General features: G+C 37.0%; 4 protein-coding genes and 2 non-coding genes across 10 annotated transcripts; 1 reads left to right on the forward strand and 5 right to left on the reverse strand.

The window, feature by feature from the left end:
- Positions 1-528: 528 nt before the first annotated feature.
- On the reverse strand, positions 529-1,107 carry LOC107815668 (uncharacterized). Its single transcript, XM_016641289.1, has one exon. It carries the CDS (start codon positions 1,105-1,107, stop codon positions 529-531), a length of 579 nt encoding a protein of 192 aa, XP_016496775.1.
- A 1,151-nt stretch (positions 1,108-2,258) lies between these two features.
- Positions 2,259-2,365, forward strand: LOC142168521 (small nucleolar RNA R71). The gene has a single exon (XR_012698376.1). It is a non-coding gene; the product is annotated as a small nucleolar RNA R71 (small nucleolar RNA).
- Positions 2,366-14,065: 11,700 nt separating this feature from the next.
- Positions 14,066-19,940, reverse strand: LOC107815670 (DNA glycosylase/AP lyase ROS1-like). Its single transcript, XM_016641291.2, has 18 exons — positions 19,826-19,940; positions 19,357-19,713; positions 18,159-18,249; positions 17,539-18,016; positions 17,386-17,465; positions 16,991-17,075; positions 16,812-16,903; positions 16,659-16,727; positions 16,507-16,543; positions 16,343-16,425; positions 15,805-16,230; positions 15,592-15,628; positions 15,446-15,503; positions 15,127-15,302; positions 14,936-15,001; positions 14,684-14,798; positions 14,564-14,602; positions 14,066-14,350 (listed from the first exon to the last, which is right to left on the reverse strand). Exons 1-18 carry the CDS (start codon positions 19,830-19,832, stop codon positions 14,232-14,234), a joined length of 2,415 nt encoding a protein of 804 aa, XP_016496777.2. The 5' UTR covers positions 19,833-19,940; the 3' UTR covers positions 14,066-14,231.
- Positions 19,941-19,946: 6 nt separating this feature from the next.
- LOC107815669 (uncharacterized) lies at positions 19,947-22,286 on the reverse strand. Its single transcript, XM_016641290.2, has 4 exons — positions 22,170-22,286; positions 21,529-21,582; positions 21,408-21,461; positions 19,947-20,615 (listed from the first exon to the last, which is right to left on the reverse strand). Exons 1-4 carry the CDS (start codon positions 22,234-22,236, stop codon positions 20,176-20,178), a joined length of 615 nt encoding a protein of 204 aa, XP_016496776.1. The 5' UTR covers positions 22,237-22,286; the 3' UTR covers positions 19,947-20,175.
- Positions 22,287-23,393: 1,107 nt separating this feature from the next.
- On the reverse strand, positions 23,394-29,129 carry LOC107815671 (F-box/LRR-repeat protein 14-like). Of its 5 annotated transcripts, none has more exons than XR_001654783.2 (4): positions 28,825-29,129; positions 26,194-27,673; positions 24,397-24,466; positions 23,394-24,316 (listed from the first exon to the last, which is right to left on the reverse strand). XR_001654783.2 is itself a non-coding variant. In XM_016641293.2 (3 exons), the coding sequence occupies exon 2, from the start codon at positions 27,634-27,636 to the stop codon at positions 26,233-26,235; it is 1,404 nt and encodes a 467-aa protein (XP_016496779.2). In that variant the 5' UTR covers positions 27,637-27,673; positions 28,825-29,129; the 3' UTR covers positions 23,394-24,466; positions 26,194-26,232. The 5 variants fall into 5 exon arrangements, 3 of the variants coding, with proteins under 3 accessions (XP_016496779.2, XP_016496778.2, XP_075084239.1); XR_001654782.2 differs by having other exon boundaries at positions 24,397-24,458; positions 28,825-29,121; XM_016641293.2 differs by having other exon boundaries at positions 23,394-24,466.
- An 18,998-nt stretch (positions 29,130-48,127) lies between these two features.
- LOC142168483 (small nucleolar RNA R71) lies at positions 48,128-48,234 on the reverse strand. The gene has a single exon (XR_012698341.1). It is a non-coding gene; the product is annotated as a small nucleolar RNA R71 (small nucleolar RNA).
- Positions 48,235-60,239: the final 12,005 nt, after the last annotated feature.

Consider the following 60,239-nt stretch of genomic DNA (forward strand, 5'->3'; position numbering starts at 1 on the left):
TAAGTTCCTTCATGTTAGGGTTCAGCCTTCTTTATGTTCTCTGGAAGGTTTGTGCCCATCTTTCATTAGAATTTTATGCATGTAAAAGGCCGGGTTGATACCCTTAATGTCTGCAATGGTCCAACCAATTGCATTTTTCCACTCTTTTAATACCTGCAAATGTTGTTCTACATGCACATCTAATAAACCAGATGAGATAATAACAGGTAAAGACAAATTAGGTCCCAAGAAAGCATACGTGAGGTGAGATGGTAGCGGTTTGAGCTATAATTATGGTGATGCTTCGATCGATGGCTTGGATGGAGGCGTCTTTCTTTCTTCTAAGTGTAAAGGCTCAAACTCGAGCTCTCTTTTCGAGTACCCTTGCTCTTGAAGAGCCAACACCCATTCCGCCAAGTCCTCACGATTTACTTTTTCTAAGTTTATAAGGCAGGCTATTAGAGGGTCTTTTGCATTAATGGCCTCATCATCTTCCTCCATGATTACATCCACCATGTCTAACAAAGAGCAATTTGCAAAATCATTGGGTCACCGCATAGACTTTTGCACATTAAATGTTATTTCTTCATTATTCAGCCTCATTTTCAGCTCCCCCATTTCACAATCAATCAGAGCTCTCCCTGTGGCTAAGAACGGCCTTCTCGAAATTATGGGAATCTCCTTATCAACCTTGCAGTCCAAAATGACAAAATTTGCTGGAAACATGAATTTTCCAACTTGCACAAGTACATCGTCAAGTATACCTGATGGTATTTTCACCGTTCGGTCAGCTAGCTGCAGTAACATGGATGTGGTCCTTGCTCTTACAATGCCTAACTTTTTATAGATATACAATGGCATGAGATTTATACTTGCTCCCAAATCATACAATGCTTTGGCAAATGCAGAGCTACATATGGTGCATGGAATTGTGAAGCTTCCAGGGTCGGATAACTTCTCAGCTATAGGTCTTGACACAACAGCACTACAAGTTTGTGTCAACGTGACAGTTATCAAGTCTTGGAAGTCGAACTTACGAGACATCAAGTTCTTCATTATTTTTGCATAACCGGGCATCTCTCTCAGAGAATCAATTAGAGGAATGTTTACCTGAATTTGCTTTAACATTTCCATGAATTTTTTGTACTGTTAATCCTTCTGATATTTGGCCAACATGTGCGGGAAGGGTGCCGGAGGTCGCTTTTTTGCTGTAGCTTGAGTTAGATCATACTCAGGCACTTTTTCTAATGCCTTCTCCTGTACTTTCTCAGTCTCCTCCGCAACCTCTTTTTCCTTATTTATTTCCTCAGGGTCTGGTTTCACTCTTACTTTTGTTAGCTCAGTTGACTCATCTAACTCAATTGGCACTGTCACAAGTGTTTCAGATAACCGGCTCTCATGAGCAATTTCTTGCTCTAAATCAAGATCCCTACCATTTCTCAGGCTTACCGCCATAAGCTGATTCGGACCCTACTCCTTCGGATTGACATTTGTGTCTGCAGGTAAAGTCCCTTGGGGATGATTATTCAGATCCATAGATATTTGGCCTAATTGAATCTCAATACCTTTTATCGTTGACTCGTGTGCTTTCACCTTTTCTTGCATTTTTCCATCAGACCCAATCAGTTGCTGTAACATTCCTTTAATTTCAGACAACCAATCATCTTGTTTTACTAGTTGTTGTTACTGAGGTTGTTGATAAGCCAGCTACTGATAATGTTGATTGTACCCCTGTTGCCTTTGGTAAGGTACTATTTGACCATGTGGTCACATAGCTCCAGGATTGTTGGTGTTATTGTATTATTGATGTGCTGGTCTATATTGCTGATTTTGCTGCCCCCAATTCTGACCACCTTGCCTCTGGCCTCTATAGTTGCCCACATAGTTCATGTTCTCTTGATAGTTCTGGTTGTCACTTTCACCACTCCAAGAACACATGTATGGTTAGTTAATGCATGGTGTACATAATCCCTCATTAGTCATGTCAACTATGTGTACCTGATTCATCAATCTTCTTGGTGAGGATACTCATTTGTGTCATCAGAGTAGCCATATTCTTGGCTATGGAATTGTTTGGGTCCAATGCTACTGAGTGAACTATAGGGGTGATTATAGTGTCTCTTGTCATCCAGCCTGAGTTTTGAGCCATTTTATCTAGCAGGACTTTACATTCTCTAAATGACTTGCTCAAAAATGCCCCACCTACTGAAGCATCAACATTGGCCTTCAAATTATCCGCCAATCCCATGTAAAACCGTTGTCCCAACATCTGATCTGGAATGCCATGATGTGGACACTTAACCAGCATACCTTTGAACCTCTCCCACATTTCTTGTAATGTTTCAGCTAGTTTATGCCTGAAGCTCAATATTTCCTCAACTTGCTTGGCGGTCTTATTTTGTGGGTAAAACTTGTTTAGAAACTGCTTGACTAATTCCTCCCAAGTGGTAATGGAATTTATGGGGAGCTAATTAAGCCAAGTCTGGGCTTCTCCTGTCACTAAGAATGGAAACAACAACAGTCTTATTGCTTCAGGTGTCAGATTCGGTTGCCTTTGCGTGACACAAATTGACAGAAAATTTTTCAGATGTTGTTGTGGATCTTCAATGTAAGACCCGGAGAATAGTCCCTTGTTTGGCAGCAAATGTAGCATGTTGTTTGTGATTTGAAATGACTCCGCTTGTATCTGAGGGACTGCAATTGCAGTTGCCAAATTTTCAGCAGTGGGTTGTGCCCAATCATACAAAGTTGCTTCTGGCACAAGAGGTGCCACACCCTGATTGTTCGGGTCATTCACATTGTTTCGATTGTTTTGATTATCCAAAGCGTCACCCATGTTTGGTTCAATTTTTTCTCTTGGGTGATGATGTTGTTTGTCTTTCTTGTTTGCACAATTTAATGCCTTGAAAGTTTTCTCAGGATCCGGTAATGCTTTAAACAATTCACCAGTTCTTGAAGAGTTTCTAGGCATACACCTATAACACACAAGACCACAAACATTAGAATTTCAATGTAATGAATAAAAATGGATAAAATTGACTAAACTAAGAATCCTACAAATTCTTATAGCTGTAATTAGTAACAATATTGCCTCCCCGGCAATGGCGCCAAAATTTGATCACGCCCAACTATGCCTTATAAAAAGGATTAAGCGATCGTTGCAAATATAATCCGGTTTACAAGTCCGGAGCCAAAATTTAGTTTTGCACGAATTCAAGTAATTTGAGAGTTTACTAACTAAGACCAAAGTAATTAAAAATGCAATAATTTATAACTAACAAGGCAAATATTGTAGACAAGATTTGGAAAAGTCTAAGGTTATAATTTTCCTTTATTGTCGAAATCTTCCCCGCTACATATCCTATAAATTCGCTTAAATATTTTCTACCGATCGTGAGTACGTTGAGTGCCGTAGCTCTCTCTCGAGTAAATACTACAATTTACTAGACATATTCTCTCAAACTACGCTAGATGGCACTAATTTACCGTTCACGACGATCGCACCAAGGCTTCGTTATCTCTAATCCCGCCTTTAAACCCTGCGTATCGATCTCTCAACTACATTAGGAGTGATATTATTTAATAACTACTTAAATGTGCACTCTCTCTCGAGCAATATACACATTAAATAGGCACAATTAATTGAGAGCTCTTCAATTAACAACAATGAAAATATAGTTGAACAAGTAGAGAAAAATCAAAGACAAATCTATATTAAACGCAGAAAGAATAATCCTCTAATAGGTTATTCTCTCAAACTACGCTAGATGGCACTAATTTACCGTTCACGACGATCGCACCAAGGCTTCGTTATCTCTAATCCCGCCTTTAAACCCTGCGTATCGATCTCTCAACTACATTAGGAGTGATATTATTTAATAACTACTTAAATGTGCACTCTCTCTCGAGCAATATACACATTAAATAGGCACAATTAATTGAGAGCTCTTCAATTAACAACAATGAAAATATAGTTGAACAAGTAGAGAAAAATCAAAGACAAATCTATATTAAACGCAGAAAGAATAATCCTCTAATAGGTTCCATCAAACCTTAGATAAAAGAGTTTAGCTACTCATAAATACAACAACAATCAACATAATATTTAAAGACATGAAACTACAAAGTAAAGAGATAAAGGAAGGGAAAACTCGTTTGATTCTTGCTTCACAGTGCTTGGCAGCCTATTTCTTCTACAAAATCACGTCCAACCCTAGAATAACTCATTTGGGGAGTATTTATGTCAATCCCCCGGTCCAATTTTGGGTTTGGGTCTTTTAACCCGCAACTTTTAATTACCGTGCTATAGACCTTGCGAAGCCTGGTTTATAGCGCGGTCTAAACCTCACTGGGCAAGCTCTGTAGCACGGTCTAAACCTTGCTAAGCCTGGTCTATAGCACGGTTTGGATACTTGATGCTTTTGTGCTCTTTTCTTGTATTTTTGTACTCTTTTTGTGCAATTTTCATTTGATGATTCCTTCCGATGTTCCTACATATAAAACAACACAATTTATCAAATAGCATACAATAACCCATTAGACAAATAGCTAAAAGTATAGCATTTTGGCATCACATCACATAGCATTCATACATTGTCTGATCTATTACTGTTATTGTGATGATCCAAAATGTCATCTTTAAATTTAATAATTAATTATGTGTTCTAAGACCTCAAAAAGTACTATTTTATCATTTCTCGACTTGCGTGCGCAGTCCGTAAAATTTTTCAAAAAGTTTTTATGTGAAAATGGATTAAAACTCGGATCAGTATTTTGACAGTTCCGGTATGTCCGTATCGTGATTTAGGACTTGGGCATATTCCCGAAATTTAATTCCGAGGTCTCTAGCCAGAGATATGGAATTTTGATGAAAAATTAAAAGTCTAAGTTTAAATAGTGACCGGATATCGAATTATGTGCAAACGACCCCCGAATAGAATTTTGATGATTCCAACAGCTCTGTATGGTAATTTTGAACTTAGGAGCGTGATCGAAATTTTATTTGGAAGTCCGTAGTGAAATTAGGCTTGAAATGGCTAAAATAGAAATTTAAGTTTGGAAGTTTGACCGAGGAGCTGACTTTTTGATATCGGGGCCGGAATCCAGTTCTGAAATTTTTTACAACTCTGTTATATCATTTATAACTTGTGTACAAAATTTGAGGTCAATCGGACTTGATTTGATAGGTTTCGACATCGAATGTAAAAGTTGGAAATTCTTGAGTTTTATTAAGCTTGAATTGGGGTGTGATTTGTGATTTTAGCATTGTTTGACTTGATTTGAGGTTTCAAATAAGTTCGTATGATGTTTTAGGACTTGATGGTATATTGGGTTGAGGTCCCGAGGGCCTCAGGTGAGTTTCGGATGGTTAACGGATCAAAAGTGGGACTTAGCTGCTGCAAAAGCTGCTGCAATTTTTCTGCTAGAAATGCTGTCAAAATCAAGCTCCCTGACAAATCGGGCTCCATGACAAATCGAGCTCCCTGACAAATCGGGCTCCTTGACAAATCGGGCTCCCTAACAAATCGGGCTTCCTGACAAATCGAAATCGAGCTTCCGCACAAATCGGGCTACCTGACAAATCGAGCTCCCTCACAAATCGGGCTCCCTGACAATCGGGCTCCCTGACAAATCGGACTCCCTCACAAATCTGTAAGTTATAAAAAATAGGGGACTTCGTCCCATTTGCCATTTTTGACGAATTGGAGCTTGAGGAGAGGCGATTTTGATATATTTTCAAGGAAAAATATTGGGGTAAGTGATTCTAACTCGGATTTGGTTAATATACATGAATATATCATTGTTTTCATCATTTAATTAGAGTTTTGAGATCGAAATTTGGGAAAATTTTAGAAATCTCATAGAAACAAATTTTTGAGATTTTCGTGTCGATCCGGAGTCGGATTTGAGTGAAACTAGTATGGTTGGACTCGTAATTGAATGGGTTGTCAGATTTTGTGAGTTTTGTCGGTTTCCGAGATGTGGGCCCCACGGGCGATTTTTGAGCTAATTTCGGATTTTATTGAAAAATATAGTATTTTCTTATGAAATTGATTTCTATAATTTTTGTTGACTGTATCGAATTAATTATGACTAGATACGAGTCGATCGGAGTCGAAAAATCGAGAAAAATGCATAATACTTCGTTAAATTGGAGTAAGTCGAGGTAAGTGACTTGTCTAACCTTGTGTGGGGGAAATTTCCCCTAGGATTGATAATTGTAATGTATGAAAAATCGTGTACACGAGGTGACGAGTGTGTACACGGGCTAAATGTGAAAGATTATGTTTTAAATTGTGTAGATCAGTGTGGCACATTAATTAAATTATTTTATTTTGTTATACTCTTCATTATTGATTTAATGTTTATATTTTAAATTTGCTCGACCTTTTCCTGCTAATTATTTTATCTATTTAGTTGGAACTTGGTTTCTTTTATTCTGTGCATTATTTGAAGGTTGATTTTCTTTAAATTAAATATTATTAATATAAAATATTTGATATTTTTAAACTTGATATTGAAGCAACGTATTAAAGATTTTAAAATATTATTTTCCTGAATTATTTACTCCTGAATATTTTTGTAAGATTTACGTACTTATTGTGATAGAGCAGTGAGCTCTTTATTGTAGAAAAATATTATTGTTGAATTATTTTGACATGAGTTGTGAGCTCTTTATTGTGAAAAAATTTTATTTTTGAATTATTATGACATGAGCCGTGAGCTCTTTATTGTGAAAAAATATTGTTGTTGAATTATTTTGGCAAGTTAAATTATTTGAGCACCTGAGGTGCAAATTGTGATATATTATGATATTGATACGCATGCGGTGGTATAAGGTCTGATATTGAAACGCATGCGGTGAGATAAGGGTGGCTTGATACGCGTGGCTAGTAGGGGGAACTACTAGAAGTCATGTAGTGTGATAAGGATAGTTAAACGCGGGATGCTATTTCGAAAAAAAATATTTTCTTTAAAATAAATTGTGAAGGCTCCCGCGGTGAGATAAGAAAATGAGATATTGTGAATTTGTTTATGATTTGGGACTTCGAGACGGTACCTCGGGAGTTCCCTTGTTGATATTGATTTATGGCCGCAGTTGCCTTTGATTATTGTTGTGATTTTCTTAAAGTTGAAAAGAATTCTGTTTTGTTTCCACGAGGTATTTATTTGCCATTATTTGGTGTAATTAAATGTGACATACTACTTGATTCATTTTCATTGTCATTTTATCTTATAATATTGTTTAAACATTTTACCATGCCATTATTTATTCTCCAGTAGGGCCTGACCTGACCTCGTCACTACTCTACCGAGGTTAGGCTTGGCACTTACTGGGGACCGCTATGGTGTACTCATACTACGCTTCTGCACACCTTTTTGTGCAGATCCAGGTACATCTTATCAAACCAGGCATCAATAAATTAACTATACGAGGAAACTTCGAGGTATATCTGCCGGCGTCCGCAGACTCCGGAGTCCCCTTCTATCTTACTATGTTGTCTTCTTTATTTGCTTTAGACTCTGATGTATAGAGACATAGAGGATAAATTCTTAGAATCTTCTGACTTATTTCTACCGGGTTTTGGGAGTTGAAATTATTTGAATTGTAGTTTATTTATTTCAGATATTTATTATTATTCCGCATTGATAGGCTTACCTAGTCTTAGACACTAGGTAACATCACGACATCCTACGGAGGGAATTTGGGGTCGCGACAAGTTGGTATCAGAGCTGTAGGTTCATAGGTGTTATGAGTCACAAGCAGGTTTAGTAGAGTCTTGCGTATCAGTACGGAGACGTCTGTATTTATCTTCGAGAGGCTATGGAACTGTTAGGAAATATTCACTTCTTTGATTCCTTATCGTGCGGCATTGATTTAGCTTGAAACATATATCTTATATTCCTTTTTATCCACTCATATATGATATTGCGCACTCGGTATCAATTGTGCGTCGATGGTTCATGATGCCGCAGATGGACTAGGAGGGCGCCAGAGATGCTCAAACATTACCTCAACGTGTGGTTCCGACTGAAGATGCGGACGTATTGAGATATCACCCAGTAAATCATGTAGCAGGGTGCAATGGATGTTGGCATCTGGTTGATATATACGAGCTGTGAAGGTTATTATTATGGATCATTGGACTGTGGCCTATGACTTCGCGCCGAGTGGGAGGAGTCCACTATCAATGGATGGATTGTGGGGTCATGTGCTATGTCAGTTTTGCCTTGAAATGTATATATGTGGTACTGAAATGTTCCCTAAAAATTTACACATGTTTAAGGCCTGAGATTTTGTAGAGGATAGAGTTGGGACTTGCGGTATGTCTGCCTCTTTAATAATCATATACTTCAGTACCAAAGGAGTTATAGAAACAACTCTAAATTTGCAGAAGGTCTACCCAGCGTGGACGTCACGGCTGCGGATTTTGGGGTGCTTCGGAGGAAGTACACTTGTTGACGAGATTCTGGCCTATGTGGTTCGTGCCAAGATTTGTCTGTATGGAGCTCTAATTTTGTGATCGTTGTGTATAAACAGGGGTAAGGTTTACCCCAAAGAAGAATCGAAGAGTATGTTAAGAAATGGGTCAGCTCAACAGTGTTGAGTCAGCATAACAAAAGAAGAAATTTGCCTTGGGAGAGATAATTCTCCACCGATATTCGTGGCAAGACTATGAAGAGGGCAGACCAGCCAATGCAACACCGCCCACTTGGCTTAGTTCTCAGAAATGCTTTTGAAAGAGTTTGTTTCCTGGACTCTCCGTAATGCGTGGCGCATAGGGTTGAACGGTTGCGTCAGGTCATCATGACTGTGTCAGAATATGCCATCAAGTTCAATAAGTCAGCCCGTCATACTCCTACTTTGCTTCCTATAGCCAGAGAGCGAGTCCACAAAGGGGTTGTTATGAATACGGTAATACTAGGCACATCATGAGAAAATTGTCCCAAACTTGGGAGAGACTTATTTCATCAAAGCACTCAGGCTACGTGCCCCATTGCAGTTACTACACCACCCCACACGACCAGTTAGGGGTGGAGGACAGACGAGTAGAAGGCGTCCTAGAGGTGGAGAGCCAGCCATTGATATATATGTTTTATAGTATGGCAGAGGTCGCTACATCAGTTGGTGTCGTTACAGGTACGACCTTGATTTAATATAAAGGAATAATTTCCGTAACTTGATTCGGTTCTGAGTATCGAGATGAGTCCTCCTATTGTGCTCCATTTATGAGTGAGTTTCATAATTCTATAATCTACTTATGTGTTTACTCCTGTTGGGAGATTCCATGGAGATAACTACGCCTATCATTCCATGTTGGTCACTAATAAGACTTGTGAGGCTAAATGTGGTTTTCTGTTACTCATTTCGGTAAGTTTTGATGTAATTTACGGATAATTAATTACTAAGTGTGAATTATATGCCCTACTGGTGTGGGGTTCATTATGTGATGTGATTTTGTTTAACGAAAATTATTTAGAAAGAGCAAATGAAAATTTTCGATTGGCACGATGTGCATATTACTTGTGATTCAGAACCGAGGACGAGATCCTCGCATTTTAATATAAACTGATATGTTTAAACCGGGCTACGAGCTGCGGTGGAAGTTATATAAGGACGAGATCCTTGTGAGAAAAATTCTTGAGTTTAAGTTCTCCCTTGTGAATTTTAATTTGTACTATAGTACTAATAGGGAGTCATGTCTGTTAGGCTTATTTGAAAATTTTTATATGAAATTATTTGTGCATACTTGCCAAATTTGTGTTGTAATTATTGCGTTTTAACCTACGAGGTAGGTTCCCGCCCAGGTGATGTTAAATGTGACTCATTAATTCGGATAAATAATTATGAGGTCTTCATGTCCCGTGTCTCGTTATCAGTATTGTGAAGGTTTGAAATGAGATTTTTGTTAATATGAAGTTAATTGGCGATTCTGTAATTTATTATGAACAACTATTAAGATCAAATTGACCCAGAAGGGTGCTCCGTTCAGGTGGACCGAAGAATGTGAGGAGAGCTTCCAAAAGCTCAAGACAACCCTGACTACAGCCCCAGTATTGGTATTACCTACAGGTTCAGGGTCTTATACTGTGTATTGTGACGCGTCGCATATTGGTCTCGGCGCAGTATTGATGCAAGACGGTAGGGTGATTGCCTACGCGTCTCGACAGTTAAAGGAACATGAGAAGAATTATCCGGTCCATGACCTTGAGTTAGCAACTATTGTTCATGCCTTGGAGATTTGGCGACATTATTTGTACGGTGTCCATTGTGAGGTCTACACCGATCACCAAAGTCTACAGCATCTTTTTAAACAGCATAGGTGGTTGGAGTTGCTTAAAGATTATGATATCACCATTCTCTATCATCCTGGAAAGGCCAATGTAGTGGCCGATGCCTTGAGTCGTAAGGTAGAAAGTTTGGGCAGCTTAGCATATTTACCGGTAGCAGAGAGGCCTTTAGCCTTGGATGTTCAAGCCTTGGCCAACCAGTTTGTTAGACTAGATGTTTCCGAGCCGAGCCGAGTTTTGGCTTGTGTGATTTCTCAGTCTTCTTTTTATGACCGTGTCAGAGAACGTCAGTATGATGACCCCCATTTGCTTGTCCTTAAGGATACAGTTCAGCACGGTGATGCCAAGGAAGTCACTATTGGAGATGACTGTGTATTACGGATGCAGGGCAGGCTATGTGTGCGTAATGTAGATGGCTTACGTGAGTTGATTCTCTTGGAGGCTCACAGTTCGCAGTACTCCATTCATCCGGGTGCTGCAAGGATGTATCAGAACTTGAGACAGCACTATTGGTGGAGGCGGATGAAGAAATACATAGTGGAGTATGTAGCTCGGGGTCTAAATTGTCAACAAGTGAAATATGAGCATCAGCGACCGGGTGGATGGCTTCAGAAGTTAGAGATTCCAGAATAGAAATGGGAGCGGACCACTATGGATTTTGTTATTGGGCTCCCACGGACTCGGAGGAAGTTCGATGCAGTTTGGGTGATTGTGGATAGATTGACCAAGTTAGCTCATTTCATTCATGTGATTACTACCTACTCTTTTGAGCAACTGGCTCAGGTATATATTCGCGAGATTGTCAGACTTCACGGTATACCGGTATCTATCATCTCTGACCGGGGTACACAGTTTACCTCACTGTTTTGGAGGGCTATACATCGAGAGTTGGGTACTCATGTGGAGTTGAGTACAACATTTTACCCTCAGACGGACGGGCAGTCCGAACGCACTATTCAGATACTTGAGGATATACTTTGTGCATGTGTGATAGATAGATTTTGAGGGTGCTTGGGATCAGTTCTTACCACTTACGGAGTTTGCTTACAACAACAGCTGCCAGTCAAGCATTTAGATGGCTCCATATGAGGCCTTGTATGGTGTGTGGTGCCGGTCCCCAGTGGGTTGGTTCGAACCGGGTGAGGATAGACTATTGGGTACAGACTTGGTTCAGGATGCCTTGGAAAAGGTTAAGTTGATTCAGGATCGGCTTCGTACATCCCAATCTAGACAAAAGAGTTATGCGGATCGGAAGGTTCGTGATGTTGCATTCATGGTTGGTGAGAGGTTATTGCTCCGGGTTTCGCCTATGAAGGGTGTGATGAGGTTAGGGAAGAAGGGCAAGTTGAGCTCTAGGTATATTGGGCCTTTTGAGATTCTTGAAAGAGTTGGAGATGCGGCTTACAAACTTGCACTACCACCTAGTCTCTCTACGGTTCATCCGGTATTCCATGTTTCCATGCTTCGAAAACATCACGACGATCCGTCTCATGTGTTAGACTTCAGTTCGGTTCAGTTGGACAAGGATCTATCTTATGTTGAGGAACCAGTGGCTATTTTAGATAGGAAGGTTCGAAAGCTGAGGTCAAAGAATATTGCTTCCGTGAAGGTTCAGTGGAGGGGTCATCCAGTCGAGGAGGCGACTTGGGAGACTGAGCATGATATGCGCAGCTGTTATCCACACTTATTCATCAGCTTAGGTACTTTTTCTAACTCCGTTCGAGGACGAACGTTTGTTTTAGAGGTGGAGATTGTGATGACCTAAAATGTCATCTTTAAATTTAATAATTAATTCTGTGTTCTAAGACCTCAAAAAGTACTATTTATCATTCCTCGACTTACGTGCGCAGTCCGTAAAATTTTTCGAAAAGTTTTTATGTGAAAAATGGATTAAAATATGAATTAGAGCTTTAAAACACAACTGAGTTGACTTTGGTCAACATTTTGAGCAAACGGACTCGGATCAGTATTTTGACAGTTCCGATAGGTCCGTATCGTGATTTGGGACTTGGGCATATTTCCAAAATTTAATTCCGAGGTCCCTAGCCCGAGATATGAAATTTTGATAAAAAATTAAAAGTCTAAGTTCAAATAGTGACCGGATGTCGAATTATGTGCAAACGACTCCCGAATAGAATTTTGCTGATTCCAACAGCTCCGTATGGTGATTTTGGACTTAGGAGCGCGATCGAAATTTTATTTGAAAGTCCGTAGTGAAATTAGGCTTAAAATGGCTAAAATAGGAATTTAAATTTGTAAGTTTGACCGGGAAGTTGACTTTTTGATATCGGGGTCGGAATTCAGTTTTAAAAATTTTTACAGCTCTGTTATGTCATTTATGACTTGTGTGCAAAATTTGAGGTCAATCGGACTTGATTTGATAGGTTTCGACATCGAATGTAAAAGTTAAAAATTCTTGAGTTTCATTAAGCTTGAATTGGGGTGTAATTTGTGATTTTAGCATTGTTTGACTTGATTTAAGGTTTCAAATAAGTTCGTATGATGTTTTAGGACTTGTTGGTGTATTAGGTTGAGGTCCCGAGGGCCTCGGGTGAGTTTCGGATGGTTAACGGATCAAAAGTGGGACTATGCTGCTGTAATTTTTCTGCTGGAAATACTATCAAAATCAAGCTCCCTGACAAATCGAGCTCCCTGACAAATCGGGCTCCCTGACAATCGGGCTCTCCGATAAATCGGGCTCCCTGATAGATCTGTAAGTTATAAAAAAAACAGGGGACTTCGTCCTATTTGTCATTTTTGACGAATTGGAGCTTGAGGAGAGACGATTTTGATATATTTTCAAGGAAAAATATTGGGGTAAGGGTGGCTTGATACGCGTGGCTAGTAGGGAGAACTACTAGAAGTCATGCGGTGTGATAAGGATGGCTAAAACGCGGGATGCTATTTCGGAAAAAATATTTTCTTTAAAATAAATTGTGAAGGCTCCCGCGGTGAGATAAGGAAATGAGATATTTTGAATTTGTTTATGATTTGGGACTTCGAGGCGGTACCTCGGGAGTGCCCTTGTTGATATTGATTTATGGCCACAGTTGCATTTGATTATTGTTGTGATTTTCTTAAAATTGAAAAGAATTTTGTTTTGTTTCCACGAGGTATTTATTTGCCATTATTTGGTATAATTAAATGTGACATACTACTTGATTCATTTCCATTGTCATTTTATCTTATAATATTGTTTAAACATTTTACCATGCCATTATTTATTCTCCAGTAGGGCCTGACCTGACCTCGTCACTACTCTACCGAGGTTAGACTTGGCACTTACTGGGTACCGCTGTGGTGTACTCATACTACGCTTCTGCACATCTTTTTGTGCAGATCCAGGTACATCTTATCAAACCAGGCATCAGTAAACTAGTTGTACGAGGAGATTTCGAGGTATATCTGTCAGCGTCCGCAGACTCCGGAGTCCCCTTCTATCTTACTATGTTGTCTTCCTTATTTGCTTTACACTCTGATGTAGAGAGACATAGAGAATAAATTTTTAGAAGCTTGTGACTTATTTCTACCGGGTTTTGGGAGTTGAAACTGTTTGAATTGTAATTCATTTATTTCAGAAATTTATTATTATTCCGTATTGATAGGCTTACCTTAATTTTAGAGATTAGGTATCATCACGACATATTACGGAGGGAATTTGGGTCGTGACAGTTATATCTGAAAGATGGATTTGAAATCAACGAATTGTTCATCTCATCTTTTATTTTCCAGTTTTTTAATGAATTATATTAGCAATCAACTCAAGTTCAGTTCACAAAAGCTGCGCCGAGACTGAGTAAAAAAGAATGCTTGGCTTAGCCATAAATTTAATTTTGCATCAAAGTTAGCTTGATTAATTACATGATTGAACATGGAGAGAAGAAACAAAAAACGTGGTGATCATAATTCAACAGTCTGGACATAAGCAAAATGTTTAATAAGGTGGTGTTGTCACAATTTTATTCTCTTTTTCCTTCACTCTTCAGTTTTCCTGGTTTGCTTATTGGACGATGAAGGTCAAGGGGAAGAGGTCCAGGTTTTCGTGTTTTTCGGTTAAATCCTCTCAGACATACATATCCTGCAACACTTAACAAAAGTTAGTGAAATTGTTTTTAGGTTGTACTAAAAAACATAACATTGATTTACCTAGATTTTACAGCAAAATTACATCTCACAAACTACTATACACCTTTTTACCATGTCATATACCATATCAAAAGTACCACTAGTTCAGACCTTGTTCGTGTAAGAATGTTGACATTGTTTATTTATGAAAGAAATCACTTCATACCTCTCCAAAAGCAATTTTGTACTTCCTCTGTTGACATCCCTGATTTCACATAAGACATATTGTAAGAGAAGTTTCCAATTTATGGCATTTTCGACTATTTAACGGCTATTGTGTCTCTACCTCTAAATATTGCTCTGATGGAGGTGCCACAATATAGGGTCGTTCTCCGCAAATTCCATATCCATGCCCTCGGAACATCAATTGGCTGTTTAGTGGATTCTTCATCTGCAAAAACCTGCATAAATCACTTTGTTATTTCACAATGAAATTAAATGTGACATGCATGGAATGGTCGCATTAATGAGTATATTATTTACCACAATATGACTCTATATTATCATGAGATTAACAAGGAGAGAGGGCAAAGTTCACCTCATTTACTTGGAAGTATGTTCCGTTGAGTGGAAATCTTCCTCTGTTTGCTGTTCGACACGGAATCTGAAGATGGCCTTAGGAGTTAGTTTTTAATGGATAAATAAATGCCAAAAGTCTGCAAAGAAATTAGAAGGTTAAATTTTCCCAACCATGGGTATAGTAATAATTAAGTGCTAAGTTTATCTCACCAGAAGTGTCCCACGAACTGTCTCGATATTGTCTCCTGGTTCATTATTTAACACAGCGACCTTGTTTTGAGTTTCATCAGAATTACAGGATCCACACTTCTCAACTTTGTTTAGAGTTTCATCGGAATTACAGGATTCACACTTCTCTTTTGGAGGTTCTGCGGAAGCCGCATTTCCTGTACCAAGTAGATCACGTGCTATTAACAATAGGGTTCTTGAATTATAAGTGTGAGGTCATTGTGCTTTTCCAGCATAATTTTCTAGAAACTTAGTTCATTCAAGTAATTCCCAATATCATAACTTTTCAGGAAGCAATGACCTGGTATCCTTATTGCTAGTAGATACGGGCACGGGTCTTCAGGTTCTCGTTGCTCTAGCTGCATTTGCATGCTGAATTTAGTCAAAACTTAACCAAATCACAAGGCATGCTTACAATCATTCTTTTATGTTGGTAACTTAACTTACCCCTTCTAACAGTGGATGTGAATCTGGAAGTTCATAGCTGCAGCACATAGAAAAAAAAAGTTTATGAGCATCTTAGTTAAACACTTCAGCATTGCATAGAATTCTGGGAAACCACATCCTCTTTATTACAGATTCAGCTTACAGTGTCGCATAGCTTTCCCAAGTAAGGTCAATCAAATGGCAAAAATAAATGAAAACTTATTACATACTTACACTTGGTGCTCCGTCCTTAACCGACTTATATTCCTCCATTTAGGCAAAGGGATAGATGCTGCTTCTTGAGTGGCAATGACCAAAGCCTTAGACATATCAGTGTCCTTTATCGAGAGATCAGTCTCATATATGTAGCGTAATAAATTTTCCACGAATGCCTTGCCATCAAATGTTATTCTAGGTATGTCACTGGCATATTGATCTTCAATTTCTGTTTCTCCAATACATTCAAGTGCTGGATAGGTAATAAGCTCATTCCGGTGATCTCCAATCAAATGTTCTGAACTTGAGGCTTCCCCCAATAAAGGAACAATTGCTGTTCGATTGAGAACAGAAATATCGTCGGCCACACTGTCTACAGGTGCTAAAGTAGTATCTGTATTTGCAAAGCTCCTTTCCCCTGGTCCCGGCAGGCATACTCTTGCACTGCAATCAATGTTCAAATTATGTTAAGTTTGTCTGAAAAATATTTAGAAGCATCAATGATAGGGAGATATAATGTATGGTTAATAATCAAGGCAATGCGGAAAGAGCAAACCTTGTAAAAGCACTTGCAAAGTGTTTACACTCTGCTTTCATCGGACATGCGTTACAATTTGGGCTTGATTTCGTACAGAATACCTGTAAGGCACCAAATTACAGTCCCAAAGTCCTATTCATTAAAGAAAAAAAAAACACAATTTAAGATTAATGACAGTTAACCTTTCCGAAGGTAATCATCTGATGATGAAATTCATACCTACAAGCAATCACAAAGGAATACAGAATGACTTTCACTAATATTTCTGCTGGAATAAATCAATCATTATATATTTGTAAGTCTAAAGATGAGCTTTTTGCAAGTCGATCCTTACAGTGTTAAATAATCAATTGTGCATAACCGTGGCCAGAGATACTTGTGAACATCTTTCACATTCGGGTACCTAAAGCATGACATATCAGGAACAAGGAGAAAAACTTACAATATGAAATTTTGACAGCTCCAATTGCTAAATCCAAATTTTTACATTTTTAAAAGATGCATCTCTTGTCCTCGTGGAAGTGGTTGAATAGGTACCCAACCCAGTCGCACGAGTACTCGTCCTACATTTGTGTCAACCTTATCAAATAATAAAGGGTGTTAACGATAAAAAGCTTTCAGACCCACATTAACAGGTGTTTCCACACGTTTATAATATAAACTTACGGGGAAGGCTTGCTGTTGGAGAGTGAGCAATCTTATGCATTCTACACTTTTCAGTCCCAAACCATAAATGCTCAGCAAGTATTCTCTGCAACAAACAAAGCTCTATCATCACTTCTTGAAGTACACTTTCAAAGCTCAGTTAACTTCTGGATTGCCCAGAGGCCGGGCTAGGATTTTGAGTTTATGGGTTCTGGATTTCAGAGAAGGTTACTAGATTCTGGATAAATTATTTATACGTATTTAATGAAATTTTTAACCAAAAATACAGGCGCAAAGCCAAAGCTACTGGTTCTACCGAACCCGTACGCAGGCTTGTGACTCCGACCCTGGCATTGCCTATCTCACCAACTATCTAGGTTTTGTCGATTTCATATAAAAGAAGGTGCAGAAATTACTTTGCCTTTTCTAGTTGAACTTCACGTAGCCATTCTAGGTCCACTTTCCCTTGTTCCAGCATCAGGCGGTTGATAAAATTCTGTATGAATTGAGCATTTCAGTTTTCATGCCTTAAAAGAAGTGCATACTGACTATATACAACATTGTTTTACCTTAATTCTTAGTGCAAGTTTTTTGTCCATTCCCCTCAGCATGATAGCTCTCGATATCTCATCCACTGTTGCTGCACGAACCGCATGCCAATCTATCGCATCTAATGTGTTATCACTTCTCTCTTTGGGATTAACAAAGGCAGATGACTTCAGTATGTTATCCCATTTAATGGCTACACTTGTCAAGTCTTCATTTTTCCTTCTTAAAACTGGTTCAGCTTGTTGATCTCCTATGTCCTCTTTTTTCCTCTTCCACCGATTCAATACTTTTCTCCGGTTTATCCACTGTCTCAAAGTAATAGCACTTCCTTTTGATGATTTCTCCAGCTTGATCTTTGCTTTTGCATTGTGGGATTGACATGATAAAATATTTTCAGTAGCTTTTTCTGACATCAGTGCACTTTCTGCTTTCGTTGTAACATTTTCAGCAGAGGTTGAATTATAAGGATATTCAGCAGCAAGGGACATGAAAGCAGAGCTGCAAATGCATCAGCACAGACAATTAAAGAGAACACTATTCAGATTTTCTCTCCTTTTTTTCCTTTGTTTTTTGTGTGGAAAAATGGACACAATAAGAATTCATTGTGGAAAGTTCATTGCAAACTACAAAATTAATTTACCTTGACAAGTTGTCGGCCACATTTTGAGCCAGAAATACCCCAGCCACAGAATCTACAATTGAACCTTTCCACTGTGAGAATTGTCTATCACCTGTAAAATATATAAGCAGCACCCAGTTATGTCTTCCTGTACCTAATTTTGACACCGACTTCACATTCTCTTTATATGATGATTAGAGAGAAGAAGTGGTAAACCTTCTTTAGGATAATGTGAAATATTCCAGTTGTGGATTCCATTCTTTAACATCTAAAAATTTACATTTCTCAAGTTCTTATCATGTTTTCTTTATAGGCTAACACTACAACAACAACAACCCAGTATAATCCCACTAGTGGGGTATGGGGAGGGTAGTGTGTACACAGACCTTACCCCTACCCTGGGGTAGAGAGGCTGTTTCTGATAGACCCTCGGCTCCCTCCCTCCAAGAACTCCCCACCTTGCTCTTGGGGTGACTCGAACTCACAGCCTCTTGATTAGAAGTGGAGGGTGCTCACCACTAGAGCAACCCACTCTTGTCAACACTACAGATCAGAAAAGATTACAATCAAAGCCATAGTTTGACTCTCCCCAAGAGAAATCACCCTGTAACATGGGCGGAGCTAGGGGGTGTGAGGAGGTTCATCTGCACCCCCTTCGCTTAGAAATTAAACTGCATATATAAGGTCAAAGTTAATTGTTAGGTATATACCGTATATTTTGAATTCCATCAGTGAAAATTCTGGTTCTGCCACTGCCCTGAAACATCTGAATTTGTATTCATAACATGTGATGCATAAACTCGCATTTTGATACTTCAAAAGGTGGAGCCGTTAATGAGTATAGTGTTTTCATCTTAGGTGATAGAGTTTAGCTTTGGTGATGTTCTGAGACAAGTATTTCGTCAAGTTGCACATTACAAACAGTTAGCAGCAGTTTGTCTGCTTGAATTTGGCCTGCTAAAGTGATTTTTCAATAATTTTAAAATTATGCCCTGGCAATGCTGCGACTCCACTTTACAGACACGTGCAAGTTCATGCAATTTCCGATGATGTTTCTGAATTCTAGACTTGAAATTTCTGGAATTAAATAAAGGCTATTGCTTCATTTATGCTGAACAAATTTCTATCTTTCAGAGTTGCATATAGGAAATTAGATTATCACATTTTGATACCGTGATTTAAAAAAAAGAAGCATAAAAATAGAAGCATAATCTAATACCTTGGATAAGATGCATGCGAGAAACAAATGATGCCACTCGTCCGCGGAACAATTCCCTCTCTGTTTCCCACGTTTTCTTACACTTATCAGATTCCGCTGATCCGCAGCCTTCTTCTTCCGGTTGTTGCATCAGCAATTTCCACTCTCGTATTGTCTCCTCATCGAGGACTACTTTTGTTCTTAAGATCATTTTGTCTGTGTAACTAGGTGTTTCATTGATTGGGACTAGTGCATCTTGCTGCTTGTGATGTGTTTGAGAATTCTTACTACGTTTCACTATCGTTCCACTTTCACTGTTAGGTACTTGAAGCTTTGGTTTTTTGAGATTTGAAAGGCTGGTTTGGCTGTCCTCTATACCTGTAAAAAAATTACATCAAAGGAAATATAGAATTGCTTGTTAAATGGCATGCCACACATATTATGAATCCAAGGAATTTGTATAACCACGGCAAACCACCGTCTTCGTTACCTTTCATAGTACATATTGATGCTTTCCGCTTCTTGTTCCGCGTTTCTTGAAAGAATGGGCGAACTTTTATGCACTTGTTATGTCTCTGATTCTTCTTCTTAAATCTTCTATGGTACAGCTGCAATGAATAGTAGTAGCATACTTCGGGTTAGAAACGACAGTGAAACAACTTTTGTAGTAATAACAGTTGAAGAAATAGAGGGCAAGCTTTTGCCTGGAGAGGCTTGTTATGCCCCTGAAAGAATGGCTGAACTTTTATGCATTTATTGTGTCTCTGATTCTTCTCATATCTTCTATGGTAAACCTGCAACAAATAATAGTAGAACTCTTCGGATCAGAAACGGAAGAGATTATAGTGAAACAACATTTGCAGGATTGACAGCGAAGAAATAAGGGAAAAGTTTTGCCCGGAGAATCTTGGAAGGAACCGACGATGGACCAAGCTTCTTTGAGGAGCTTGGATCCCCCGAAAAAGTTTGACTGCATGGGAAACTATCAGCAGTTTGGATCGCATAAACAGGGCTATTAACAGCTTCAGCAACTAGATCATCTTTCTCAATATTCCCAGAATCAAAACCCAAAGCTCGCTTACAGGATCTTTCCAAGGGTTCTTCATCTCCCAATAATTCTTCTCTTACTCTTTCGGTAGCACATTTCGGTGTCTCAGGGCTAAAGGTCTTAACAAGATTATCTTCAAGCACTACTTTTGGCTTGTAATTCTTAGTTTCGGCTCTTTGCCCCAGCGTCTTGTTAAATTTCAAGCCTTCGTATTCGTCTTTTTCTTCATCGTCTGCTAAAACATAATTTAGTAATATCCTGGAAAGTGGCATCAATTCTAAATCTCCAATAGAAACAATTATAGATATCACATGGTACAAGCTCAATCTTGAGATAATTATCAAGCACAAAAATAGTTGACTTGGTTTATTTAGTAAATATGAAGGGGACATGGTTATTGAGAAATCACAAAACCATGAATACATCTTTTGTGTGTTCTATACAAACAAAGGACTTCTCATGCTTCCCACGAATCCATTTTATGCGCATGACAGAAGATAAAGTACTGCATGCATGACCTAAAGTATTTTGTCCCAAAATGTAAAATTGGATGTTGAAGTTAAAAGAGATTTAAGTGTAGTATTGCGTGGACAAAGCATCCCGCATTTACGCAGAGTCCGGGGGAAGGAACATACCCCAAGGGGTATGATGTAGCCAGCCTACCCTAATATAAAATAGGAGTTGTAAAATAACCACAACTGTAACTATGTAAAGTTTCTTGAATTCAATCAAATTTTTCCTGATCCCTATATTCTGCCATAAAACATACCACACATATGCATAGTCCACTAGCATTCACCTTTGTAACAAGCATGTAAAAAGCATAAAACTTTTTGCAAATTTTCAAAAATATGGAGGCATTGTTTAACTTAAACTTTTCCTTGTCTGAATCTTTCCTTTCTTTGACCAAAGCAAAATATGGTTTTAATAAAAAGGTAGTAATTGTATAGATCATGTTGATTTATCCCCATAGTGAAAAACTTGTCCCACTCTTCAACTAACAATGTGCAATTGAATTCATTACCTGCTCCCATGCTAAACCTGTGCTTTATTTTCCTTGGACGGAGAGAATATTTATCTGTCAAAAAACAAATGCTTTCAGCTGAGTGATCCCAAAACTACAGAACCTTTATTAGATTAATCACCTGCTCCCGAGCTAAATATCTCCTTTCTTTTCCGTGGTCGAAGCGAATAATAATCTGCGGAAAAAAGACCCCTTAGTATATAGATGAAATCCCAGTAATACAACAATTACCCCAAATGCATGAATTGGGAGACTACAATTCTGCAACCAATCAAGAGGATGATATAGGAGTACATTATTTTTAGGCCTTAGATAATCCAGTCACATAGTATGTAAACAATAAGCAGTGCTGAATTCATCAATTTACCGTTCATTTTGTGCTCAAAACTCATCATTTATGGTAAAGAATTTTCCGGAAAAGGATATTGTAACTCAACAGAAATTTATTCTATGCATGTGATTTGTAACTACATAAATTTGAACAGTAATAGTGTTATTGCATGTATATGTCTAATTTTTGAATTGAATAATATAACTCCATAATTAAGTACTAGTAGCTAGTAACAACAACATACTCCGTGCGATCCCACAAGTGGGGTTTGGGGAGAGTAGAGTGTCCGCACCTTACTCCTACAAGGTTGTTTCCGGTACACCCTCAACTAAGAAAATTATTTCCAAAACAGGTTTGAAAAATACAAGAGTAAAGACGCTATGATAAAAATACTTGTACTAGTAGCTAGTAGAAGTAATAAATATGCTTACTGTGGGAGTCAGCCTCTAGCCTTACTGGGGTGTTGGGATCTCCCTTTGAACCCCCTCCCATTTGCATCTTTCTGTGAGTATTAAAGAGAAAAAAAGGGAAGCAGAGGAATTAGAAACGATTGACAGGACCAAAAGAAAGAATATAATGTGAGAAACAATGTTTGTATACGGAGTTTGGCCATAAAAAGCATGCATGCATGAGACAATTCAAGAATAATACCCCAACCCCAAACTGCACAAGAATTTACTGTTTACTGACTCTTGAAAACAGAGAGCTCTTAACCAAAGTGGGAGAATACAACTTGAAGATGACAAAATCCAAAGTATATATAGTCGAGTGTTTGCTTTTCAATCTATTGCCACGTGTAATTACTACTCACTAAACTAAATAAAGTGAATGGCAACTATCAAATTTTCGAGCAATGCCACATGTTTTATGTTTGCTTATTTGAACAAAACATTTCACCTGAGGTAACTTTAGTTTCTCTTTCATTTGTCACTTTTTTTAAGGAAAAAAGTCCGAATTTTGCATATATACTATTCGAAATTACTCCCTTAATTTTGTTCTTAGTTACACTTCTGATCCTTCTATATTCTTATCGTTAATAAATCATCTCCTTTTACTCTTGCATTAAAGAAATTCCAGCGTGAAATCTGTGACTTCACCCGTCCAATTTTTTCGAAAGATTCAATTTTACCTCTCAATTTTTTATTATGGAGTTACCCTCAAGTCGAAGCTCCGTCAAAGATCAAGGACAGTCAAGACTTACTCGGTTTCTCTTAACGGAGAAATGTTAAACCAAAAGTTTAATAAAGTTAAAATTACTTAACGAGGGTATACCGAAAACAGCTTCTCTGCCTTACTAAAGTCAGGATAAGATCTGCGTACACTCTACCTTCCCCAGATCTCACTTGTGGGTATGTTGTTGTTGTTGAACAGGATCAAAGCAAATTTAACTCTTTTCCAGGGGTAAATATTACCTCTTTTCCCTTTTTAAAATCACAGAGTTTCTGTTTTCACGGTCGAACTTTTTTCTTTTCCATTTTTCTAGGCTCCACCTATTTCATATATTGCCTGTATATTCTTGAAAAGAGCTATATTTTCCCAGTAGCAATATCATCACGAAGGTGACAATCATCTGCTCTGTCAATTAAGAGCAATGCGTAACACAGGAAAAACAAGGTATTGTCAAAACACAGAAACGTACACATTCAGATCAAAGCTTGAATAGAAAATCTCTTTTGGCGTATTCTGCTACAGAAAATACTCTCCCAAATTTCATGAATATATCAACTGTCCCTAAACAAGAAACAATGCTCATCCCGTCCCTCATTTTCAATTGCCGAATGTTGTATGCTGATAGAAAGAAATATAAAGAACAAATAGATCGAATGCGACCTCATGAAACATATCATTACAACATCAAAGATACCAAACATCAGATAAATACACTGGTTGTTGAAGAGGGACCAGCAATCTGCAGAGGACCTTTGCTCCAATCAACAGTCTCACTGCAGTTTCCACCTCTATCTCCATTAACCACGAGTTGACCGTTTGCAGGAGTTGAGTTTTCGGTAAGAATCAATTTTTTACTTGCAACGGCTTTCAGCCTATATCGTTCAGCCCTAGAGCCTATGACTTGTCCCAAGAACAGATGCAGCTATGGTAAATGTCATGGCTGTTATAGGCATTAACACAGATTTCCTGAGCATTCCAATGAATGGTACGGTTGCAAACCATGATGGCGAAAATATTTTTGTGTGTTTTCTCCATATGCCTAAAGGAATATTTGCATCCATGCCTATAACATCAATCACTAAGATTTTTGCAGGTAGAGGAAATGGATCATATTGAAATAGAATGCTATTTCATATTGACTCTCCTTGCCCAACCAAATGATAATATTAACTTCCTATATTTTTCATCTAGCAGCAACAATCAACAGTTGCATAACACCGTAGCTGTATACGCCAGTAGGAAGACTCAAATGGCCATCTATTTGAGTGCTAACATATGATATTTCCAAGCACTTGATTCTATAGATCCGAATCCTGAGACCTTGGCTACAAATCCTTCTCCCACCAACGTGCATCTTGGTTTTATGTCACAAAGTATTAATAGTTGCTTTGATTCTGTTATGCAGCTTCTGTGGGATAGCAAGGGGAACATGTATCAAAATTGTCTTGTCATCTTCAATTGATCAGCCATAGAGGCACTGAAACTTACCTTTAGCAGCTCCATTGGCTATCATCATTCTCTTCCTCCATGTTAAGCACTTTCCTTTCCCCCTACAAAACTTAGTACAGTACCATAAGCCTGAAGCATGGAACTCATCGATAATGTAGCGAAGCAAAGAAACATTTATAACATACTAATAAACCAGAATCTTTCTTAGAAGAATGCAAAGACATCTAAATATACACTTGTCGGCATAAACTTCATTCACAAAACATATATTTCCTTCCTTAGGAATCTGAATGTAAGAAGGAATGTTATATCTTTTTCTAACTGGAAAGATGCAACATTGGTCCAAAAAATATCAATGCAAAGAAATAGCAAGGCATAATTGGAATAAGTCTATATCATCTTATGTTAGTCAAGCGAGCAAACCTTTATGATTCTTAACCATCAATTCAAGCAAATTGAAGTATAGTTACTTTAGACATTCTTTATACTACTATAAATGAGCCAATTCATATAACCATTTATGCTAAAAAAAAAACAGACACCATAAATCTTCACGCAAGATATACTCTTGCAGTGAAGAGGCACCCAAACCACAGTTGCTACTTTTTTGTTTCTGTGGTGTTATGTCAGAGGCGAAAGAAGCTTTCCAATCCCCCTTCCCGTCATCATTCTTTCCAGAAGAGCATCAAGGAATCATCAAATCACGACTCCTTAACACAAAGCATTTACATGACTGATAACACTGTAAGAGAAATCAAGCAATTCTAGAAAATAGAACGATTCCAAGGTTTAGACCACTACAAAATTTGCAAGATCCAACATTGAGACCAGAGTGCACAAAATCTGCAAGTTTAGTATCAGTCAATCAAACTTAAGGAGCCCCACTCACACACAAAGTAGAAAAGAGATTCTCCTTGCTTCAACATATATGTCGGGCAGCCCAAGAATCCCCCCTTACCAACGCAAAACTGTTTGTTGTCCTGGATTGCATAGCAGCACTCCAGGTACAATGGAATACAAATGAAAGATGAACACAAAGACTGACAAGAGCGGAGAGCATCCTGAAAGCCAGAAGACAGTTTTACAAGTTGGGGGTGGGGGTTTCCTCTGCACTACAGCAATTTCCCTAGAATAATCCAGGGGTGTCCAGTGTTTAGAATCAGCTTTAGCAAGGGGAATCTCAAGTTCTGTAGGCACAACTTCATTTAGTCAAAACAAAAAACCATTTTGACCGAAAAGGCACATCCAAATGAATGGGAAACAAGTGCCATTAGATGGAGTTGGAACCTATGCAGTAAAATGTTGGGTAAAGAGGACACTAAATAGGGGAAATTAGTTAAATCATGTAAATATTTCATCCATATATCCATTGTTCTTACCATGTATATCTAAAAGATGGGATTGGAATGAATGAATTGTTTATCTTATATTTTCTTTCCTTTCTTTTCTAGCCATGTAATGAATCTATTAGCAATCAACTAATCCAAAAATAGGTTGATACTGATCAAAAGAAAAAACTAAAAACAGGTTGATAATCATGTGAAAGCAACTTTCATCATTAATGCTCATTCTGGAGACTCTTGCCGTTATCAATTTCATACCAAACATGTTATAGGATGAGCACAAGTAGGGGACCCTCAATATGCAACAAGATACACAAATAATAGTAGAAAGTAGTGACAAGCTGCTTCACAGGGAATGGCACAGAACCTCAGATTAACATTTATTATGCAACATGTGGACAAATCGAACTTCGTGATGCAGATTACAGAATAGTTATTGAACAAAATGAAACGAGTGACTGTACAAAAGGTCGAACAGACACAATAAACTAACCTGTACAACATCTGGAAAAATATTTACAAATGGGAAAACTTAGTACATCCATGACAAATCTTGTTTGAAGGAGACTGTCTTTGCAGCTCCTTGAACACCCCTTTCTGATATCTGTGGACAATCCTCCACAACCAACAACTCTAACTTGTAAGATCCGACAAGAGGCTTTAACCCATCATCAGCTACTCCCAAACACTTCCTCAGCCTTAATATACACAATTGAGGAATTTGGCCAGCAAGCTGCAGGCCCTCATCTGTGATCTCTTGGCACCTCACAAGTTCCAGGATTTGGAGATATTGTGCCGAACAAAGAGCTTGCATTCCAACATCATTAAAAGAATACACATGGTCAAGAGCAAGTTCTCTTATTGGACACATTTGTATTAACATTAGTATTCCATTTAATGTAAAGGAAGAAAATGAGGGGAACTCCCCGTCAGAGAAAGACAACCTAACCGTATCAAGCAGAGAGCAGTTCTGAGCCACTGCCTTTAGACTTTCATCTGTTAACCGCAACGGATTGTTTTGTAGAAGAGGAAGGGAGAAGTCTGATGGAACCCGGAGAGAGATTGATCGAAGGTTGCTTGATTTCTGGGCCAAACATACTATGTCACAGTCCCTCACTCCAACACACATGTCTAAGTGAATCTTTTCCAAATTCTTGCACTTGCCTATAACACATGCAAGCCCTCTCCCAGGGCTGATAACGCAGTTCACTAAGCTAAGTTCAAGCATGTTCTCACATGGGATCCATTGCTTTTGCCACCGATCAACTGCCAAACGGTCATAAAGCTTCATGTATCTATAGTTGGCATCAACCTCAAATTGCAGTCTCTTCAACTTTCTCCAAGTAGACCCTAGCTTAATCAAATCACCTTCTCCAATCACCCTACAATTTTTTATGCAAAAATCTTCAAGCATTTCATGGTTTCCAAGATATTCTAGCCACTCCATACTACTGACATTAAGACACCGAATCAGGTGAAGCACAGTAAGGCCTTTGCAGCCCATAACGAGAGACAGGATGCCACAACCAGTAATTCTGGGGGCAAAGTTCAACTTCAAGGATGCAAGTTTCGAGCATGAAGCCAAGTAACTCAGACCAGCATCCGTAATGAAAGTACAATAACTCAACATGAGGTCCTTGAGCGAAGGGCAATGACTTGAAAGAATGAGAAGGCCGTGATCATCCAACTGCTTCCCTAACTTGGACATCCAACCAGAATAGAAAATTTCCACTTTCTCCAAGTTACAGAATCTGTTGCATAGAGCAGTTAATGCATCAGAGGCAGGATGTAACCCACACCCCACGCGGATAGATGTTCTCAGCCCATTAGCCAATTTGTGGAAGTGTTTGCAAGTTAGGGATACAGAACTCCTATCAGTGGTTCTCTTAATCCTTCCCAAAATATCCAAGAGTAATTCATCTGGTAAATTATCCATCTGGACTAGACTTCTTTTTCATCAATCTAGTAACAACCTGAAATGCATAATAACATATTTTTACCAAAGATAGGAAGAAAACTAAAAACTCAACATACAAAATTAAAGAAAGAGATCCAAAAGGGGACCCCACCCCCCCCCCCATACATCTCTCTCTTGAATCATAGGACACTATTAGACACTAATTAACTTCATAAATAGGCAGATCTGAATTGAACCAACAAAAAAGAAGCGCAAAACAGTGATGCAACAACAACCCAGTGTAATCCCGCAGGTGAGGACCGGGGAGGGTAGGATGTACGCAGCCTTACCCCTACCCGAAAGGGTAGAGAGACTGTTTACAATAGACCGTCGGCAAAACAGTGATGAATATAGCATATAGTCAACGGGTTCAACTGGACCCGATATATGTATATACACTAAGTTTTAAACATTATTTCTAATGTGCAATGGTTTCAATGTTAAAATATCCAAAAGTTGAACTTGCTGAATCCTGGAGCAAAATGTTTTAAAGTCCTTGTTATCCAGAGTAAAAAAGGGAATCTCTCTTCATTACGTAGTGGGAAAAAAATGCAGGGAATCAACCGTCTAGTTTCAGACCATAACGTCAAACTTTTCCGAGCTATCAAGCAAGAAGGATGAAAAAGTACTAAATTCTGAAATTCAGATAAGATACCAGTACCACATAATAAGACCTCAAAATCCATTAAAAGAAAAAGCACAAAAACCACGAACAAAATAGTTAAAACTAAGAATAAACAAAAAATAAAACCAATTAACATCATAAAGAGAGAGATTAAGATTAACTTAACTAATTAAAAGAAAGCAAAATATCTAAGTCCATACTATTCAAAAAAAAAAAAAAGCCCTTTCAATTACAAAAGCAAAAACAATCAAGCATCAATCAAAAATTCGAATTACTACGTGGTAATTCACGCAAAAACTAAGAAAATTACCAACTTATTTAAAATCAGATCACATATATTATAACCTGACCGTGAATTTTTCAGAAAATAACGAAGAGGTTAAATGGAGTGAACCTTCGATTGATTGGATGGAATTGAATTAAAAAACATAAATACTAGTCGCATTTTCATAAGATTATGAATTCATATATATTTCCCGAAAACATGACCGGAAATAAGAGGCCAAAAAAACATTCAATTGAATAGATTCAGGCTTGCATACCGCAGAGCTTTTGCCGAGTTGGGATTCTGACAGTTCTTTTCCGATCGCTATCTGAAATGGATATATGATACTATTATTTTGAGGATACCAAATCTCCAGTTTACCGTCTTACTTCACCGAGTTCTCCTCGGGTCTTTCTTTTTTTCTTTTTCTGGAGTTCTCACAAAAACATTTAAGGGGAAAGATCCAAATATATTGTGATTTGTGCTAACCACCCGACAGACCGATTGTTTTGAGCTTCACCGCATCGTTCGACGGTTCAAGGTCGTGAGTAGGAATTGTTTATGAGTTATACATTCATTTCATGTTTTATGAGTTGTACGTGCGGTCAGAATTGAATTTCGGTTAAGTTTAGAGTTGTTTCGAAAGAAAAATTCTCAATTTGGAAGATTTAAGTTGGAAGAATTCGCTAAGATTTGACTTTTGAGTAAATGATCTTGAAATCGTGATTTTAAGGTTCCAATAGGTTCGTATGATGATTTCACATTTGAGCGTATGTCCGGGTTGAGTATCGGGTGGTCCAAGATCATTTCGATGCTTATTATAAAAAGTTGTCATTTTGAAGGTTTTAGAATTTTCTTAGTTTGGTTTGAAGTGGACTTTAGTGTTATCGATGTCTGTTTGAGGTTCTAAGCCTTGGAATAGGTTTGTATCGTGATTTGTGACTTGTGCGTAAAGTTTGGCGTCATTCCGGAATGTTTAAGTATAAATCAGATGCGTTCGTCAAAGTTTGAATGTTTGAAAGTTGAAAGAAGGTTACGATCATCGATTCGTAGTTTTGATGTTGTTTGGCGTGATTTGAAGCCTCGAGCAAGTTCGTGTTATGTTTTGGGACTTGTTGGAGTGATTGGACTGGGTCTCGTGATTCGCGAAGGTTTGGGAAGCAAGGCTCCGCATTCACGATTCGATGTTCGCATTTGCGATGAAGAAGCTAGCATGGCGGCTGACTTGGTCTTCGCATTCGCGATGGGCAGGCTGGTAAAGCTTCGTGTTCGCATGCCCTTTCTCGCGTTCACGTAGAGGAGTTTGGGAGCTAAAGTTAGATGTGTTTCACGAACGCGAGGGGATTTCCGCGTTTGCGATGAAGGTCGTCTCGCATTGTATAAGATTGAAAACGGGTTTTGGCTTATTTTATCTCAAATCTTCCATGGAAGCCGAGCTTGGGGCTCTTTTGATAGAGCTTTTTCGTCATCCATCACTAGCTAAGTGACTTCTACATATTGTGAGTTAAATACATGAAACTTACATGGATTTGAACATAGAAATTGGTGAAATTTATGAGATTTTGAAGAAAATCTAGAATTTATATTTTTGGATTTTTACCACAAAATTGGACATGGAATTAGGGATAAATTATATATTTGAGTTCGTGGTGCTATGGGTAATGTTTATCTTCGAAAAATTTTGAAATACAGGCATGTGGGCCCGAGGGTTGACTTTGTTGAGTTTTCGAGCGGAGTTGGGGATTGTTATAAATTAATTAAATATGAGTGTTTGGGGTATATTTTGATTGATTTGCACATTGTTTGACTAGTTTCGGATCGATGGGCATTGGTTAAGGTATTAGAGAGGCATTTGGAGCTGATTATTGGAACTTCGGGGTGAGGTAAGTCTCATGTCTAATTTTGTGAGGGGGAAACTACCTCGTAGGTATTAAAAAATATTATGTGCTACTAGTTGTGGTTATTTCGGACGCACAAGGTGATGAGAGTCTGTACGTAGCTAAAACATGTTTATGTCCGGGTAGACTTAGGACTCAATCATTTATATTTGAGTTATTTGAACCCAATCTGCTAACTTGATTAATTGAATTTATAATTTGAAATCGATTTAGGAATATATATATTAGGTCGAGCCTTATCACCTTGAGTTTTTGGTGAAACATTTGACAAACGGTAAAGGTTATATCCACTTTATTTGCTTGTACCTGTATTGTAAGCACGTGACCCGTAATTCGATAAGTTCCTTTCTTGTGGATCGGGCCGAACGCCTCAACAGTATATTGAGATGCATCTCTGGTTCGCATTGGTCGACCCTCGGCAGTGTACACACCACTCTGGATTGATCGTACGACCTCGACATAATCATATGTAATATTGCTAGGAGTCCGAATATTCATGAGATTCCTCTTTTTTGAGACCTGGAATTTATGTGGTATTCCTTACCCGTTTGAGACTACATTTGATATTTCTGATCTGTTGAGATAACATATGATATTCGAGAGATTTATATTGCCAAAAGAAATGTTGGAAGGTTATGTTAGTTACCGTTTTACCCCATTATTACTGTTTTGCTTCATATTTACTTATTATTTATCATACTGCTTTATTGGACCTCTAGTATGTGTCGATGTCGACCCCTCGTTACTACTTCTCTGGGGTTAGACTAGATACTTAGTGGGTATGCGTTGATTTACGTACTCATGCTACACTTCCGCACTAAATGTGCAGGATCTGACATGTTCATTTGGTGGTCATCTTGGCACGTAGTCGCAACTGCCGAGAAGACTTTATGGTGAGCTGCATTCTAGGCCACGTATCGCAACCCACAGAGGCTCCATCGTATTACTTACTTTATCCTATCTAATGTACATTACAGACAAATATTGTATTATTATTGTACCCCTTAGTAAATGCCCGTGCACTTGTGACACCGGATTTTGGGATATTCTAATTGATGTTTACGGATTTGCATATTATTATCACCTTTTATTTTTATGCATTACCTATTATGTATGTACCCATGATTTTAAATGTATAAATTTCTTTACTTAATAAAATTTATGGTTTCGAAAGAAATAAAATGAACAATTAACGTATAAGTTCACTGTTGGCTTGCCTAGTGGCGACGTTGGACGTCATCACAGCCTATAGCGGGTTTTGGATCGTGACATCTTGGGTCCGTTTGGGAATCACGGGTAATTATTAAGTTGTTTAATTATATATTTTAGTTATTAATTAGTGTAGTAATTATAATAATTTATTTGTTTATCATAAACCAATTATACTATAATTTCCTTGATTGTAGCATTGTAATTATATCATTTGGTATTCTTTTATTTTAAGTGAAATTTAATTATAAAAAATAAATAAACTTTTTTAGATGAACTTACAAATATTATTTAATTGGTGACAAATATATGTGTATAAAAAATGTTTAAAATGAGAAACAAGGAATTTGAAAAATCATTTCATAAGTACACCCACATGCTTACTTTCTACTATTTTATAAGTGAGAGTTAGCAAGCACCTCCCCGTCAACATGCTTGCTTACGTAGGGGCATTTATGGTATTTCATAATTTACCTGGTTTAGAAGTATTGTTCGCGCTAGCAACATCGCTTGTACACACTAGATAAGTTGGTAAAAATAGCACGGGCTAGCTAGTTTTCGGACTGGTAATTCAAAAATAGCCAGCGTTTGCAAAGTCATTAAAAAATATCACTATTTTGCTGCAACACGTACCGGTCCAGCATAATATACTGGAGATTGATGCACATGTGTATGAACTTCCAGCATATTATGCTGGAACTCCAACACGCGAAAAGTTCCAGCATAATCTACTGGAGATTGGAGCATTTTTGTATGAACTTCCAGCATACTATGCTGGACCAATATATTATACTGGAACTCCAGTATAATATGCTGGAATATTTTTCGGATTTTGAACAGTATTTTCGTTCAGATTTATTTTTACATAAAAAGTGGCTAAATTTCAATTACTTTTAGAACTGTGACTATTTTTGAATTATCACTTGTAAATCTGCTATTTTTGAATTTCTCTCGAAAGTTGGCTGAAAATGTAGGGCCCATCTCAATTTCCCATTTCATGCGTTCACACCTAGCACTTATTTATACCCGTGAATTATAACATTATTACTTTAGATGACTTATTTACTTCTGTAAATTTTCTAAACCTTTGAGGGGGTTTTAAATGTCTGATTCATAGTCCCCACGTACCTCTCTCGCTCTATTCTTGTACTATTTAGCAAGGCATCAAATCATATACTAAGATAGCTACAATTAGGGCCGGCAAGTGGGTCGGTCTCGAGCCTAAACAGGTCAAGTGGGCCGGTCCAAACGGGCCCGGGTCGATCCCAAATAAAATGGGCCAAACGGGTCCGGGCTAAAACGGACCCGGCCCGCGGGCTAAGTGAGCCCAAAATATTTTAAAAAAAATAGATATTAGAGACAACTAGTATTTTTCATACTAGTTTCTCCTAAATCCATATTTCAGAAACATATCTATGTCGAATATTTCATATCTATCTTATATATACCATGAAAGTACCTAGGCTCTGATACCATTTAACAGGATCAAGTGGCGGGCGGTAATCCGCCATGCCTTCTCAATTAAATTAAAACAGAAATCACCGTTTGACCGGGAACTGGACTTGTTTCACACCTCACATCTGGCTTTTATATGCCTGGAAGGTTTCCACCAGTTAAAGATTTCTATTTTAACATATTTGAGAATTCTTAATCTAGCTAATTCAGTACCCTTATATTTAAAGACTGGCGGTAATCCGCACAATCAGTAAGGATAAGAATTGAAATATACTTGAATTTTATATATAGTTTAATGACTGTATGGAAGGTTAAAAACCTTTACTCAAGCAAGGGGTCTGTCATAATATAATACATACTTTTATTGAGCCCATGTGTCTAGCAGTTCTAACCGTGAAAGAAGATGCCCTTTTAACTCCTTTATCGGGCTGAGGTTCACGGCTGGCTAGACGGAGCCACTAAGGCAAAGCCAATAAGAGTAGTGTTATATCAGACTGTACCAACCATCTTGACACCAAGTCAAAACTCTATATATAAAACTCATTTATATTTTAATAGATGCCGTCGCTTTCATAGTGTATATAGGAGAGAAGTTAGATACTCAACATAGATATGAAGTCTCTTAGCCGGACATCGTCACGGCCAGAGAGGAGAGACTAGAAGAAAATCTAAACTAAGAAAGACAGAAGTATGTACCTTGTGGCCAAGAAGCAAGGCCCTGAAGATGAAGAACTGAAAACTTTTATTTATTTGTTCTTCTATTACAATCTACAAACTTCAAACTAACTCTTTACTTACACTTAGAGAGAGAGAGAGAGTTCTAGAGAGAGGGAGTCTTGACGTCTGCCTCTTAAGAATGAACGAATGACTTCTATAAATAGAAAAAGAAAAGGAATCTATGAACAGTAAAAGTGGGTCCCCGTGGGTCCCTGTAACAGTGTTTCTACTGTAGAAACAGTGTATTTACTGTTGATGAACAGTGTATCTACTGTTCGAGTGGGTCCGGCGGCTTCACTATGCTGTAGGTCCGGCGGCTTCACTGTTTGAGTGGGGTCCAGCTGTTTCACTGTGCTGGTTTCTTTTCCGCTTTTTTCAATTTGCGGATGAATTCTTCTGTATCATGTAAGTCTTCTTCAGATAATATCCTTTCTGCTTCAATGGGCTGAGAATCTTCAGCAATATCATCGTTGCTTGTTTCACTTTGCATTGACGTATCTGACTTTTCATATTGATTAATGGAAGACAGTAAATTTCTTTTAACCTCTTCCAAGTAACTGTTAATCATCTCTGTTTTATCTCCTTCTTGAAAGGAGATCCTTCTGGCAATATGCCTCACTGAACTGTCATCAATTACCTCTTTCTGAGGTTTACTGGAATATTCTTGGATCTTTATCTCGATTGAATCCAAGAGCTCTTGACCATATAAGGTCTTTGTTTTGGGATCCTTCTTCATTAACTTGTCCCAAAAATTATTGTAAAAAGTCCTATATAAGCAGGGGACTTGTTCTTCAGTGAATCCGACTTCTGGATTCCATTTGTGTATCCAAGGGATAGAAAATTCCAGAAAGAAATATATTTGGTTAATTTTTTCTGGGTAGCAGATATGATCTGCGTGGTATAAATCGTTAATAAAAGGAAAAATTTTTATCCATTCTTTGTATAACATGAGAAATGGATCTGGTAAAATCTTTATTGTTGGACCGTGGTATGACCACCAGTTTAGAAACCAATTAGGAACAATTGTTGCAAATATCTTTGCACATACTTTTATAAACCAAGTATGTTTGTGTCTATCATTATTGTAGTATAATACTTTATCAAAAGTTTGGATATAATCCCAATAAGTAAAATTCATTTTATTTTTGTTAAGGCTTATCTGCCTTTCCTTCATTGTGGATATACCCCAGTCTTCAACAGATATAATCTGTTTAATTATAATCTTCGAGAAGTTATAAACGTTCTCGTCTGTGCTATACCCAGAAAAGTGCTGAAAATCTGCACTTCCAGTACTGGTCAGTATCGTTTCATAGTAGGAACGGGTTTTGTATGACTCACCCGGATAATATAACCCATTTATCAAATACCTTTGGAATATCTTCCATGGTTCTTCTTTTCTCTGAATGTCAGAATTTTCTAAGAGAAATATCATTTCTCTTTTTGGCACTTTCTCGTATGACTTGATATCATCATTGTCATCTTTAGTAATGGAAGCAAAAGTATTACTTTGCTTAACAGAAGTATCTTTCTGTTTTTGAGCAGTCAAATATGCCTGCAAATGTGCGTATAACGGACTATCTTCTGGAATATCTTCCAGATGGACGGATGGTCCAATCGATGATTCTTCTCTGAGAGATATCCTCTCATTGACTAAACTCCTTCTTCCCATTTGTATAACTGGGGAGTTTGATGAGGATCCGTATGACGATCCCGAAGGTGATGACCTTCCTTTGGACTGTGGGGATGATCTTCCCCAACCTCTACCTCTTCCCCTACCCCAGGGGGTTCCATCCTGTAAATATTCACGAGATAAGAAATCTGGCAGAGAATTATCAATTCCCTTTTTATATTGTATTTCAAAATCAAAAGGGGCTAATTGAGCTTGCCATCTTGCAAATATCATTTTTGAGGCATCATGTTTAAAATCTTTATTAAACATATATTTAACAGATTGTGCGTCAGTTTTTATCAAAAACTTTTGATTGTATAAGTCGTCCTGAAATTTTAAAACACATTTTACTATGGTTAACATTTCATGTGCCACAGTAGCGTATTTTTTCTGGGCTTCAGACCATTTACCAGAATAAAATCTAATCAGATATTCATGTTTATCATTGGGATTTATCTGTTTTAATATCCCTTCATAACCAATATTAGACGCATCAGTCTCTATAATTTTTTGCCATGTAGGATTAGCAAGGGTTAAGCAAGGTAAAGATTTAACACGTTGTTTAATATTTTTTACCAAAGTAGTGTGACTATCAGTCCAAGGGCTTTTATAATTCTTTTTTAACCTATCATATAAGGGGGCTAAATCACGTGACAGATCTTTATAAAAAGGTGAAATATAATTTAAACTTCCCAAAAATCTTTGTAACTGAGTTCTATCAGTAATAACATCGGGAAATTTTGAGGCAAAATCAATCGATCGTTGAATAGGAGTAATCTTCCCCTGACAAATATAATATCCTAGGAATCTAATGTTAGTTTGAAATAAGCTCATTTTTTGTTTTGAGATTACCAAACCATTTTGTATAACAATTCTTTTGAAAATATCTAAATGCTTAATATGCATTTCAAGTTTTTTGGAAAATACCAAAATGTCATCGATATATACAATGACGAAGTCTAGATAAGGGTTGAAAATATCATTCATAATTTTTTGGAATTCTGAAGGGGCATTTTTAAACCAAAAGACATAACATTCCATTCATATTGCCCAAATGGAACATTAAAAGCAGTTCTATAAGTTTGCTCTTTAAATATTTGAATCTGCCAATAACCAGATTTTAAATCAAATTTTAAAAATATATTGGCGTCATATAATCTAGACAATAAATCTCTTTTATTAGGAATAGGATACCTAACCCATTTCAAATATTTATTCAAGGGCTTATAATTAATGACTAATCTAGGAACACCACGTTCCTTTTCAGCTGCGTTATTAACATAAAAAGCTGTACAAGACCAAGGAGATTTTGAGGGTTTTATCAAACCCTTTGATAGCAGACTATCAATCTCTTTTTTGCAAAATTCCACCAATTCTGCATTCATCTGACAAGGTCGAGATTTAGTAGGAATATCATCCTCAGTGAAATTATCTTCATATGGAAGAGTAACAATATGCTTTTTTCGATTCCAAAAAGCACTAGGATGCTCAGCACAAATATCAATAGCAATCTGCTCGGAAATCAATTTGATTTTTTCCTGTACTTTAGTAGAATTCAGAGTATCAAATATATTCATACTAAACATTTCTAATTGTAAAGAATCAACATGTTTTTGCTTCATATCAATTAAAGCATTAATATCTCTAGTTACTGGATCTGTAACAAAAGTATAACTTATCTCTTTATCCTTATAAGTAGCAGTAAAACCTTTCGAGTCTATGCTAGTAAAAGGATAAACGGCGTTAATAAACGGTGTTCCAAGTATAATTGGAGGGTATAACTGGTTTTTTACCAAGAAAAAGAAGTGAGGAATACAGACTTTATTCTGACAAATACCCGTATTAGGAAGTTTATACTTTATATCTAAAGCATGTCCGGATGCAGATCTAACCATATGAGTAGTTTTTTGAAAATATTTCGTAGGTACTAAACCTTCTTGAATGCAGCTAACATCTGCTCCACTATCAATCATGGCAATATTTGTAATTGAGAAACTATTATCAATGAGAATAGTACATTTGATGTACCATTTATGAGCAGTAATAATTTGCATCATTCCTAGAAACATATCATGTTTAGGATTAAAATTAATAGGTTTTTCTTCAATATCATTTTCAAAAATACCTTTGTTTTTATCATTAGATTTCTCAGCTGGAGAATTGATTTTCTCAATCTGAGTAATCCTATGATCACAAATCATTTGATTTTGTTTAAGAGATTTGATCTCTCGTTTTAAGTTTTCAACTTCAATTTTTAAATCATCGAAAGAAGAATCTCTTGCTGGAGATGCATTTTTGTTTAACAAACGGTTATTAACCTCTAGTAAGGAATAAGGCGGGGAATATTCAAATTCTTTTTCAAAAGGTTTTGCAAAACTAGAACTTGAATTAGAACTTGAACTAGCAGCCAAATTAATAATTTTTTCACGAAGTTTTTCATCATTAACTTCTTTTAAAAGTTCTATTATATTATCAGAAGTAATAGTTTTCATGTTTAGGTCTTGAAACTGTGATTGTAATTTATAAAATTCATCATCACAAGTACATGTATCACCTTTGCAAGTTGTACAAGTATTATCAATATTTTTATCACTATCAGATAAATCAAGCAAATCAATTTCAGCTTCGGATTCTGATTCAGAATAATAATCAGATTCCGATCCAGAAGTATATAACAAACTATAAACCTTATCACGTAGTTCATCTTCTAGTCCTAAGGTTTTCAGCTTTTGAAGCTTACAATTTGGAGCTATATGGCCAAATTTACCACACTTATAACACTTAATGTCAGCAAGATCTCGCTTAGACCTATTTTTGGTAAATCTAGTAGACTTGCGATGTGCTTTCTTGGCTTCTCGTTCTTCTTTGGATCTATATCTAGATCTCTTTTTCCTATAAGGACTGTCTTGGTTGGGGTATCTATGATACTTATGTTTCTTTTTCCTATGAGTAGAAGTTTCGGGTAAACCGAACTGGGCGCAAAAGTCCCCCAACTGGTTTCTTTCTTTAAGCTTATCCATCTTAAGTTGTCTGGACAATCTTAATTCATTGCACAGGTTTAATCCTTCCTGTGTGCAAATTCCTATTAATTTACCATAGGTATAGTCTGCATAAGGAATTTCTCCATAACTACCTCTTAAAACCTTTCTAACTCTTTCGGCAAATAAAGAGGGAAGGCCATCTATGAACTTAGCTTTCCAATGTTCAAACTTATTTTCTGGTAGTTCCATCACTCTACTCATAAAGGTGTCTTTATACCACCTAAACTCACTTAAAGTCTTACATCTAAGGCTATTAAGGAGAGTACGAACAGTTTCATTTTGGTTGGTAAATCTACCATTGAAGTGTTCTAATATAGTAAGAATAAGGGTATAAACGGCATCTTCTCTATTTGCCACTAGGGCCATGCCTAAGTTATCAAGTCCTTCGTCAACGGCTTTAGCGTTAATAACCATTGCCCTTTCGTCGACAGACAAATAATTGTCCCACCAGCCACGAAGTTGGCCAGTAAAACCTGCAACAATCATTCTGCAAATATTCCTATCTGTATTTTTTACACTTTTACAGATAGTTGCATACATAAGCATTCTATGTACTAGAATAGTTAACTGCCTATCAGTCAAACCATCAAGATTCCATTCGTAAATTTCGGAACCACTGTAAGACGTATTAGTCTGATTCCAATCACGTTCCTCTATTAAAACATCTTGAGGAGTAGGACGATTGTAATAATAAGTCTGCATTCTAGGTTTATCAGCATATCTGCAAACTTACTATTCTTTTTGGGGTAACTTCTGAGTTTATTAAACTCTGACAAAATATCCTTTTTATAGTCAAAAGTAGAATCTAATTTATCAGCAAAATCATTTGATAAATCAATGGGTTTGATATTCAAACCGGATAACTTTTTATCAAGAAGTTCTTCTAAGTCTCCAAAAGATTTAAATTTAAAATCCTGAATATCAGGAGGTCTTTGAATATGAGTAACAACAATCTGAGGTTCTGATTTGCTTCCTGAAGAAGAAGCAATATCAGTCAAAGTCTTTTTCGTATTCATCTCCTTAATCAAGACTGTTAAATCATCAAGTTTTTTATTAAGAAAACTAACGTTTTCACCCAAAACTTTAACATATAAACTCAAATAATTATTTTGAGAAATTAATTTATTAATTTCTGCGATGCTGACTGCAGCAACATCTTCATCAATAAATTTTTGAAATGCAGTAAAAGTAATACCTGTATTATTAGGTAAAACAAAAGATGATTGAGGAGGGTAAATGGCTTTAGTAATATTGCCACTCCCGTCTTTATAAGATCTTTCCAAAACTTTTATAAAAAGTGGTAAATATGTGATTATAAACCAAGGAACAAAATACATAATTTGATTATGTAAAGCACAAGTTTCATAAAACTCTTGCGAAATATTGTTTAAATCTTCCTTACTATAAGTATCAAAAAACCAAGTTTTAAACCGGTTCCATTTATCAGTAAAAAATTCTTTTTGAATATAACCTCTAGCTTGTGACCCTGGACTAAAATCAATTTGGTGTGGAATCATTAAGAATCATTGGGGTCAAAATCCATTTCGGACGCAGAAGGAATATCCTTATCAGAAATATTATCACTATCCTGAACAATATTTGTTTTGGGGTTAATCTTAACCCTTTCAACAGGTTTATCACCTACTTTAGTAGAAATTGTGTGTAAAGATGCAGCACGATTTTTAGCTGGTCCATAGACTGGTTCAACAGGAGAAATGTGTTGAATATCAGGCAACAGTCTACGACTAGTAAAGGAATGTCTGTTATAACTAGAATTAATAGTAGGCAACATTCTATTATTAGAAAATGACTGTCTACTATAAGTGGAACTATTATCGTCAAACTGAATGCAAATCCTACCATCCGGATTTTGAGTAATATGAGAATACTCAGTATTACTAACAGTATCAGTTATCTGACTGGGGGATATAACAGAATCCAAAGTCCATGTGGTTGGAAAATTAATTTCTTCCCAATAACTTTTTATCAAGAAGTTCTTCTAAGTCTCCAAAAGATTTAAATTTAAAATCCTGAATATCAGGAGGTCTTTGAATATGAGTAACAACAATCTGAGGTTCTGATTTGCTTCCTGAAGAAGAGGCAATATCAGTCAAAGTCTTTTTCGTATTCATCTCCTTAATCAAGACTGTTAAATCATCAAGTTTTTTATTAAGAAAACTAACGTTTTCACCCAAAACTTTAACATATAAACTCAAATAATTATTTTGAGAAATTAATTTATTAATTTCTGTGATGCTGACTGCAGCAACATCTTCATCAATAAATTTTTGAAATGCAGTAAAAGTAATACCTGTATTATTAGGTAAAACAAAAGATGATTGAGGAGGGTAAATGGCTTTAGTAATATTGCCACTCCCGTCTTTATAAGATCTTTCCAAAACTTTTATAAAAAGTGGTAAATATGTGGTTATAAACCAAGGAACAAAATACATAATTTGATTATGTAAAGCACAAGTTTCATAAAACTCTTGTGAAATATTATTTAAATCTTCCTTACTATAAGTATCAAAAAACCAAGTTTTAAACCGGTTCCATTTATCAGTAAAAAATTCTTTTTGAATATAACCTCTAGCTTGTGACCCTGGACTAAAATCAATTTGGTGTGGAATCATTAAGAATCATTGGGGTCAAAATCCATTTCGGACGCAGAAGGAATATCCTTATCAGAAATATTATCACTATCCTGAACAATATTTGTTTTGGGGTTAATCTTAACCCTTTTAACAGGTTTATCACCTACTTTAGTAGAAATTGTGTGTAAAGATGCAGCACGATTTCTAGCTGGTCCATAGACTGGTTCAACAGGAGAAATGTGTTGAATATCAGGCAACAGTCTACGACTAGTAAAGGAATGTCTGTTATAACTAGAATTAATAGTAGGCAACATTCTATTATTAGAAAATGACTGTCTACTATAAGTGGAACTATTATCGTCAAACTGAATGCAAATCCTACCATCCGGATTTTGAGTAATATGAGAATACTCAGTATTACTAACAGTATCAGTTATCTGACTGGGGGATATAACCGAATCCAAAGTCCATGTGGTTGGAAAATTAATTTCTTCCCACTTAATAGGTCTTCTCGTGGTGACCTTAGACTTTGCAAAATTCGTTTCTACTAGAATAGTCTGATCAGATGTATCATATAATTTACATCTGGGGTTTAACGTAGATAGTAATTTAAAATATATTCTATACGATAAACATATCAGTTCAGAACCAGGCGCATAATTATAACCATGCGTTTTCACATTTAATGTTAATGCATCAAGTATATTAACATCAGATAAAGATAATTGCAAATTGGGTTGAGTATTAAAATATACTGGGCCATAGGCGACAGTAGATTCAATAGAACCCATCAGAGACTGTCTAAAATTCAAATTTCTGGCATCTCTGAGAGCAGCCAAAAATGTCTCTGGTAACCCTTTAAGGGTTAAAGGCTTAAAAGCAATTTGAACCATACCAATATGCAAATAATTATACTGGTGTTTATGAATATCTACATCATGTTTGTTTAACAAACGAATAGTCTGTTCAGACGAACTTAAAGCTAAAGATTGCTCAGTTGTTTTAATAAGTTGTTTAGAAGAGAGTTTATCAAACCATCCATAATCATAGATTGTTCTAATAGGGACTTTAGGAATAGTCCATTTGTTTAACAAATCAAGGTTTTGAGGTATATCTACCTCTTCCAATCTAGTATTTTTCATACTAGTTTCTCCTAAATCCATATTTCAGAAACATATCTATGTCGAATATTTCATATCTATCTTATATATACCATGAAAGTACCTAGGCTCTGATACCATTTAACAGGATCAAGTGGCGGGCGGTAATCCGCCATGCCTTCTCAATTAAATTAAAACAGAAATCACCGTTTGACCGGGAATTGGACTTGTTTCACACCTCACATCTGGCTTTTATATGCCTGGAAGGTTTCCACCAGTTAAAGATTTCTATTTTAACATATTTGAGAATTCTTAATCTAGCTAATTCAGTACCCTTATATTTAAAGACTGGCGGTAATCCGCACAATCAGTAAGGAGATACTCAACATAGATATGAAGTCTCTTAGCCGGACATCGTCACGGCCAGAGAGGAGAGACTAGAAGAAAATCTAAACTAAGAAAGACAGAAGTATGTACCTTGTGGCCAAGAAGCAAGGCCCTGAAGATGAAGAACTGAAAACTTTTATTTATTTGTTCTTCTATTACAATCTACAAACTCTATTTTAACATATTTGAGAATTCTTAATCTAGCTAATTCAGTACCCTTATATTTAAAGACTGGCGGTAATCCGTACAATCAGTAAGGATAAGAATTGAAATATACTTGAATTTTATATATAGTTTAATGACTGTATGGAAGGTTAAAAACCTTTACTCAAGCAAAGGGTCTGTCATAATATAATACATACTTTTATTGAGCCCATGTGTCTAGCAGTTCTAACCGTGAAAGAAGATGCCCTTTTAACTCCTTTATCGGGCTGAGGTTCACGGCTGGCTAGACGGAGCCACTAAGGCAAAGCCAATAAGAGTAGTGTTATATCAGACTGTACCAACCATCTTGACACCAAGTCAAAACTCTATATATAAAACTCATTTATATTTTAATAGATGCCGTCGCTTTCATAGTGTATATAGGAGAGAAGTCAAAAATGTCTCTGGTAACCCTTTAAGGGTTAAAGGCTTAAAAGCAATTTGAACCATACCAATATGCAAATAATTATACTGGTGTTTATGAATATCTACATCATGTTTGTTTAACAAACGAATAGTCTGTTCAGACGAACTTAAAGCTAAAGATTGCTCAGTTGTTTTAATAAGTTGTTTAGAAGAGAGTTTATCAAACCATCCATAATCATAGATTGTTCTAATAGGGACTTTAGGAATAGTCCATTTGTTTAACAAATCAAGGTTTTGAGGTATATCTACCTCTTCCAATCTAGTATTTTTCATACTAGTTTCTCCTAAATCCATATTTCAGAAACATATCTATGTCGAATATTTCATATCTATCTTATATATACCATGAAAGTACCTAGGCTCTGATACCATTTTAACAGGATCAAGTGGCGGGCGGTAATCCGCCATGCCTTCTCAATTAAATTAAAACAGAAATCACCGTTTGACCGGAAACTGGACTTGTTTCACACCTCACATCTGGCTTTTATATGCCTGGAAGGTTTCCACCAGTTAAAGATTTCTATTTTAACATATTTGAGAATTCTTAATCTAGCTAATTCAGTACCCTTATATTTAAAGACTGGCGGTAATCCGCACAATCAGTAAGGATAAGAATTGAAATATACTTGAATTTTATATATAGTTTAATGACTGTATGGAAGGTTAAAAACCCTGGACCGGCCCACTTGCCACCCTTAGCTACAATGATAAAACAACATACAAAAATAATACCGTAGAAGTAATACAAGATATTTATTGGAGTAAAGAAAATTATTTTCCTTAATGAAAGTCAAATGAGTTAGGCACACAATAGTAAAATAAAATATAAAATGATTGATGATAAACATGCAAAGTTCAATAGTTTAAATACAAGTATTATCAAGTTATATGATTCTACTTGGTGCAAATTTTGTGTAATATTGGTGAAGGTATTAGCTCTTTTACAATGATATATATTAAAGACAAATTCTCTACTAAGACAAAAAAGGACGTTTAAGTTATGTTAATAAATTTATAAAAATGGAGCATAAACTTATAGAATTTTTACAAAAGAATCAAGAGGAAAAAAAAGATTTAATTGGGATCTAGACTTAGATGGTAACCTAACCAAGTATGTCATTATTAAAAAGGGGAAGACCCATCCCTTAGATTCAGAACACAAGTGAATAAGAAAATATCATGCCGCCAAAGGTGTTGTGAGGGCACTGATAAAAAAAATAACCAATGAAAATATTAACTTAGCTAGAGGAAGAAGATGACTTCAATTTAAAAACTAACACCTCAAACAAATATTAGGAGCAACATTAAGAAGATAAGGTGACAAAATAATACTTAGGCAAGTATTTGATATTAAAGGTTTAGAAATAAATTATTATTAGTGAAAAGGAATTATTTTCATACTAAAAAAATTAAACCAAAATAGACAGTCCCCTATATCGTGTCATTATCGTTCTTTTAAAGACATAAAGAATAATACCTATATAGGTGATGTTTGGCTATAATTTCATATTTTAGTACATGATTTACCTTACATTTTAGGTGGCTTAATGCTAAACTATACTTTATTTGCGCGTAATGGAGTCTATTTTATGTGTAGGTACATTATAATTTGTGACGCTTAGGCTCAGTGTTTGACTCTAGTATAAGTACCATAAATAAGATATTCTTAAATTTGCTTAACTGCTTTGACTAGAGTGTCGTGATAAAACCAATCCTGAGTGAGTTTGTGTCATGTGTATGTGAGGTTTGTTTGTATTTTGTGCATTGCAGTTGATGTCTAGAATTTGCCTCGTATGTTTGCAAAGCGAAATAGTAGTCTTGTTTAGTCTCAGAAGTGATATAGGCATTTTTTTGTTGAGCCAAATATATATAGTTTACCCGCCTAAATGCTATATAACGTAGTTAACCCCTTTGAGCCTATAATCATGTTTCTTTGGTAACCACATTACAAGACTTACCCATTTATTTGAATTGACCATATATTTGAACCTTGTCGCCTCCTATGAGCACTTAAATTATTATGAATTATGTAAAGTTAAAGTGTGGAGTGTTGGTTCGGCTTTTGAGTGGAACAAATGAAATAAGGAGAAAAACAAATATCAATAAAAGCCACTTGGATTGAAGAAAGAAAAAAAACATATATAGTTGTATTATATGAAAAAAGTATTTATTGATGGCGGTGGCTAGTGATGTAATTGTGCTTAAAGAAGTATGGGGTAGTATACATTGATGTGAAGGTAGAGTTTTGGTTTGACATAAGTATGTGCTTGAGTGTTAAAGTATATGTATTAAAGTGCTTAAGGGAGGTGTAGTCACTCATATCCAAATGTATCCTACCCGACCCGCACCCTACATTACAACCAATTAAAGTCCTACTTGATCCTAGACCGAATGAGCTCGATTAGTAGATTATTACACTACGGGCAAGCCTATGGTGCATCTTTTGTGGCATATGAATGTTATTTCTGAGAGCAAGTGAATTCTTCCTATCTTAAAATTTATTGTGTGTGGAACTAATCTCTTTTGTTGGGTGAGGGCACGTGACTTATAACGGAAAGGTAATGTCATTGACATATATGTTAGAGTAAGTGAGTGAGTGATGAATAATGCATGCTATTTGTGAGTCAAATCTTGAGCTGAAAATGTTACACCTGTGTGCTTAGTATATTTTAAAGATTCTTGGTGTGATGAGTTAAGAGAATTGCTTCAAAAGGTCGTATCTATAAAGTGTAGTTTGATTGCTCGAGGACGAGCAACGTTTAAGTGTGGGGTAGTGATGTTCGGCTATAATTCCATACTTTAGCACATGATTTACCTTATATTTTAGGTGCCCTAATTCTAAACTATACTTTATTTGCGCATAATGGGGTTTATTTTATGTGTAGGTACATTGGAGATGAAATTAGAAAAAAAGAGCATTTAAAGTATAAATCATGCTCGAAAATAGTAGAAAAGAAGAAAGAAAGAATTGAGCGGCAGAAAAATGAAGCAGCACGCGAAGCAAGCCAGAGGCTCATGTTAGAGCAGGCGAGGCGAGCCATTGAGCTCGCGTGGAAGCGTGTGACGTGAGGGGTAGGGCGAGGTTGAGTACGCGGAATGTCTCGCGTTGCACAGTATGAGGCGAGATACATCTCGTGTTTCACCTCGCGAGGCACGGTCCATAGCGAGTCTGAACCGGATTTTGAAGGCTTATTTCGTCTCCTTGTTGGACTTAGACTTGGGCTATGTCATTTAGGTCTTCTCCTACACATATAAATAGGTATTAAACACCACTTTTGAAGGAGTGTTTGCGGCCGGAGGCAAGAATAGCTCGTGGAACAACTTTGGGGGGAGGGGAGAATCATCGAGTTCTATATTCCTTCATCTTTTCTTTGTAATCTAATTATGCAAAATACTTGAAAAATTGTTACTATGAGTATGAGTAGCTAAACTTCTAATCTAGGGTTTTGATGGAACCTATTGGAGGATGATTTTCGTGTTACGTTTAATATAAATTTGCCGTAGTTTTTTCTCTATTTGTTCAATTACGTTTATATTGTGGTTGGTTGAAGAGCTTTTAATCGACTGTGCTTATTTAGTGTGTATTACTCGGAAGAGGGTGCATATTGAGGTAGTTGTTGAACAACATCACTCCTAATGTATGTAAGGGGTCAATATAGAGGGTTTAAAGATGGGATTAGGAATAACGAAACCTTGGTGCGATCTGAGTGAGCCATAACTTAGTGTCAGCTAGCGTAGTTCGAAAGAATATGTCTAGTAAATTGTGGTAGTTACTCGGGAGAGAACTACGACACTCAGAGCACTCATGATCAGTAGATAAAACTAAGGCGAATTTATAGGTAACGTAGCGGGAAGGAGTCCGACAATAGGGGAAATCATAACCTTAGATCATTCCAAATCTTGTCTACAACCTGTTCGTAGTTAGTTATTAATTACTGCATTTTCATTACTTGATCTTTAGTTAGTAAACATCTAATTTGTTATTTAATATTTCTGAAGATTGATTGCGTGAATTGGTGCGAGTCTAGTAGGTGTGATTAGTAGGTTAATTCCCTGTGGGATTCGACTCTGTACTTGTTAACCAGACTATATTTGCAACGACCGCTTAGTACTTTTTATAAGGCATAGTTGGGCGTGATCAAATTTTTGCGCCGTTACTGGAGAATTAACGGTGTTATTAATTGCAGCTAAAGAAGTGCTAGAATTTATAGTGTAGTCAAATTTCTTTATTTTACACTAAATACATTGAATTAACGGTGAAATTCTAACGTTCGTAATCTTGGGTGTTACGGGTGCATGCCTAGGAACTCCTCAAGAACTAGTGAATTATTCGAAGCATTATCATATCTTGAAAACTTTTCAAGGCATTGAATCGTGCAAAGAAGAAGGAAAAACGGTAATAGAAATCAACAAAACGAATCGAACTAGACATGGATGACGAAATAGAAAATCCAAATAATAGAAATAATGCGAATGACCCGAACTATCAGGGTGTGGTGCCTTTTGTACCAAAAGCAGCCTTGTATGATTGGGCACAACCCACCGCCAAAAATCTGGCAACCGCAATTACAGTCCCTCAGATACAAGCGGAATAATTTCAAATCAAAAACAACATACTACATTTATTGCAGAACAAGGGACTGCTCTCAGGATCTTACATTGAAGATCCTCAGCATCATTTGAAAATTTTCATGTCGATATGTGTCACGCAAAGGCAACCAAATATGACACCGGAAGCAATAAAGTTGTTGTTGTTTTCATTCTCGGTGACGGGAGAGGCTTAGACTTGGCTCAATTCACTCCCCATAAACTCCATCGCTACTTGGGAGGAATTAGTCAAGCAATTTTTGAACAAGTTCTACCCACCCAATAAGACTGCCAAACAAGTTGATGAGATATTGGGCTTCAGGCAGAGACCAACAGAAATACTACAAGAAACATGGGAGAGGTTCAAAGGTATGATGGTTAAGTGTCCACATCATGGCATTCCAGATCAGATGTTGGGGCAGAAGTTCTACATGGAATTGGCAAACAGCTTGAAGGCTAATGTTGATGCTTCAGCAAGTGGAGCATTTTTTAGCAAATCATTCGGAGAATGCAAGATCTTACTTGATAAAATGGCTTAAAACTCAGGATGGATGACAAGAGACTCTACGATCAATCATGTCGTTCACTCCAGTGGCTTTGGACCCAAACAACTCCATAGCCGAGAATATGGCCACTCTAATGACGCAGATGAGTATCCTCACCATATAGATCGATGAATCAGGCCAGAAGCATCATGTACATATAGTTGACGCCACTAATGGGGGCTTATGTACACCGTAAATTAACCAACCATATGTATACTCGTGGAATGCGGAAAGTGACAATCAGAACTATCAGGAAAATATGAACTATGTGGCCAACTATAGAGGATAGATACAAGGTGGTCAGAATGGGGGGGCAACAGAATCCGCAATATAGACCAGCACATCAGGGGTACAATAATAGCAGCAATCATAGAGCTATGCGACCACAGGGTCAAGTTGTGCCTTACCAAAGGCAACAAGGATACAATCAGCAATATCAGCAGCCAAATTATCAACAGCCTCAACAACAACAGATAGTGCGATAAGATGATGGGTTGTTTGAAATTAAAGGAATGCTGCAACAACTCATTGGGGCCAGCGGAAAATGGAAGAAAATGTCCACCAGATACAAGAAAAGACGCACCAGATGCATGAAAAGGTAGTATCGCACGACTCAACTATCAAAGGCATTGAGATTCAACTAGAGCAAATATCTATGGCTCTGAATAATCGTCCCCAAGGGACATTACCTGCGGACAACTATGTCAATCAAAAAGAGCAGGGCCTGAAGCAGCTTATGGCAGTGAGTCTAAGAAATGGTAGAGACCTATATCTAGTGCAAGAAATTGCTCGTGAAAGTCGACCAACTGAAACACTTGTGTCTGTACCCATTGAGGTAGATGACTCAACAGGGTTAACTGAGGTAACGATACAACATGCACAAGAGAGCACAAGCAAGGAAAAAGAGGATGTGAAGGAGACTGAGGTAGTGTAAGAAATGACAGTAGAAGCAGTGCTCGAGCAGGATAAAACTCAAATCACATGAAGGAAGAGACCTCCAGCACCATTCCCACAGAGATTGGCAAAATATCAGAAGGCTGAGCAGTATAAGAAATTCATGGAGATGTTGAAACAAATCCAGGTGAACATTCCACTGATTAACACCTTGAGGGAGATGCCTGGGTATGCCAAAATGATGAAGGATTTGATGTCTCGTAAGTTCGACTTCCAAGACTTGGCCACTGTTACACTAACCCAGACCTGTAGTGTTGTCGTGACGAGACCCATAGCTGAGAAGTTGTCAGACCCAGGGAGTTTCACAATCCCATGCACAATAGGCAGTTATGCTTTTGCTAAAGCATTGTGTGATTTAGGGGCAAGCATAAACTTGATGCCCTTGGCTATCTACAAAAGGTTAGGCATTGGAAGAGCAAGGCCCACATCCATGTTACTACAACTAGCCAACCAGACAGTGAAGAGTCCATCAGGTATCCTTGGTGATGTACTAGTGTAGGTTGGAAAGTTTGTGTTTCCAGCAGATTTTGTCATTCTGGACTGCTGGGTTGACGAGGAGATTCCCATAATTTTGGGGAAGACAATTCTTGGCCACTGGGAGAGCTCTAATTGATTGTGAAACTAGAGAGCTAAACATGAGACTGAATGATGAAGAGATAACGTTCAACGTGCACAAGTCTATGCTACGACCAAGTGAATTTGCTAACTGCTCTCTGATAGAAGTTGTGGATGTAATTTTGGAGGAGGAATATGAGACTCTGAACGCTAAAGACCCTCTAGCAGCCCGCCTCATGGAACTTAGAAGAAGTAAATGGAGAGGACTTGGCGGAGTGAGTCCTTGCTCTTGAAGGCCAAGGGTTCTGGACAAGAGAGCTCGAATTTGAGTCTTTACACTTGGAAGAAAGAAAGACTCATCGAGCTAAGCCATCGATCGAAGAGCCACTACAGTTGGAACTAAAACCGCTACCACCTCACCTCAGGTATGCTTTATTGGGACCTAACTCAACTTTACCTGTTATTATCTCATCTGGTTTGTTAGATGTGCAGGCAAAATAGTTTTTGCAGGTATTAATAGAGTGCAAAACTGCAATTGGTTGGACCATTGCAGACATTAAGGGTATCAGCCCAGCCTCCTGTATGCATAAGATTTTACTAGAAGATGTCCACAAACCTTCCATGAGACTTCCATGCATAAGATTTTACTATAAGAACATCAAAGAAGGTTGAACCCCAACATGAAAGAAGTTGTGAAAAAAGAGGTGAAAAAGTGGTTAGATGCGGGAATCATTTTCCCCATCTCCGACAACAACTAGATTAGCCCAGTTCAATATGTGCGAAAGAAAGGTGGAATGATTGCTGTGCAAAACGAGAACAACGAGCTGATCTCAACAAGAACAATCACGGGATGGCGAATTTGTATGGACTACAGAAGATTGAACAAAGCCACCAAAAAAAACCATTTTTTCCCTGTCGTTCATTGATCAGATGTTAGATAGATTGGCTGGGAGGTCCCACTTCTGCTTTCTTGGATGGATACTCGGGGTATAATCAGATCTCCTAGATAAAAAATATCATTCACATGTCCATATGGCGTCTACGCTTTCCGGAGAATGCCGTTCGGCCTATGCAATGCACCCGCCACATTTCAAAGGTGCATGATGGTCATCTTCATAAATATGGTAGAATACATAATGGAAGTCTGCATCGATGATTGCCTTAAGAATCTGAAAATAGTGTTGAAAAGATATGTGGAGACTAATCTGGTGCTCAACTGGGAAAAGTGTCATTTCATGGTACATGAAGGTATAGTCTTAGGGCACCTAGTGTCAAGTAAGGGCATTGAGGTGGATCATGCAAAGGTTAAAGTGATAGAAAAGTTACCACCACCCACTTCCGTCAAAGCAATAAGAAGTATCCTTGGCCACGCCGGTTTCTACAGACGGTTTATAAAAAGATTTCTCCAAAATTGCTAACCCCTTGTGTAAACTGCTTGAAAAGGATCACCATTTTGTGTTTTCTGATAACTACAGGGTAGCGATTGAGGAGTTGAAGAAGAAATTGGTGACTGCACCAATCATAGTGGACCCCGACTAGGGTGGCCAAGGAAACCTCTTATGGCAGCCACTCACCCACAACTTCAAGGACAAGGGGAATTTGGACTCAAGAGCATACCTCCACATGTTAAGGACCGGTACAAACGTTGTAGGCCGAGACATATACATCCGGAATCTGCTATTCATGAGCGTCGCCTACAAGCCAAGTACCAAGCAATCTGGAGAGGTATTAATGATTTGGGGCTCAGTTATGTGTTCAAAAATACAGGGGGTATCAATGTCAATATGGTTCAGGAGTTTTATGCCGGGTTTGATCCAAATGATCCTGAGCAGCTGATGCCCATTAGGGGAGGGTTGATCGATTTTTCAGCATCGGCAATATGCAATTTCTTAGGTGCGCCTGATGTTCCCTAGGAACCCTTGGACAACTTCATCGCCCGTCCTACATATCGAGAACTGAGACACACTCTTTGTGGTGTCAATTCTGTGGCAGCTTGGGTTCGGGACAAGAAAACTAATCACCATAGGAAATTCCCTAAGGATAAAATGAAGGCAAAAGCTCAAGTATGGTTGAAATTGATTAATACACAACTCCTACCTTGCAACCATGACACTCTTATTAGCCGTGAAAGGACGTGCGTGTTATATTTCCTCATGACTGGCCAGAGGGTGAATGTGGGCCACTTGATCCGCTACCAGATGACTCAAGTGAGAACTAGCAAGAGAATTGATCGAATGCCCTTCGCAAACATGTTAACTCAGTACTTGAGACAAGAAGAGGTGGAGGAGGAGAAAGCTTTCGATCACACCATTGATCATCCCATACGACTAATGGACATTACAAGCGTTCGGGTTAAGGAGGAGACTGTTATGCCATCAATGACAGGTACCGAGCGCAATGCTCGCAATGACAACTTTATGGCCCATTTATATGGGATGATGGACTTGCAACTTCAGATTGGGGGACGACCGGTCACTACAGAGAAGAGGGCCATATTGTAGGAGCGTTTCCCGCTCAATGCTCATGCTCAACAACTGGTTGGGCTTGGTAATGGCTACAGACTCCCAGAGGATGAGGATGTCAACACACCTGAGCAGTCTGAGGTCGAGCCAGAGTAGTCGGATGATGATGTTGATGCTGATGATGACGAGGAGGTGGAAGAAGAAGACAAGAAATGGGCAGCCTTCGAGGATGGAGGCGATGGCGAGGCTTGATCAGGGAGTTTTCATACACCCTACTTGTTATTTTTATTGTTTTGTCCGTTTGAGTATGCACTGAGGGCATTGCATGAAATAAGGGTGGGGTGGTAACCTGTAAATATTAGTCTTGTTTGAATTCGTAGTTTTTTGTAGTTAGTGTCGTCTTAGCCTTTTAGAGAAAACAAATGATAAAAATGTGTAGTGTCGTCTTGCTTTTGAGAGAAAAAAATAGAAAAATTGGACTCTTCTCGACGATGGATCTCCGAGACAGTTTTCTTGAGGGAATTAAGTCTAAAAAAAAAATAGATTTGCTTTATAGGTAGTGTAGTAATTCCCCCTTGGTTTTTCTTTGGACCGCGGTTCTTTTCCAAGGTTTTTAGTTGATTCGGGTGTAGTTAGTTTTAATTTTTAGGAGTAGAAACCACTGTGCTATGAATTGAATTGCAGCGATATCTCTTGATTTTGTTATGCCTTGAGAATAGTGAGTACTCTGATTATGACGCTTAGACTCAGTGTTTGACTCTAGTATAAGTACCATAAATCGGATATTCTTAAATTTGCTTAACTGCTTTGACTAGAGTGTCGTGATAAAACCAATCCTGAGTGAGTATGTGCCATGTGTGTGAGAGGTTTGTTTGTATTTTGTGCATTGCAGTTGATGTCTAGAACTTGCCCCGTGTGTTTGCAAAGCGAAATAGTAGTCTTGTTCAGTCTCGGAAGTGATATAGGCATTTTTTGGTTGAGCCAGATATATATAGTTTATCCGCCTAAATATTATATAACGTAGTTAACCCCTTTGAGCCTATAATCTTGTTTCTTTGGTAACCACATTACAAGTCTTACCCATTTGTTTGAAATGACCATATATTTGAACCTTGTCGCCTCTCATGAGCACTTAAATTATTATGAATTATGTAAAGTTAAAGTGTGGGGTGGTGGTTGGCTTTTGAGTGGAACAAATGAAATAAGGAGAAAGGTGCACCGTTTTGAAAAGAAAGAAGAAAAAAATATATCAATAAAAGCCACTTGAAAAACATATATAGTTGTATTATATGAAAAAAGTATTTATTGATGGCGGTGGCTAGTGATGTAATTGTGCTTAAAGAAGTATGGGGTAGTATACATTGATGTGAAGGTAGAGTTTTGGTTTGACATAAGTATGGGCTTGAGTGTTAAAGTATATGTATTAAAGTGCTTAAGGGAGGTGTAGTCACTCATATCCAAATGTATCCTACCCGACCCGCAACCTACATTACAACCAATTAAAGTCATACTTTATCCTAGATTGAATGAACTCAATCAGTAGATTATTACACTACGGGCAAGCCTATGGTGCATCTTTTGTGGCATATGAATGTTATTTCTGAGAGCGAGTGAATTCTTCCTATCTTGAGTTCCTACATTCTTAAAATTCATTGTGTGTGCAACTAATCTCTTTAGTTGGGTGAGGGCACGTGACTCATAACGGAAAGGTAATGTCATTGACATATATGTTAGAGTAAGTGAGTGGGTGGTGAATAATGCATGCTATTTGTGAGTCAAATCTTGAGGTGAAGATGTTACACCTGTGTGCTTAGTATATTTTAAAGATTCTTGGTGTGACGAGTTAAGAGAATTGCTTAAAAAGGTTGTATCTATAAAGTGTAGTTTGATTACTCGAGGACGAGCAACGTTTAAGTGTGGGGTAGTGATATTTGGCTATAATTCCATATTTTAGCACATGATTTACCTTACATTTTAGGTGCCTTAATTCTAAACTATACTTTATTTGTGCGTAACGAGGTCTATTTTATGTGTAGGTACATTGGAGATGAAATTAGAAAAAAAGGAGTATTTAAAGTATAAATCATGCTCGAAAACAGTAGAAAAGAAGAAAGAAAGAATTGAGCGGCAGAAAAATGAAGCAGCACGCGAAGCAAGCTAGAGGCTCGTGTTAGAGCAGGCGAGGCAAACCATTGAGCTCGCGTGGAAGCGCGCGACGCGAGGGATAGGGCGAGTTTGAGTGCGCGGAATGTCTCGCGCTGCACAGTCTGAGGCGAGATACATCTCGCGTTTCACCTCGCGAGGTACGGTCCATAGCGAGCCTGAACCGGATTTTGAAGGCTTATTTCGTCTCCTTGTTTGACTTGGACTTGGGCTATATCGTTTAGGTCTTTTACTACACATATAAATAGGCATTAAACACACTTTTTAAGGAGTTTTTGCGACCGGAGGCAAGAATAGCTCGTGGAACAACTTTGGGGGGAAAGAATCATCGAGTTCTACATTCCTTCATCTTTTCTTTGTAATTTAATTATGCAAAATACTTGGAAAATTGTTACTATAAGTATGAGTAGCTAAACTTCTAATCTAGGATTTTGATGGAACCTATTAGAGAATGATTTTTCTGTTACATTTAATATAGATTTGCTGTAGCTTTTTTTTTATTTTTTCAACTACGTTTATATTGTGGTTGGTTGAAGAGCTCCCAATCGATTATGCCTATTTAGTGTGTATTACTCGGAAGAGAGTGTATATTGATATAGTTGTTGAATAATATCACTCCTAATATATGTGACAAATCAATACAGAGGGTTTAAAGGTGGATTAGGAATAACAAAATCTTGGTGCGATCCGAGTGAGTCGTAAGTTAGTGCCAACTAGCGTAGTTCGGAAGAATATGTCTAGTAAATTATGGTAGTTACTTGGGAGAGAATTACGACACTCAGAGCGCTCATGAATGGTAGAGAAAACTTAGGCAAATTTATAGGAAACGTAGCGGAAAGGAGCCCGACAATAGGGGAAATCAGAACCTTCGATCATTTCAAATCTTATCTACAGCCTATTCGTAGTTAGTTATTAATTACTGCATTTTCATTACTTGATCTTTAGTTAGTAAACATCCAATTTGTTATTTAATATTTCTGAAGATTGATGGCGTGAATTGGTGCGAGTCTAGTAGCTGTTATTAGTTGGTTAATTCCTTGTGGGATTCGACTCCGGATTATATTTGCAACGACCGCTTAATCCTTTTTATAAGGCATAGTTGGACGTGATCAATAGGCTATGTATAATATTTGCTAGGGTTAAAATTTAAAAATTTGTAAGAGTTAAAAAAATATCTGAGTGAGGGAAAGAAACTAATATTTAAAATTAAAATTTAAAAATTTATGATTGGAAAATTTCATTTATTTCATGTGAAATACTCCTTAAACAATTTTCTCAATATTTGATCAGTGTTTTAAATATTGAATATAGGGAACAAAATTGAGATTAAATTTCTTCATCATAAAATCTGTAGAATACAAAGTTAAATTAATTAATTTGAATTATAATAATTTATCTATTAGATCTTGGGCCTGTGCACAACACGGGCTATCGCTTACTAGTAGTAAGATAAATGATGGTTCGTATGCTCTATAGACTCACTCTCTTCGCAATGAAAGTAGTTTACTATACGTATGGCCTCTTTTAGTCTTGTTTTAAACGTTGGCTTTGTGACCCAAAGTGCTCGTCCTTTTTTGTCTGTTCCTGGAACTTTTGATCCCTTTCGCTCAATTCGTTACGAGTTCGCAAGTCAAATTTTGGCATGTCAAGTTTCTTTTCTTTCAAATACGCTTAGTTGTCGCTCATGAGTAATATGGATAGGTTTGAAGATAGCTAGTGTTCAAAAGCCATGTGTAACTACGTCTTATTACATCCAAAGCCAGCTCTAAAGTAGCCTCACAAATATATCTTTATGTTTAATCCCCGATATGCATCGTTTTCTTAACCAAAAGATAGGAGGGCACTCATTCTCTCGAAGTTATGGGTCATTTTGTCGAGTTTCTTCGACAAGCTTTTCTCAAGTGATATCCAATGAAAGCCCCCACTATTATCTTCCGGGTTAAATATGATTCTATCACTGTTGATTTTTCATCATAATAAAATTGGTTTGATTTGGAAGCCACATATAGGGGGTATAATTGAACATTTTTTTTATGGCTCAAAGTAATATATGTGGATATTTTCAATTGTTAGGTGAAAAGTTTGGATCTGTTACTTTTACTTATATACGTGGCTTCACCAGGGCAGATGCCAGAGTCAAGCTGGACATCCATCAAAGGGAGGGGGGCATAATTGAGACGAAAGATAAGGGCGAGAACTTTCATGGACTAATAAATAAACAAAGGACAAATATAAGACAAATTTAATACTTCATGGATAACTTTCAACCTATTTCTATGTTATATAAGTTGGTTTGATTTAGTATTGAGCAAGAAAAGATGAACCAAAATGACATATAAATAATTTTATTATTTTTAATTTTTTATAGATAATTTAAAATTCTAATATATTTTTTTTTTTAAAATAGTTTATACTTAAACACAATCCTTGCTTGGAATGTGTTATTTAACATGACCATTAATGGAGGATCTATTTTTGTCTATTTAAATGCCCCATCCAATAGTATATGCCCATTTTTGTTATTAATTGTTGCTTATATTCTTCAATCTATTTGTCCTTTTATCTTCACAAGCAAAAATTTATTAAGCTAATGTATCTGTTTAGATGTGTAAATATTATGTTATTGACCATTCTTAAATATATACCATATCATAGTTTAACCTCTATATTGTATCAACGTTTGTTAATAAAAAATTTAGGAGTTATTTGTTTATTTCTTTTTAATTATTATTATTTTTTAGTAAAAAGTATACAATTGTAAGTTTGTTGTTAGATTAATGCAAGGAAATAATTATAGAGAAATTCTTATATGTAAATATATTACTATTGATCATAAATTCTTCATAGATCGAATGGATTGAATTTGTATATTATGTATTAAGAAGAAGAATCGAAAAAGGACTAGCAAAACCAAAAATTAATTTTTTTAAAAAAAATTGAATAATTGTATTGCTAATTACAGTCAATTGGCCTAGGTTTATACTTAACTAAATGTAGCCAAAATAAAATAAAATCTACTACTCGATAAAATTCATCTTTATGCTACCACCTCTATTATCTTCTCCCCTATGTCCGCTCCTCCACCACTACTCTGCCATCAATGCAACCTCAAAGCATCGAATCATTAGTAGCCCCGTTACCATCTCCTGTTTCATCTTTTCGTATTCACAATCACGTATAATATACGACAAGCCCAAAAATCATTCTTAGAAGAATTCACGCTATTAGACCTATAAAAAAATGAGAACTAGCCGAGAGAAACATCATCATTATCCAGGCACAACTAAAGAGGAAGACGAAGAAAAAAAAAGATAACGAAAGACGAGCTAACAATAACAATTAGAATGAACAATAGATACTATATAATCAATGTTTACTCATTAAGTAAATTTATTAATGTATAATCACCGGGTATACATTATAAACACAATATACACTTATTATACATCGATTTCACATTATACACTTTATCACCTCTTCCAACACCATTTGAGTATAAGATATATATTTATTATATAATTAATGTGTATTGAATGTATATATTCATTGAGTATGTATTGCATATATAATGACTATATATGCACTCATAATACAATTATATTATAAGAGAGAAGGTGGGAATGAAAAGAGGAGGTTACTATTTTTTTATGTTGGGAGAAGAAGTGAGAAAGAGGTGGTAGGAGGCGGAAGGTGGAAGGAGAAAAAAGAGGTTTAGTGGTTTAGAGTAGGTAAGCTAATTTTTTTTTAGAGAAAGAGAGAATGAATTAAGATTTGGTTAGAATTTGTCATTGAGTTGCCTAAAAGTTCAACAAATAACCATCTAGTATTATAAATATATTATATTATGGATGTTTTAGTATTCCGTTGTAAATAAGCTTCCTGAAAAAGCTTATCCATATGAGACTCTACCGTAAATATATTTATTTATTTAGTACTCTATTGGAAATAAGTCACATGAAGAAACTTATCATTTTGGTACTCCGTTGTGGATAAACATTACCCCGATAGAAGATTATCTATATCTGGTACAGTAGTAGCTTACAAGCAACTTACAAGAAACTTACACAGCAACTTGTAGTAGCAGCTTACAAGTAGCTTACACAACAGCTTGCAGTATATCTGGTACAGCAGCTTGTAGCAACTTACACAACAGCTTGTAGTAGTAGCTTACACAACAACTTCCTTTCTTCTATGAATAGATGAGATTTCAGTTCATTATGTACATCAATTTGAAGTTGAATAATATATCAGTTTCTCTCTATACTTGTCTTTACTTTACAATCTTTATATCATAACACGTTATCAGCACGAGACTCTGCCATCTCGAGCAAATACTTTAAAAGTATCAGAGGTACGAACTTTCTTTTTCTGAATAATGTCAAATCTTTATAAACTTGAATTTGTAGCCCTGGATATATCTGGAAAAAGCTACATGTCTTAGGTTCTTGATGCCGAAATTAATCTTGATGTGATGGGTTTGGCAAACACCATCAAGGACAAAAATCAGGTATCAAACCAAGACCGTGCTAAAGCAATGATATTCCTACGTCGTCACCTTGATGAGGGCCTGAAAATGAAATATCTAACTGTTAAAGATCCAGTCATACCGTGAAATAATTTGAAAGATAGATATGACCACCCGAAGATGGTCGTTCTTCCACAGGCACAATATGATTGGACTCATTTAAGGCTACAAGATTTTAAATCTATCAGTGAATATAATTCTGTTATGTTCATAATTATTTCCAAATTGAAATTATGTGGTGATACTATTACTGATTATGATATGCTAGAGAAAACTTTGCCCACTTTTCATGCCTCGAATGTGCTCCTGCAACAACATCGAGAGATGGGATTCAAAAACTATTCTGAACTTATCTCACATCTTCTTGTAGCCGAGCAACATAATGGGCTATTAATGAAAAACCATGAAAGTCGACCTACCGGTTCTTGTCCATTCCCTGAAGTGAATGAGACGAACTTCCACCAAGCTAAGCGTGGAAGAGGACGTGGCCCCAGTCGTGGTCATGATCGTGGTCGGGGAGGAAACTCTAATCGTGATAATAACAATGCACCAAAGAACACTCCTCACCACCAACAGTGGAAAAGGAAGGAACAAAAGCATAAAGCGATGCAAGCAACAAAGCCAGAAAATGCATGCTATAGATGTGGAGGAAAAGGGTACTAGTCACGTACCTGTTGTATGCCAAAACACACGGTTGAGCTTTACCAAGCCTCCCAGAATAAGATAGAGAAAAATGCTAAAGAAAATTTTATTTCTGAATATAATTTAGACTTCATGCATTTGGATGTAGCTGATTACTTTGCACTCCCGGAAGGAGAAACAAGTCATGTGGTCGGTGATGAATCTGTAGAAATGTAAATATTTTATTTTTTATTGTTTGTAGTAGATAGTATGGGTATATAATTGTTGTACATAAATAAAAGTTATGCTTTGATGATGATGTTTACTATCATATTTATTTTGTTTATGCCATTTTGAAGAATATGGATAATCCTCAAATTATGTTTGGATCAAAGACCAATAATAAAGTTATTTGTGTAATTGATAGTGGAACAACTCATGCAATATTCAAAGATCAGAAATACTTTTCTTATTTGCATAAGGAAAAAGCAAATGTTTCAACAATTTCTGGTAATATAAGTTTGATTGAAGTCTCCGTAAGAGCCCCTATATTTCTGTCTAAACGAACAAAACTTATTAT

This window comes from Nicotiana tabacum, chromosome 13 (genome assembly GCF_000715075.1).
Source record: "Nicotiana tabacum cultivar K326 chromosome 13, ASM71507v2, whole genome shotgun sequence".
In the NCBI taxonomy this organism is placed as follows: Eukaryota; Viridiplantae; Streptophyta; class Magnoliopsida; order Solanales; family Solanaceae; genus Nicotiana; species Nicotiana tabacum.

Bases quoted from the DNA above. Each gene is read 5' to 3' on its own strand.
- LOC107815668 (XM_016641289.1), bottom strand. From the start codon at position 1,107: ATGTTAAAGCAAATTCAGGTAAACATTCCTCTAATTGATTCTCTGAGA.
- LOC107815670 (XM_016641291.2), bottom strand. The intron at 18,017-18,158 runs GTAAATTAATTT...ATGCATTTGCAG, and splicing joins GTGGCCGACAACTTGTCAAG to CTCTGCTTTCATGTCCCTTG. The intron at 16,904-16,990 runs GTAAGTTTATAT...TTATTTGATAAG, and splicing joins TCCAACAGCAAGCCTTCCCC to GTTGACACAAATGTAGGACG.
- LOC107815669 (XM_016641290.2), bottom strand. From the start codon at position 22,236: ATGCAAATGGGAGGGGGTTCAAAGGGAGATCCCAACACCCCAGTAAGG. The intron at 21,583-22,169 runs GTAAGCATATTT...TTTTTTCCGCAG, and splicing joins GCTAGAGGCTGACTCCCACA to ATTATTATTCGCTTCGACCA. The intron at 20,616-21,407 runs GTAATGAATTCA...ATGTTTTAGCAG, and splicing joins CAGGTTTAGCATGGGAGCAG to ACGATGAAGAAAAAGACGAA.
- LOC107815671 (XM_016641293.2), bottom strand. From the start codon at position 27,636: ATGGATAATTTACCAGATGAATTACTCTTGGATATTTTGGGAAGGATT.